Source organism: Haemaphysalis longicornis, unplaced genomic scaffold (assembly GCF_048455015.1).
Source record: "Haemaphysalis longicornis isolate Haplotype H1 unplaced genomic scaffold, Haemaphysalis longicornis Haplotype H1 scaffold_1, whole genome shotgun sequence".
Lineage (NCBI taxonomy): Eukaryota > Metazoa > Arthropoda > Arachnida > Ixodida > Ixodidae > Haemaphysalis > Haemaphysalis longicornis.
The window spans coordinates 364,921,920-364,994,008 of NW_027526203.1; the positions used below are offsets into that span (position 1 = coordinate 364,921,920).

Consider the following 72,089-nt stretch of genomic DNA (forward strand, 5'->3'; position numbering starts at 1 on the left):
TCCTCTTACCTTAGAGGACCCTATCGAAAAATGATGGAAACTTCCGTGCACTTCTGCTCTTCAAGATGCGCTGTGGCGACGATACATTAAAGGAGCACGTACTGGCAGCCCCGGGAAACGCCACGTATCTCAGTCCGCAAATTCAGAATGAAATTCTAGGGGCGCGTGCAAAGCTGGTGCAGGAAAACATCGTTACCCGAGTCAACACTGCCAAGTGCTTCGCCCTTCTTGCCGATGAAACAACAGATATTTGAGGTAAGCAAGATCAGTGCAATAGCTTGACTAAACTTTTGTGCATGTGCACTTTTACGTAAATAGCAGACAGTTTTTACCGGTTTACTCAAAGCTCCACGCCATGCTTAATTACCGGCAGGATCACTTACTACACTACCATTTTTATAAGCGATTGATACCATTTTATAAGCGATAGGGTTAAGCATAAAAACATTTATTTTTTCTAAGTTGGCTCTGATGCATTGTTTTCTCTAACTTTATTTTTACAGGCATTGAGCAAATGTCAGTTTGCGTCAGGTACCTTTGGGGCGGTACTTTGCGCGAAGACTTTCTGGCCTTCACGGAAGTTACGGGCCTCACCGGGCAAGGCCTCGCCTCCGCGCTACTGAAACTGCTCAAGGACACAGGCGTGAACACTTCATACATGTGTGGGCAGGGGTACGATGGCGCAGCAAACATGTCTCGCCGTTTCAGTGGTGTTCAGGCAGTCATCCAGAGGGACGTTCCTGCGTATGTGCACTGCGCCAGTCATTCCTTGAATCTTGCATTGTGTATAGTTCATGTAGTGTTCCAGAAATTCGCAATGCATTCGGTGCAATTCAGGAGGTGTGCTCATTCGTTAGGAAGTCGGGGGTCCGGTCAAGGCTGCTGAGAGAGAAGATAAGTGAAAACAGTGACCTGACTAAACAAAGGCTTCATTGCTTGTGTGAGACCCGTTGGGTGGAGCGCCACGAGGCTATCCAGACATTCTTGGAGCTCTTTGGCGTAGTCGTTTTGGCACTTGAGGACATAGCAGAAGCTGCCGTCGAAGCTTCGCCGAAAGCGCATCAGTTGCTTGCTTGCGTGCTGACACCCACGTTCATCGTAAGCGTCAGTATCGCAGCAAAAGCACTGTCGCTCACGCTCGCACTTTCAAGACAGCTTCAAACGGCCTCTTCCGACCTAGTTATCGCTCTCGATTTAATCGACCATGTCCAGGCTGCGGTGAGCGAGATGCGCAACTCTGGCTTTCCCGGAATATTTGAAGCCGCCCTATCAATGGCCGAAGGAGTGGCCGTGGAAATGCAAATGCCACGTGTCGCCGCTCGACAGCGTAACCGCTCTAACTTCCATGCCACAAGCGTCGAAGAGTATTTTAGAATTGCAGTCTTCCTGCCGTTCATGGATCATCTTGGAACGCAGTTGGATGTGCCCTTCGTAAACCACCGGCGTACTTTACGGTCGCTATCATCGCTGCTTCCTCAGAACATCCGTCAGGCCGAGTCTGCACCTAAGGCTGAAGAATTTTCTGCTTTGTACTCGAGCTTCGTGTCAGTCGGGGAGCTTGACGGAGAACTACTTGTGTGGGCTGCGAAATGCAAGAATGAGAGGCATGAAGAGGCCACATCAGCACTGCAGGCAGTTGCTCTTTGTCCAGTGGCTATGTTTCCGAATGTGCATCGGCTGCTGCAGATACTTGTTCTTTCTCCACTCTTCGACGACTTAAAACTTACCTCAGAGCGTCCACAACTAACGGCCGCTTGCTCGTACTCGCCCTCTGAATGTGCACCGTGATATCGCAGGCTCTCCAGAGGACGTGCTTAAAGTCGGAAACGCAGGCGCCTGCAGATCTCGCTTTACTGCGAGCCCACAGGCGGCTCTCCAAACTAGTCTATTTGCAGGAGCAGGCTAATGGAAACCTAAATTATCGTGCTAGCATTTTCTATGTTGGACACCACGATCATGAAACAAATGTACATGGTAACAAATTTCCTTATTTAAATGTAGGTGTTTCTCGTAACAGGTGTGTTACCTGTTGGTTTTCAGACCCTTTTTTTGATCATGCTCTTTAGGCACGCGACATAGAAAGCAATTCGAGCACCCCGGATTGATTGATTGATTGATTGTGGGGTTTAACTGTGGGGGGGATTGATTGTGGGATCAGGCGTTGCAGCGCACAAATGTGTGAATAAGTGTATACTGTCAATAATTATGTACTTTTGTTTATAACTGTAACCGCCCATCCCTGCATTTATTTGAACTACATATCTGGCTTTCTGTAATTATTGTATATCTGGTATTCCACTCTTGCAATGTGCTTGTATTCTTGTTCTCTTGGTTGAAATCAGCAGTATTCAAAATAAACTCAAATAAATCCCCTCGCATTGACTTTGTCGGCTTCACTTGTAAGCATATATTTTTTCCTCTTCGGGCACCTGCTGACTATGTACACTTTTTTTTAGTTATTTTGGTGTTTTTCACTTGGTTATGGCTAGGGGCGTGCCTGCATGTGCTGAGTAGGTTCACTGGTTTTGTCAAGATGCTGTCTCTTGCAGCCTAACATGAGCGTGGTGTTGGCCGATTCTCGTCAGTTGGGTTTGTCGTCATCTTTTGTTGCTTTCCTTGCTTGATCTGTTTCAAGTGGCACACGTTGGGAGGCACGCGAGCGACGAGGCGATTAGGTAGAGTGCCTCTACGCGCTCTGATGACAGATAAATGTATATTTCAATGCTTTGGGGCGGAGATTGCGTGCGCCTCCCCGTGCACGCACTCTTTTTCTTCCGAGAAAGTCCAAAGGAGTCCTATGACAGGATGACTGCTCGTGTATGTATGGTTGTGTGCGCTGTTTTGATTCCTTGCTATTTGTAGGATCAGCCTGTCTACCCCTACTGCAGGGCAAGGGCCTCTCCAGACATGGATCTCCAATTACTAACTGCGACCAATTAATCCCCGCAAACTAACAGGTGTACACACACACACGCATTATATATATATATATATATATATATATATATATATATATATATATATATATATATATATATATATATATATATATATATATTGCAGTAGTGCGGAGGCACCATTGTTGCATATGCACAACCCCCCCCCCCCCCCTTCCGAACTAAATTTCTGGCTACGCCACTGACTTTATCGATACGATTATATTATCCAATCGCGCAACAAATTTGGGGTATGCAAAAAGGGATATAATAATTTCATTCAAGATTTTCTTTCTGCTTCAGGTCGTTTGAATTGCTGAAGGCTCTATGGCTGAAGGGAGCTAATTAATGGCCAATTCGGGTTTTATACATGACAAAGTTTCCTTTTACGGCCTTTTTCCGGAAATAAATTAGTATTTTGAGGTTCTCACGTATTTCAACAACCGATTTAGCACAGTAGCACCAGTATAGTATCTCTTTTTTTTTTCTTTAATGCCGGTCTTCGACACAACACAGAAACACAAAACAAACATATCCACATGAGCAACTCGAGCGACAAGCCACCAACCTATATGAAGGCTGATGTCTCTCTAAAATTCCCTAAGCGTAGTTAAGGGTTCTATCCTTGACAGCCACTCAGGAGTGCATGCCTTGCGCTTCTGGACTTCTACGTACTGGGATATAGACTCACGAAAACATTGCCGCGTAGGGCGGGCGTCCACATCACCGTGGAGCCAGGCCATGCGCGAGCGCCATATGCTATGCAAGGACACCAACATAACGAGGTCCAAGGGCGCCCCCCCCCCCCTCCCCCCCTCGTTTTTCCACCGCTAGACAGCGTATGCCATGGGGCCTCAGCGGGAAATCTTCCTCTGGAGGACATCCCACAAAAATACCGCCGCCCAACAATGCAGAAAAACGTGCTCTATCGTTTCTGGTTGTTTACAAATTGAACACTGATTTCCCCATGGCACAGATATCCCTCTATCCTGCATCCAGGTTCCAACAGACAAGGTGCCTGTGTGTAATTTGAAGAAAAAGGTTTTCACACCAGGGTGAACCTCCATTCTTTTGACGCGCTTTAGCACATTTTGGCCTGGCCCAGCACGGTAATTATATCTATACATAGGGACGGGGAAAACAACATCGCAAATGTCCTTATACAGTTTTTTGCGTGTCACAGAGGACAGGTACTCGCCAGAAAAACGTGCGAATAGAAAACGGGCCGTCATAACTATTTCCTTAAAATACCCATACACGCCACCTGGCATGCACCATGTTGATACTACATATTCCGGCATAGCACGCGCCAGCCGTACTTGCATGACACTCTGCAAGAACGGGTCACGAACATCTCTCCAAAACAAAAACCGGTTTACCAGCTGTCGCACATAAAGGTGCGCCAGCCCCAAGCCGCCATCTCGGACTCTCCGAAACAGGTTTGTTCTGCTGCACCTCTCCCATGTTGAGCCCCAAACGAACACCGCAAATACCCGGTGAAGCCTTTGGACGTTGATTCGCGAACAATGCAGTACCTGCATGATATACCAAATCTTCGTTACAAAGAATAAGTTACATGCCGTGGCCCTTGCAAAAATTGACAACCTTGCCCCCTTCCATTTCTCGGCCGTCTCCCTCACCGCCTGTCTCTGGCTACGCCAGTATGGTTCACTATCCCTGTAATATGATGAGCACAGCCCAACGTTACTGTAGTAACGTTGGCCCAAACCCCCCTTGAGTACGCGCGAGAATTTTTTAGGGCATCATCATCATCATCATCAACATTTTCCCCCAAACAAAACATTGACCATTAAAAAAAAGGTAAGCGTGTTATATGTCTGTTCAAATAAAAACTTATTCAGCCTTTGGCTACGTTTTAGACTTCATTTAACAATGCTGGTGGATTGAATACCTGTGCTGGTTTCATCTGTCTTATGAATAGGGGGTCCGAAAGCTGTTACCATCTGTCCTGTTAGGCTGTTATCCACTATGAAAATGGCGGCGAGCGCAGCTAGGCTCGATCTTGTTCCGAATCGAAACCTGCTAGATGCTAAATTCGAGAGTTACCGACTCACACTTGAGCCCCTACCAATTATAAGGCAAGCATTTCAAGGAGGTAAGATAATCTGGCGACTATGAGGTGCATTTAATGTCCTTCGATCAAAGCATGTCAGTAACATTTCTCTGTACCGGACGTGCGTGTACGCTGTTCGGCTGTTAATTTCTTCCTTTTTTCAAATAGGAGTTCAGAAAATTCACCTCGAGGATGATCAGTATGGCTACCTCCACGTTCAGATGGCCGGGTTTATTAACTCCCTCGTCCAGGATCCTTGGGATGCCAATACTCTATTTTACATGTCTGATGCGCACCACGTCATGTGGGCACACTTTTCACAGGTAACAGTTTGAACATATTCCGGCTTCTTATATAGCATTTTAAATCACTTTATTCCTTGATCATGCGCTGTTATTGCCTGCGGACGAAAAGCATCAGCTGCTTGGTCCCTGCAACTTTGCAGCAATCAAGGAAATGCACAAAAGCCTCCGCTGCACCAGAGTGAACTGATTGCAAATACAGGGTACTTTAAACGAGTACATGTGTAATATGGTATTTAGTGCGTTCTTTCACTGTGACCACTCTTAGAAAACCACTACTGGGTACCTGTACGTGCACAACCCTTCTGTCTTTCTCTCTAATGTTCGTGGGGTTTTAAGTACAAGACGTGAGGCTGGCATTTTGTCACCTTGTTTCGGGCTGCGAGGGCAACCGTTGTTTGACGTACATGATGTCGATGTGTTAAATATTTACTGCTTTGCAATCTAGGGATGATAAAAGGTGGTGCACATTGCCGTGAAGTTGTGTTTATGGGGTCGCACAGTGCCATATATTATAGCATAGTAATAGAAGAGTGCAAAATTGTCGAACTATGGTAATGCTGTTGCATATCAATACGTCTCTTGCCTTAGGAATCTGCGGGATTTGCTTGTTTTGTGTAACCAAAAGCGTGTGTGAGGTGTATTGGGCACCGCAGTCAACCGTAACAAAGATGGGCACTCGGATTGGTCGGATGGGCACTCCAAGGCGTGACGGCATTGCCATATGCTGCGTCCTCTTGTGTATAGACCATTTACAGCGAGCAGTTGGGCTTGTCTAAAATGGATGGCGCTAGTGTCACACTTGTCATTAAAAGTTTTCGATCACGCGGCAGTTTCGGTTTCCGCCTTAAACTGCCATGGTGCACTGCAAAGTGCGTCGTTTGCAAAATGTGGAAGGCATGGGGAAAAAACTTTGTGGCATGTGGGTGTAAGATTGTGATGAAGTCCTGGAAGTGTGGGGGGGATTGCTATGTGAGTCTCATGGGTTGCAACTACCAAAAGGTTGTCTGTGTTTGAGGCCATTTGCAACACACTGCTTTTCTCGAGGTGAGCGAATTAAGGAGTCTCAGCTGCACGGGATTGCCAACAACAGCAACAAAAAAAAACATTTTCATTTATCGATTGCAACTGGCTGGACCATTTGTTCTCAGTTAAAGGTGTCTGCGAGCGTCACATGCCTTGAAAACGCCAGCCTCGCAGGCACAATTCTCTGTGAAATCTTGCGTGGAACATTTTGTTGAGTCTTGTTCATATTAGAGCGGATTTGCCATTGCATTTTCAGTCTAGACCTCTGATGCGCCACATCTGAAGGGCCAACACGTCCAAGCCAACGCTTCTGATAGCAGCACGCCAAAACAGCCGAACAAGGCAGAAGAGAAAAAAAGGCAAACACGAAAGTGAAGAAAGAACAAAGACAAAGCTCGTGTCTGTTGGCTCCTGGCAAGCCAGCCCCTCTGTGCATGCCCACTATGCCTGAGCATTGCCCAGCAATGGAGACGAGCCCACGAACCCACCGCGGTGGTTCAGTGGCTAAGGCGTTGTGCTGCTGAGCACGAGGTCGCGGGTTCGATTCCTGGCCGCGGCGGCCGCTTTTCTGGTGGAGGCGAAAAGCAAAAACGCCCGTGTGTTCAAGATTTCGGCACACATTAAAGATCCCCAGGTGGTCAAAATTAATCCGGAGCCCTCCACTACGGTGCGCCTCATCGCCTGCATTGCGTCAGCGCATTGTCAAAAAATATTTCTCTTTGGTAAATTCTTTATTAATACATTCGTACTGTAAACGAAGCTTTGAAGACGTACTAAAATCGGTTTTGAGTTAAGCCCTACAACCAAATCGATCAAAATCAAAACCCCCCTTTCTTGCTGGCGTTGCATTCTTTTCTTGGGAAGCTTCAGAGGATTCAGCATTCCGGGTGTTACTTCGCTTAAGAGGCTTCGGAATCATGGCTTTTTCAGCAACGGCACATTTGGCGCTCTCACATTAAAAACCTAGTGCTGGTCCGAGGAAGACAAGCACAGTGCATTGAGTGTGCATTACCTGGAAAGTAGAGTGATCTACTTTGTTTGCTGCCAATACTTATGAAAAGCACCCTGACAATACAATTAGAAGGGGTGAACAACCTTATAACGCAAACTGGCAGACTCAATGATGCAAAAACAACTTAATAAAATAGTATTATTGCAGTAATTTTATTTCTGTAATCAATTAGTTCAGTGTTTTAGCCAAAAGAGTATGTATTGTGGCTGGCTAATTCTCTATGGCAAAAACAGTAGTTCACTGCTCTAACGTTGCCAACTGCATCCTAAATTGAACATCGTCAGCATTTTAAATGCTTTTGAGCTGGCTATATCGGAAATATCAAGCTTGAGAAGTGCTCTAGCAAATCGTTCAAGGCTGGAAACACTTTCACTGCTTAAACGTAATCAAAAATGTGTAGAGATTTGCTGCTTCATACAACTTCCAGCATGCGTGGTGGCAGGCGACCAGTGCAGTTCTGTTCTTTTTTAATTCGACATGGGAGGCATGGCTTAAATGAGAGTTAATGTTTGATTTTCTATCAAAGATAAAAAGCACTAGTTTGAGCAATGCAGTAGGTGTTTTATGACACGAAGCATGATGCTCCAGAGGCGGCATGGAAAACTTGTATTGTGGCCAAGTGAGATACCCTGTGCTTGTTATTGTTTTATCTCCTTGGCTTGCCATGCAGTATATTGCGCCCAGTGTTCACAATGCCACCAGAAGCTCTGCCCCACAACTCCTGTGGGCAGTGGGCTACCACGTAGCACGCTAGAATGACTTGCCCGTATCATATCCAGGTGCCTGGTGCATATGTGGGCTTGCACTGAGAAAACAAATATGAAAACTCGGAAAACTCTTGTGCGTAAATGGGCAGCCTGTTCCAAATCGGCTAAAATTTTAGATCCCATTATTGGCACCTGCATTCAAATAATAATATGCACTTCATTCGACTTACTACTGTGCAGTGGAAGCTTGTGCTTTTGTGCAAACCTCCTGCTTTACACGAAAGCATGAGCTTTTGTGCAAAAATTTTGGACAAGGTTCCTGGTGGATTACTGGGAAATCGCCTCATTTTACTTGTCCTGGAGCTCAAGCTAGGCATTGTAAGGCTTCACTGCTCTGTGTGTGCACTGCTCCCACTGTCTGCCAGCTATCCAATTATGGCTTTAGTGGGATTTAGAGCGCAGCACCATTGCCTTGGCACGTGGTCCTGGTAGCTGCGTTGGGAAGGTCTTCTTAAACATAAGGAAACAAAATTAGCGCACTATAATTCTCTGATTGCCTCATCACCAAGAAGATAGCGAGGTTCATTTATGTGAGTTACGTGTTGCTTTTTTTAGGAGAGTCACCTTGTGGAACCTCGTGTTGTTTGGCAAGTTCCCGAGTGCAGTGGCAGCCACAGGGTGTGCACCTTAGACTTTCCTCATGCGGAGTGGTGCCTCATCTCGGATGGCCTTGGCACCATTTATGTGCTCAGCTCTCCAAGTCGGCCACAGGGAGAGCCTTGGCAGGTAAACCTCGGCTATTTTCTGCATGCCTGATTTTTTAAAAGCGAGCCACACTTGCACGTCAACTTACCAACTTTGGCCATAACACCTTAGCACTAAAGAATCATTTAGAGGGACACTATAGGCTGAATAAGTTTGTTTTGACTGCAAGATCATCATTTTCGTACCTCTTGTGGCCATTGTGTGATGATGAATGATGCTTTGTTTATTTATAATTACCTGCAACTGGCGTTTCTCTTTTGCATCTCTGTAGAATTTTTCCGTAACATAAAAGAATGTGTTTGAAATTGTGCCAACCAGTGTTGAACGAACGACGAAGGCGCATGAATGCAAGCGACCCTATGAGGCAATGTGTTGAAATTACATGTGCGGTTGGCTAGAGGGGTTATCAGTAAGGCTGATGGACGGCATTGGCGGGTCACTCAATTGCATAAAAAAACGCATGGCTTTTATTGCTGGCTGTTGTGTGTACGTACGCTGGCACTGAAAAGGGGGACGATAGCTTTTACATTTATTGGCACAAAGCAGTTGACTGCTCTTGTACACTAAGGCAAAACATTTTATTACAATTGAAACTGAAACAAAGTTTGCCAACTGTGGCTGGGATGCAACTGTGTAGTATGTTGTTATCTTCTTTACAATATGGTCAATTACTGTGTTGGCACTGGTCACATCAGGTCGAGTTGAGCCCAAGATGAAGAAAGCAACTTAATAGAAACCAGCGCACATATTCGTTGGAGGATTGGCTGCTTGGATCAATAATAGTTATGTGCACTTTGCCCTATCTTGTGACATTTTTACTTTTATAAATTAATGCATGCAAGATTTTTTCAAATTGATAGCAGAATTCATTGTAGGAAATGGGGAGGGGTGGACGGTGATCGACAGTTATGGTGTGAGCATTGTTCATTGATATGGGACTGCTGTCGAACTCTCAAACTCCAGCCATATGGACTCACATTCAAAGTTATTAAATTAGGTGTTCGAATGATGTTTGTACGATGAGGGGGACTTGGCAGGCCCACCGGTACAGGGAAAATTACGATCACAACACTCAGCTGTGCAGCCTGGCAAGCCATACAGATTGTCATCACTGTCTGTTAACCACGTCTCTGATAACCATATGATTAAAAAAGCGTCATTATAAAAACTGAAAGAAAGCCAGGAATGTCATCGTGGTGTTTACAGAGACTGCATGTAACAAAATGTATCAGCAGTTGGTCCCAGTTTTTTTTAGCCCTTTTCTGTTTTGTGCAAGCACGCGCACAAACAGTCATTGTTTTCTGGTGTAAGGTGGTGCTTTCAATCAATCAATCAATCAATCAATCAAACAGCTTTATTTCCTTTGAAAAGGAGGAGTACGGGACTAAAAGCTCGAGCAGCTTGACAAGGTCCCGACCCCATTACAAGCCAGCAAACAGCAGCATGATGATCAATCAAGAACAATGAATGCAAATAAATTGACAAGTGTTACGTAACATCCAGTAATACAAAACTTTTGTGAGATAACGCAATAACAGTACAGAAAAGTTCATAGGCATGGTCATGAAGTGACGTGAACACTAAAAGCAGCAATCTAAAAGAAAAAAGAATAAAGTTCAAGGCATGTACTATTCCCGAGATGAAATGAGCTGGGCGAAGCGTTTGATGAGATAGATAGGATTATATGACGGATCAAAATCTTCATGGTTTAATAAATTTAGCAAGGAAGGTAGTTTGTAAGACAGATTGTTCATCATAAGTTGTTCTAGGTGTGGGTACAGCAAACATTTCTTTGTGCCTTGTTATGCGAACACTTGTGTTGCTTTTTAGCTTGCAAGTTTTATTATGGTATCGGTACCATACTCAACAAAAGCTTTGTAGCACAACATTAACCGATAATCATACAAACAAAACACAGGAAGAATTTCGTACAGTGGAAACAGGTGTTTTGTTGAAGAAGTATAATGCACGGTAGCAATATGACGTTCCTGCTAATGATATGCAAAGTGTGAGTAACATTTGCTTGCACATCGTTTTATTAGCTGTGCTACACACATTGCCTGGAGTGGACCCAACCAGGTGCCATACTGCTGACCAGTGCCCACAGCAACTTCCTGAGTAGCCAGCAGATGGAGTGCCTTCTGGCTTACGTTAGCCGCCCGCAAGATGTGCAAGGAAGTGTGAGCATCCCAGAAACGACTGTGCACTTCGTGTGCGTCTTGGAATGGCTTACCTTCACCTGCAGTGAGTGCTTGCTCTACTTTTGTTCTTTTCGCGTGGATGAGTAATCTTGGTAAAGTTACTGGCAAGGTGACAAACTGAAAAGAACAAAAGCTAGTATCATTCTGTCTCAGCTCAGTTTCAGTTTTTACTGTGCTAGTAAATAAAACAGTTCAGCAACCGATTCATAAACTTAAGCCACGTTTTCTTCGATGCTTTTTCACTCTATTGTACTGGAGTTGTTTTTGCATATATACTGAATATGAATAAAGTACGTGAGGTGCAATTGAACGGCAATAAAATTCTTGATGCTACAGATCACTCGGGACAGTGAAAAATATTTGTATCATCCGAAATTCACACAGTAATCCCTCGTTATAACGAAGTGAGCGGGGCAACGGAAAATTTTGTTATAAGTGGTATTTCGATATAAGCAACTACTCAAGAAAACCTAGAGCATTTGAGCTTTAATTGCACCACAGCTGTGAGGAATCAAAGCATAGCGTATTTAGTAAAGCAAAACTTTATTCATGTGCAGAAAAGGCAGTGAGCTTTGGCGGTTTCAAGTTCTTGCCGGGCGCAAGCCACCCCTACTCCAATTAGGCCAAGCATTGCATGATGCTGCGGTCTCCGCACATAAAAGTGGCACTGGCAGCGGCCACTTTTATAGGGGGGCGTCCGGGCGTCATGGAAGGCTACAAGAGTTTGGCACTGGGAAGCGCCGCAAACGCCGTGGCTCAAATCTGAGGTTATGTTTGTTAAATTTAAAAAAAAAATCAATTAACTGCTCATTGTGGGTACACATCGCAATCAGGAAAACTAACCGGTTTTGCACTAGGGGCTTTGAAAGATCGCTGAGCAATTTTTTCCCTAGGTGTGCAGCCGTGAAGTTTGCAACACAAGAGTTTTTTAGCACCCCATTGTCGACGGCACTGCTAATTCTACGGTTCGAGTGCCGATATTCGTGCACTGCTGTGACCGCGAGATCGACCAATGTCTAGGAACAAAATTCGATGGCCCTACCACGCATTTCGACTGATTGTCTAAAGTCTGATGGTCTGTTGGGGCGAATCCAGCGTGACCGGCTCGAGAAAATTGCCGGGGAAACACCAGCTTGCGTTGACCAGCCATGTTTACAGCCTGACTCACCACTGGGTCGCCGCCGCTCGACGACGCTTCCGCTCGCACTTCGCTCTAAGCGAGTCAAGCTCTTCGTGTGCTTCGTGTAATGTGGCCTAAAATGCATGCGTTTGGGTTGTAACCAGAAGAAATTTCGAATAAAGCGGTATGTCGAGTAAAGCGATTTCATTATAATGAGGGATTACTGCAAAGAAAATCTACATCCAATAATTAATTTCTCTACTTGCACCTGCAGAAGTTTGTACGCTGTATGCGTATTTTTTCCTTATCTTGAGATCGTGGAGCATACATTCTGGAAAGCTTAGAAAAGGCCTGTTGATTCTTTCACATATCATGTTATACCCCGGCCACACGGCAAGTTTAATGCCATTTTCTTGACACGCTGCTACACGGCCAAAATTAATGTCATTTGCAAATGATGCAGTTGCGATGGGTAAAAACTTGCGTAGAGAAAATATTTTAGTAAGCGCTTCAATATTAGCAAAAACTGAGCGAAAAGAGCTTAAATACCTTTACTGCACTTTTGAATGCACATTAAGCACAGTTGTAGCAACCTATTGAACACGATTGAACACGGTAGCGAGACTAGCAGTTTTCTTTCTTTACAGCTCTATTCGCCTTGTTTCATATAAATAAACAAATGACTAAACATTATACACATATAAAAATATAATGCTACTGATACTTTAGTAATCTGTTCTGGTTGGGCATTCCCACCGAGTCTCTGGTGTCGAGATAATACATTTGCTGGCAGAACGCAGTCGAATGGGTTCCGAAAACTCATTCGGTCCCTAATGTCATTTTAATCGAATGGCATTACATTTGCCCGTGTGGCAGCAAACATGCCATTTTGAACGAATGACATTCAATGGGAATGACATTAAATTTGCCTTGTGGCAGGGGTGTTAGTCACACAATAAACACACTTTGCGAAGTGTTTCTTCGCACAGGTTTTTTATCTGGAATGCTGACTGCACGCAACTTTGTGATGTTTTTATTATGCATGGTTGTGTTATCTTTGTTCACGCCCGCCCTCGCCACTCAAAGGTCACGCTAAGCTGCTTCAAAGGCAGTCAGATAACAAATAACGTGCCATTGAAAGTGGTTAGAGCAACATGTCAGCAAACAAAGGGAGCAGGGCTGTTCCAAAAGTGTCTTCTGGTGGAACTTTTTTAGTTAGAACTACAGACTGCATTTGTTATTCAGGAGTTGATAAATTGTCATGCTTTATGCCCATAATATGGAAAAAAGGGGCTGCCATATTTCGAAAGGCAGAAGCAATGCTATCATAGTAGGAACCTAATGGGTTCAATACTAAAATACAATCATTTTCAAATTTTAATTTAACGTACTTATGAGTTAATTAGCACTGTGAAATCTGGCAGGGTTATTGTTTTATCGCTGCAGGCCTACATACTGCAGTACAAACCCAACTACATACCCAAAACCATACCTCGGCAAAGTTGGCGCGGCTCACTCAAACTCACTCACAATTTTTTTTTTCGAATCACCACTCACTCAAACTCAGACTCAATGCTGAGCAGCACATCTGCGCTCACTCAAACTCAAACTCACATTGAGCTCAAAACTCAGAACTCACTCGGACTCAAAACTCAAAATGTACTCAGAACTCAAAATGTACTCAAACTCAAAATGTAATCAAAACTCAAAATGTACTCAAACTCAAAATGTACTCAAACTCAATTTGACTCAAAACTCAAAATGTACTCAAAACTCAAAATGTACTCAAACTCAAAGTGTACTCAAACTCAAAATGAACTCAAAACTCAAAATGGACTCAAAACTCAAAATGTACTCAAACTCAAAGTGAACTCAAACTCAAAATGGACTCAAAACTCAAAATGTACTCAAACTCAAAGTGAACTCAATACTCAAAATGTACTCAAACCTCAAAATGTACTCAAACTAAAAATGTACTCAAAACTCAAAATGTACTCAAACTCAAAATGGACTCAAAACTCAAAATGTACTCAAAACTCAAAATGAACTCAGAACTCAAAATGGGCTGAGAACTCAAAATGAATTCAGAACTCACATGGCCTCACAGAGATTGAGACAGTCAGAGAGTGAGAGTGTGAGTGAGAGTGAGTGTGAGAGTGAGAGTGTGAGTGTGAGTGAGAGTGAGTGTGAGTGAGTGTGAGTGTGACTGAGTGAGAGTGTGAGTGAGTGTGAAAGTGAGAGTGAGAGTGTGAGTGAGTGAGAGAGTGAGAGTGTGTGAGAGTGTGAGAGTGAGTGTGAGTGAGAGTGAGTGAGAGTGTGTGTGTGTGTGTGAGAGTGTGTGAGAGTGTGTGAGAGTGTGAGAGTGTACCTTTTGCTGTATACCTTTTGCGATATCCTCATAATTATAACCAGAAAGCATTTTCATATTTGTCCCACGTGACCCCCTCGACGAGACCTTTAATTTGATACCCCACACACCCTAGCAGGGTCATATGGAATTCATACCAGTCAAACTAACCATGACTCATGACTGTAACCAGGACGCATTATTTAGGTGTCCGACATGATTCCCCTAACTGGAACCTTCAATTTGACGCCCCACATGCGTCAGCGGCCTCACCTTGAATTTAACCCCATCTATGACTCATAAAGACCATCTCATGATTCGAACTACGAAGCCTTTTTTTTATTTGTACCACGTGATTCCCCTCTTCAAGACCGTAAATTTGATACCCTACACTCCCTAGCGGGGTCACTTCGAATTTTACCCCAATATAAGACTCGCTATGACAATCTAATGGTTATAACCAGGAAGCATTTTTGTATTTCTCCCACGTGATTCGGCTCATCAAGACCATTGATTTGATACCCATCACATCCTAGCGGAATCAATTTGAACGTTAAACCAATCAATGACTAACCATGACTATCTCCTGATATAGCCCTACCACATTTTTGTCCCACGTGATTTTCCTTATCGGAACCTTCAATTTGATACCCCGGACACCCAGTGGCATCATTGTGAATTTTAACCTAATTTATGACCCATTTTGACTATGTCATGATAATAATCAGGAAGCACGTGATTACCCTCATCGAGACCTTTAATTTGATACGCCCTGGCGTCATGAACCTGAATTTTAACCGAATCTTTGATTTACCATGACTACGTCATGATATATCTATATCTCATGTTCGTCCCGAATGATTCCCCACATCGAGACCTTGAATTTGATTCCCCACATGCCCTCGCAGCGTCATTTTGAATTTTAACCCAATCTATGACTCATTACGACTGCCTGATGACTACAATCAGGAAGCATTTTTTTTATTTACCCCGCGTGATTCCGTTAATCCGGACCTTTCATTTGATACCTTACACGCCTTAGCCTCATCAGTTTCACTTTTCACCCAATCTAATGTGGTCATTATTCTGTCTTAAGGGGCGCTGCCCAGTCAATTCAGCTAATTCATTTGAAACAATAGAAAGGACAGCCCCCGCCCCCATTTCCCCCCGGCTCTCACCTCTTCCTTTGTGACCCCTAGTATATCAAGCCGTTAACAGTAGCAGGCGAACAACCAGCACGCCAGCGCCGCCGTGTGCTTTCCCACCACCCTTTCCCACGCTCTTAGTGGATCCGTCAGGAGGAAAAGTTAAGACAACCCTTTTTTATGACCTCACCAGTCAATTATCACTCACGCGCCCAGCCGCGAAAATTAGGTATACAGCAAGTGCTTATGGCCATAAAAATTCAACAAGAAACTAAAAAAAATCGGACACCACCTCCCTCCCAACCGATCATGCAGATCGCGATTGGTGCCATACCCGCAGGTAACTTGAATTCCGAGCCCACAGTGACGCATGAAACTTCACAGCCAACCATAGCTGCCTGCTAGGCTACTCATATGTACTCAAACTCCAAATGGACTTAAAACTCCTATTTACTCAGAACTCAAAATGTACTCAAAACTCAATATGTAATCAAACTCAAAATGTGCTCAAACTCAAAATGTACTCAGAACTCAAAATGGACTCTAACTCAAAATGAGCTCAGAACTCAAAATGAACTCAAACTCAAAATGGACTCAAACTCAAAATGTACTCAGAACTCAAAATGGACTCAAACTCAAAGTGTACTCAGAACTCAAAATGGACTCAAACTCAAAATGTACTCAGAACTCAAAATGGACTCAAACTCAAATTGTACTCAGAACTCAAAATGGACTCAAACTCAAAATGTACTCAGAACTCAAAATGGACTCAAACTCAAAATGTACTCAGAACTCAAAATGGACTCAAACTCAATCGGACTCAAACTCAGTCGTGATCACTCGGCTCAAACTCACTCAAGCTCAAACTCACCATGCCACACTAGCCTCGCGCTCACTCAAACTCAAACTCACGCGTGAGTTTGAGTCCAAATGAGTCTGAGTGAGTGGACTCATGAGTGAGTTTGCCGACCTCTGCCCAAAACTAATCAATTTTTTACACAGGTCACTCTATATGGGAATTATTCAATTCCGAATCAGCCTCAATCGTGTCATCAATATTGTACAGCATTTTCATTTGGAATCTAAACGAGTGCCAGTGAAAGACCACTCTCTTTGGACAGCTTGTTTTAGTGCTTCTCGTTGTCTGCTTGCCATGGCCGCCTATGCCCAGAGTTGCTTGCATACACCTTCAGCGGTGTGCTCCCACATGGAGCACAGCTAGTAAGTCTACTCCACGTAGACTGGCCACACCCTTCAGCCCAAAAACACTGGGTGCACAGCCGCTGTCATAGTGCGTGCATCGATATTTGCCGAGTGCGTTCCTGTGTAGTGGGACCAGCCATCAACCACTGAACTTTTATGCACAAAATCGGCTCCTTTCATGTGAAATGCACACAGCTTGTGCCACCAGGTCCACCCATGTGAACACTAACGATTACTAGCTTCAGCTGCCTGTGAGATCGCTTGCCACTTACTGCGCATGCTCTGTCTGGAAAGCATGCGAAGGGAGTCGCTGTGTTATCACCCACACAATGGGAAGATATTCCAGATATGAGAAGATGACCTGGGATTTAAGAAAAAAAAAAGGAATGCACTGTGGCCATTTGCCACAGCACATGCCATGCCTCCTGACAAAAAAAAAATGAATGCCACATGATTACATGCCCCTTCTAAGCCAATGCTTATTAGTGGCTGATAGCTGTCTTGGTTCTTCCAGGGTGCTGTAATTAAGATGAGAAGGGGACACAAGATTTGTATCCGAAATAAATGCTGTTTGGATATCCAGTTCTACTCTATAAATATTTCACGTTAGCAGAAGTTCTGCTGGAGGAGAATACTGGGATGGTGCCCTGTCAGACCCAATGTGCTTTATGGGTGTGTCTAAAGGCATTTTAGGGCCCATGTATGTGCAGTTGTACCTATTTCTGGAATACACTAGAAGCTGCAGATAAGTTTTGGATTGGCTAGTAAAGGGTCGGTAATATTTAAGGCTAGTTGGGATCTCTTGATGTGCTGCAAGTTGTATGCGAGCAGATGTCACAAAACACTTAAAGAGAACTGTCGTTCCAGTGTCCAACTGTGAAGGTGGTTCTTGGAGCCTCAAGCGGCACCGAAGGCTTGTGGGTGCCTCCATTCCCATGTATGTGGCATTTGATACCCATGGAAATTCATTGTGCCTGGCTTCAGAGAAGAACTTCAGTTTTGTCTTTGACTCATGCAAGGCAGAAGTTGGCCATGAAGTGGAAGAAACTAAGGGCGGCAAAAGTAAGTGAGCACCTTGCAGAAGGAATGGAAGGTCGCCTTTCAGCGGAGCTGCTAATGCAACTTGCGCTAACAAAAAACGTGCTAAAATTTCTTGTAGCAGATGCTTACGAGTTGTTGCAATCATCTGCAATTGCACATGGCTTGCTTTATTTGTGGTGTGCATTCACTTTCCTTTTTCTCTTCCTTTTCCAGAGCAAGAGCCGCCTCTTTACTCCTTCATTCAGACTGCGGAAGAGCTTACGGTTGTTTTTCGGCTGCACGAAACAGCCACGAAAAAGGATGTTCAAGTTAGTCTTGAAGTTAAAGGTATTGAAATCCTTATCGAAGGCAAGACTGTCTTACAAGGAGATTTCCCTCATGCAATAGTCAAAGATGGCAGCACCTGGACCATTTTAGACCAGAAGTAAGTGCATTTCCGTACTTTGCAATGCCTGTAGGGTGGTCTGCCATAGTTACACTTATCATCAAACCTGTTCTCATATGCCAGTTGCAAGTAAGCGTAGGTGTTTGCCGTGTTTTAAAGGCCAACTGCACTCAAATTTTTCTTTGTCCAAATTTGATCCAAATAAGTCGTCTATGCTCTTAAAAATCACCATGGCAAAATCCTAAGCTTTGTTAGCACAGAGCACGCTAGGTACCGTCATTCAAAGTAGCTCCGTGCAGACGACGTTTGCACCTGGCGGAGAGTCGCCGAAACAAATTCCGAGCGGCCTGTGACGGAGGTAGGGGAACCTTTTCCTGGAGGTTGCGCTTCTCTGGCGACTTGCACGGCACTCTGCCATACGCACAGATACGTTGCCCGGGGTTTCTCTTATAGACCACCACGCTGTACCGCCGTCGCCATCACGTGTTTAAATTAACCGCATAGGTAGTAATTTCTGCCATTATTTTTTCAGTGCAATAAAAGAGATTAGAAGTCTACAGACTATTCACGCGCTTGTGAACGCTCTGGTGTTAGCAAAACATTTTTTACTTGAAAATAATATTTTTACTCAAAAAAAAAAAAAGTGCCACACGCGCACTTTCCTTACATGCGTCATTCCTATTGCATCTATCACAAAAAAAAAGGATCTTTTATAAATTCTTCACCGCTTGCACTTCCGTGTCCAATATTTGCCACATTTGGGCTGGCCCAACGCCACCGGCCTCCATCCCTTAGACCTGTCCAAACTTTTGCGACCTAACTAGAGTTGTTGTACACGCGCGTATAAACATTTGTGCGACTTTTGCCTCACTCGCCAAGTGAACCAAAATTAGCCTTGCTTGTGGTAACAAATACAGCTGCACAAATATCGGCCGGCGTCTTCGCGAAGTGTGAAAGCCAAAGAAACTGCTCCTCTCCTAAACAATAAACTAGATTTTTTTTTTTTCAATTACCAAATGACGTATTTACTTTTGTAGGGCGCTAGGAAAGTTTACTTGAAAGTAAAATGTTTTCTACAGCACATGTCTCTCGTGAAAGTAGAAAACAGTGGTAGATGGGTAACTTTTTTCGTGTTTTAGTGCATAATTTAGCTGTGAAAGCTGGCTTATATTTTCAGGCCACTTTTATAATTCGATTCTCGATGTGCAGCAAGGCGAAAAATACTGGGCTGATATTCACAAAGTTGTTTGCACGTAATGCATTGTAAAAATAGTGATTGATCTCCGCCTGCGCAAGGTTTATTCCCTGCAAGGAGAGCAATGTGATAGCCGAGGCGCCGGCTAACCAAAGCTGCTTTTCGATATCGTACAACACATTAGCTTTGTAAATCAGTGCCCTTTTTTTTACTCGCAATGCCAAGGATTGCTTAAACGGCAGTTATTCTGATGGAAAAATAACTGTCGTACGGTCTACTTCATCTCGATTGATAGCAACGCGATGTCAGATTGCGCCTAACTCCATTATCCTGGGAAAACGTGAGTGGGAGGTCTTCTGTGAAAATAACAGTGTGAAACGCGACACTACCACGTGCATTTAAAGGCGACTCTGAGCGGCTGCCGGTTCTAACGCGGCCGCTTCTGTCCATCACGTACGTCACATCTAGTTCGGTAATGGCCGCCTTTTCTATTCAGTTTCGGTTCCAAAAACGCCAAAGTTGGGAGCTTTGAGCATTTGAGGTTTAAAGTGAAATCTTCCAGGAAGCAGAATTGTATATCAGGAATCTCCCAGCACTTCACTGGGTGCTCCTAGGACACAGTTCTGCAGCTGCTAATATAATTTTTGTTACACCCACAGAATTTTGTGAGCCTCTGTAACCTTTCTTGAGAAGTAGTTCTTATGTTTGCAGAGCACACAGCACTTTTCAGGCAGAGAAATACAGCAGTAGATGTTAAAACTATTTTGGACTAACAGGATTCTGGCAACACAACCTAACGAACCCCCCCCCCCCCCCTTTTCCCTGCCCTTCTTACTACAACACTAGACCTGCTGCCATAACATACAAGCAGCAGCCATGTAGCAAAAGTGACATCCCAGCCAAGAACCGGTCGAGCTATGCTGTGCATGTTTCTCCCAGTGCAGCCACCCTCGCACACCTGGATTGTGCGAGCTACTCCACCCGAGCGGCCGTCAGAGCTGGCTTGTGTTTCTCACTTGGTCAGCTGGCTGTGAAGTCCCTTCTTCTTGGTCGTAATCAATGCCCTTTTCCTGATTTCAGCCTCAAAATCTCTGATTTTCGCTTGTTGCTTGCACACATTTGAGGCTTCATATTTTGCAACTTCTGGTTTTTAGGAAGACTATACAGAAATAGCGTGTCCAAGAGGTCAAAGTTTTCACTCGCCGCGGTGTCTCAGTGGCTAAGGCGTTGCGCTGCTGAGCACGAGGTCGCGGGTTCGATTTCCGGCCGTGGCGGCTGCTTTTCTGATGGAAGCGAAAAGCAAAAATGCCCGTGTGTACGAGATTTCGGCGCACGTTAAAGATCCCCAGGTGGTCAGAATTAATCCGGAGCCCTCCACTACGGCGCGCCTCATCGCCTGCGCTGCATCGACGCGTTAAACCCTACAATCAATCAAAATCAAGGTCAAAGTTTTCGCTGCAGTTGACCTTTCACTTCAGTTGATAGTTACTGCTGCAAATTACTTGTTTTTTGGGCTCTGTATAATTTGTGAATTCTACCAAAGCTTATGTTTTGGAACATTTTACACATACTATACTACATTTTTAAGATGTGAGGAAGAGAAAGTGGTCGTGGTATGTATTTTCTCTGACCCATCCCAGCGATTTCCTAGTGTGTCCGTGTTGAGGACATTCTGTTGACGTTTTGTGCTGTCCTAGCAGGCTATGAGGGGAAATTTTACCACAGTTTTGTGTTTCAAGGCCGACTTGTGAGCTAACACGATGAGCCCTGTGGGCTCTAAACCTGGATTATATATTGTACTGGGGCCTGCAGGCTGCGTGGGTTCCTACAGGGGAGTAGAATTTTTCAAGGCATATTGCATAAAGCAGAGGAAAATTCTGGTAAGCATGCATCTATAGTGATTTTTGAATGATGCAAAAATTATCTGAAACTACCAGTTGATTATTTGAACAATTATACTAACACTGGAGGGAACAGAACAGGGCAACATGTTTTTGGTGATGGTAGGTAATTACATGTTTTTGGTAGTGGTAGGTGATTTGGGAAAGACATGAAAATTATAACCTCATGGAAAATGCAAGTTGTTCACTTAGTACTAACAGGTGAGGAAGGGAACAGTAAAACAGAACAGGAGTAGGAGAGTGGTAAAAGACACAGGTAACAAAATCAGAAAAATTTAGCGCTGCTTTGGTATTTTACTGCTGTTTGCTACAGTGGGACAGCTGCAGCTTGTTGTGACAAGTCATTTAAAAAGGAGGCTGCGTGGGAAAGTGCACCAAAGCACTGACCCAACTGGTAGAGTGTAGACAACTTTTTCCATTCTGTATTTCTCCTCTAGGCTTGAAGTTCATCTTGTGAAGGCTGAGCATGGTGTAGTATGGCATGAAGTGGTTGTTGGCGATACAAAGGGCGAAGAAGTTTTTGATCCTGCTTTTGTGGAAGAAATCCATGCCCGTTTGGCTCACCTTACTTCCGAAACTGAGGCAAGTACACAGCTCTCATTCCCAGCACTGCTGTAAAGTTGCACGTATAATATGGGTATTTCTTGGTCCTTAGTGGGTCAAATTCGTGCACCCTATTGCATGGGGGGATGAAACAATATTCTTAGTACATAGCTGTATGTGACCCTTCTTTGTGGCTCTCTTTTGTTTGCTACCACAATTCAGGGATTACAAACTTGCAGTGAGAAAATTACCAAAGAAGTTATACTAAATAGAAGTAATAGGGATGGTGATTCCGGTGCAAAGCAAAGGCAGCTTGTGCACAATTTTAGCTGTTATCTGACCTTGCACTTTTGAGTGGAGCAAAAGTGCATGTATCAGCAAGAGCAAAGGCCACATTCCTAGGCAATCCTGGTAGCCTGCAGTCTCTGCACTGATCATAGGCTAAAAACGCTCATGAACATACCAAGCTCGGCTGACCTGCTCCTTAAGCAGGATGGTTTGGAAATACAGTATAACCTCGTTACAAGAGACACTGTCACAAGAGACACTTGGTTATAAGAGACATTTGAATGAAAGCGGTTTGGTTGGTTTTCCTGTGTTCGCCATGTTAGCAACATTGCATACAAGAGACCTTGGTTACAAGAGACGTTTTTTGGTCCCCTTGAGTGTCTCTCGTAACGAGGTTTTACTGTAGCAGCTACAATAATTATGTTTTGCTGCTTTTGTTCTTTGTGGTAGATGATTGCCATTCCTTAGCAGCACTTCTGTTCATAAATTGTCAGTTCTTAATGTGGATGTTGTGGTCCTGGTTGGGTGTAAATGGTAAAGGAAGATTCTTTTTTTATTGTTCCTTTTTTTTGCACCCCCAAATCTCTTCTCATGACTTGTTGGTCTGCATTATATACAAACTTTTGCAGTACTTTTTAGGCTATTTACTACTAGTATTTATATGTTTATTTGTCAGTGCTGCCTTATTTGCTATTTAGTAAGCTGTGTTTTCTGGCTAGCAGTGTGAAAGCATTAAGGTAGTGCCAATAACGCACAGCTGTTCCCTCACTTAGCTCAAAAATGCTGCAGGCCTTTCTTTAGTGCTGTTGCAGAGTATCGGATGTGAATTACTGTAAACACCTGCATACAGCGTGGACTTGCAAATTATGCGGGGTGAAAAGGGAAAAAGAAGTTTCAACAGCATAAAGTATGGGTGAGGCAGACTCAGCCAAAACATTTATTTGTATTGCATTACGTGCTTCAGTCTAGAGTTATTCAATATGTGAAGTTGCAAAACCCCCCATAGGGCCCATGTATCGAAAAGCTGTCTGTTATTAGCCTTCTGTGCCAGGGGCAAACCATGAGTCAGCAGGGCTACTGGGTTAGCCTGCCATCTGTCGACAGAAAGATTAAGTAGTACTCAGCTGGTTGCAGCGGCTGCTGCTATTCATACAGTTAGTGGGGGAAAAAAAGAGTAAGCATTGCCTAATTCGAACGGCAAGTTTTATTTAGTATGTTTTGTTATTAAAGATAAATAAAGCAAAGTTCAGTTTTTGTCCTCCAGGAGCTGCACCAGTACACTTAACCTTCATCTTCATAAACCTCACACGGCGCAAGGTTTTGAAGCAAGGTTTCGCAACTAGTGTATATTGAAGGACTCTGCTTCAGTAAGCATCATTTTCCGCTACCCTGTTAGCAGACAGTTTCTTGTCCGGAAACTTTTCCCAGAGGTAGTTGTCATCTGTACTGTCGAGCACATTCAAGGTACCACACTTGTTAAAAACACAACACACGAGGTCCTCCGGGATTCTCGCCCATGCATCCACAATTCATTTTGCACAGTGTCACTGGCAGTGCCCACTTCAGCCGTCCAGTTCAGGCCCTTTTTCGTGCATGGTGTGGGCGAGGGCGTGTCCAGATACACTGGCATTTGGTCGGCATTGCTGATCTGTGCTAGCTGGGAAGGTATGAGAAGGTCTTCTAATGAATTGGGCAGCTTTTATGAAATCAACTTTTGCCAGCGTAAGGAAAATTCAGCACAGCACATACAGTGAGACTTGGTGCTTGCTCACTTGGGAGCTAGTGTGGAATCTCTTTTTCTCCTGCAAGCTCCACGGGTATTGTCTGCAAAAGCTCTATGCTCGCACCTACCTTGGTGCGTGACTTGTTGTAGTCGTACAAGCTCAGGGCGAACTCAATTTTCAGGAGGGCCCCTATTCTTCAGGAATACCCCACACGAAAAGGGGGCCTCCTTTTGTCATCTCCAGCCGGCAATGCTGACCTCCGTCACGCCAAACTGCCCCCCAGTGGCACAGTTGCTTACCGTAAAGTTCCGAAAGAACGGCCACCCAAACTGCAGAGATCTCAAGTAAAAAATATGGGATGGACGATCTTTCGGGCGAGGTATGAAAAACTACAAAAAAGTGGCCACACTGCAAACCAAAACTGTGGAGATATCAAGTAAAAATTCGTACAGGTTGTGTCTATTTTGTTCAAAATAGAGGCGTCAGCGGTACAGTGTACTAGAAGGTAAGGTATGTCGTGCGGGGGGAAAACCAATGTAAAGTGCGGGGTCCTTTTGCGATGAAAAAATTGTATGGAGCACAGGCATTCCCAGAGAACTTCTGTTGTAGCCAGCGCCACCTATAAGTCTTTAAATCAAACTAAACAGTTATTTTACAGGTTTTATAAAACTTTATATCATGAAATGAAGATGTAAGACTTTTTAGGCCAATAAATAAGGATTAATTTAGCAAACAAAACTTCCGAAACCAACTGGTAAGCAGCGGCCGTCAGGGGCGCTGCTTACGACTGGAGTTCCTCAGCAGAAATTTTCATCGCCAAAGGGACCCCCTGAATCGGCCCCGGACGACATACTTTTTTTTTCTAGTACACTGTATCGGCGGTGTTCACGGCAACTGGATGTTTTTGCGGAGGGAATTTCCCAGGCTTTCAAAGGCCTCGAAGGTAGTGCGATTTTAGGTGGGTGATCTTGGGGTCTTTTAGTAAATGGAATATTTCACCCCTTAGGGGGGGTGGGCGGTGTTTCGGGGGTGGGCGTTCTCTCGGAACTTTTACGATATGTTCCCTTTGGCTAAAATCATTTTCCTCTTGTAGGTAGCCAAGTGCTGCTTTCATGGTCCAAGCATTTGCTTGCTTCACTGTGAAGAAAAAAATTGGTGCAGAAATTTTGAGACTGCCGCGGCGGCCGCTTTTCTGATGGAGGCGAAAAGCAAAAGCGCCCGTGTGTACGAGATTTCAGCGCACGATAAAGATCCCCAGGTGGTCAAAATTAATCTGGAGCCCTCCACTACGGCGCGCCTCATCGCCTGCGTTGCGTCGGCGCGTTAACTCTTTCGCTACCGCGCCTATCAAAATCGATCAATTTGATCGATACTTTTGGGAGCGCCTTTTCATAGCGTTCCAGGCGTTTCTCGAACAAGTAAAGCTGTTCGGAGTTAGATCAGAAAATGGCCTTTCAAAATCAGTTTTGTTTTCATTTTTGCAACGGAAACGTGATTTTTGACACGCTTTTGAATCACCTGGTTGTGGAAAAGGGGCGTGGTCATCGCGCCTCAAGGCTACCAACGAAGAATGTGTGCAACTCGTAATTACTCTGCACCAGCGCTTGTTTTTTGCTATCAGGGCGTGAATGGGGAACTAGCAAACGATTTTCAATCGTCAGGTTCACGCTCTGACAGTAATAATCCCAGAAATCGGCTGAAAATGTCAAGCAGTGCCTGGTTGCAAAGCTACTTTATGATTTTAGGCAGTTTTATTGCCTTTGCGCAAGTTGTCCTAAGTACCCTGGTAGTTCTACTTACCCCAGGACCATTCCCAAACAGTTTACAACAGTTTCGGTTTCGTTTCTGCATCGCGAAATTCATATTTAGCGCAACTACGCAGTTACCCAACTTCAAGGCTAACTGCCATGGCGCCTGAAGCGTCCGCGACTGATCCTCGAACAAAGCACGCCGCTCCTCATTTCCCCCCCACCCTAACCCGATTTCTGCGATAAGAACTTCAGATGCAAGTCAAAAGGTCACACCCAGTCGCCAGATATCTGTTCCGCCGAGGACAGCGCTTCAAACCGGCCTTACACTGCCAGCTGTTCGCCTTCCAGTTTCGTTTTCATGCGAGGGTATATCCGGGTGTCTAATGTTGCTGCTTAGTTGAACTGTCTATTCGGACGGAGTCTCTGATAAGTTTTTGTACTGTTTCATTCGAAAAATGTTAGGTGGCGCTGCAATAGAGGAGGCTCGTTGTGCTGATCTTTTTTAGCGCGCGACTGCTACTCGGCCAAAGATCGCAGGGGACGATTCTACCTCATCGTACCTCATTTTTGCGAGCAAGGCTACAATTGCGAGTAAGAAGATGATAATAAAGCTCAGCTTTATGTTTTGAGAGATAACTGACCGTGAACGACAACAAACATCAGCCACGGCGTTCCGTTTTCAACTTCATGCATGTTTTTTTCTGCATCGCGTGCTTGTCCCAAATATTGTGCTCGCTGTAAATGCAAAGTCAGCCATTGACAAGATGTTTTTACGTTATGTGGGGGCAAATTGGTGCCTCTGATAACGTCAAACCACCAGATTTATTCCAAGGAACCACCCAAAATTGCACAGTTTGAATTAGAGGTTGGGCTTCACCGCATGACACGAGCACCGTGCGTGCTAACATTTTTTTTTTATATCTGAGAAACTGTTCCGCGCAAGTCGACATTTTTTTTAGGGTGTGTTTTTGAAATGTTTCCCTGCAAAATGTATATTCTAATTTTTTTCTACTACCGGTGGTTTGATATACACAACTCCTTTTTTATCATTTTTTTCGACAACTTGACAAAACTTTTGATTTTGATATTTTTTTTCACAACTATGATATATTAAAACCTTTAAAAAACTGGTGTTATTAGAAAGGCCGTTAAATAATCTGCATTTTGTGCTCCTGCAATTAGTGCCTAAATAATTTTTTAGCAGAAAAAAAAATGTTTTCTTGGACCCCCCAAAATTGGTCAATTTTCTGCGGTAGCGAAAGAGTTAAATCCCACAATCAATCAATCAATCAATTTTGAGACTGATCTACTAATGCTTAGGCATTTTCTTCTAGTACCACTCTGCTATACAGTGAGCCTCTTCAAAGTTGGTTTCACTGATATACACATGTGCATTGCTGGGGAGGGATACATTTCTGGGGAACTTTAAGCAGTCGTATCAAAATTTTTAAATGGGCCATGAAGGTGAATTACAAGTTTCGATCGTTAAAAAGACTGCTTCAAAATAATAATTAAGATATTTCCGAAGACAGGGGAAGCAGTGGCGACTCCCCGGCCACTTTCTGGCGATTTCTGTATGGTGTCACAGAATCTTGTTTCTGCGATTGTCGGCCACCGACTTACGCCACCACCAAGAAATATGACTGGACGACTGTAGTGGGTGGGGCCTCTAGTTCCTTTTGATTGTGTCGCTTGAATGCTAACATTCAGTTAACACACTGACAGCTATGTTTATTAGTGCTGGCCCATGTTACAACACTCCTGCCCATAATACATCACTGTAGGGTGAAATTCAAAAGTTTTTCAACATTTCTTTCGTTTTGATACGTAGCATTCTTTGCCGAGTACCCCCACAGCCAGGACCATGGGCAAGCACAGCCAGGCCCTGCATTTCCACAATGGTGCAGATTTCGTGCAAGTTCCACCTTAAATCATTATATTTGCGCAAATGGAGATAAACCAAAAAATCGGAAAACTAAAAAAAAAATATCGAAAATAGCGAACCGTGTAACGCCCTTCATTTACACAAAAATGCAGAGTTGGCAGGAGTAACACCTGTAATCGTTATAATAGGGTAAACGGAGATAATTGGTTGGGTAGAATTTAGAAAAACCAAACCATTTGGCTGTAAAGAACTCAAACTCTAGACAAGCGGCATAAGAATGCTACGCATTAGTAGGCAATTGAATTCTCTGAATTTCAGCAGAATTTTTTTTTGTTAAAAAAACATCTTTCATGGCTGGAAGGTTGCTGAGTGAAGTTACCAAAGGCTAGTTCTTTCAAATTGAACAAAGCTGTATTTTGCCCTCATGGCCCCTTTAAGACTTCATATATGCTGTTAAGTGGTGTACACCGAGCGTCTCTAAAATATGCTTCATTACTGCACACAAAGGCATTGGTGGGAAGGCATTTTTTCTGGAGGCAGTGTGAGTAGTCTTATTTGAAAATATGAAGACCCTAGGGCGTTTTATTGAATACCCCATATGATCCCGCCTTTATTCCTTATCGATTCTGAAGGTAACAAATCCACTATGTTTTAGATCACCAAAAAATGAGAGTTTGCACTTTTGTGCACATTGTCTTCACTCTGCTCCAGTCACACCAGGAAAGGAAAAAAAACGCTCATGGTGATCAGCTTAATTAACTAATATTTTTCACTCCACTTTAGAAATACATAATCGCCTCCCGTCAGTAGTTTCAACTGAGAGAAAGAAGTTCATGGTGCTTCTTGGTGTGTCACGCAATGAGTGTTTCACCAGGAAGACTATCCTGTGAAGGATTGACTGTGAATGATTGACTGCATTCTTCATGGTCTAGCAACGATGAGGGGTTGGTTTTACGTCTTTGGCTTGTAGGGACACAAAAAAACGAGGCAGAGCGTCGGATTGAACGACAAAATCTTGTGTAGCATGTGTAGGTCTTACACAAGGCCCGGATACGTTAGAATACAAGGCATTGTACAGATAACTAAACATGCACATCTGGCTACTTTACAAGGGATAGACAGCAGGAATGAGGTAGAATAAGCAAAGAATTTAGAAGGCTGAATGCGAACACATTTAACAAAATATCTTGAGGTGGACCATATTGCCATGGTGGAATTGCAGCGCACAGTGCACTTAATTGGGGTAGATAATTTGGGAAAATGTTGACACGGACACGTCACCTGGAGGCATTTTTGGCACTAACTGAATGATGTCACTGTGCAAAATCACCGCTGGCCTCTGCAGACTGGCTGCTAGTGTTAAATGCAAAATTTGCTGCTCTTGTAATAAAATGGCATGAAAGTGTAGATCACTCTATTCTGGCTGTGAGCAGGGAAAATAGAAAGAAGTACTGGGGATTCAGGTTGCCTGGCTTATTGTTAAAGTGTTGAGCATTCAGCTGCGTTCTAGTGTACCCACTATAGTAAGATGTACACCCAAGTGTGAGGTTTGTGATCTGAAACTGTGTTTAGAGCATGCAGCCTAGCAAAGCAGGTCATTAGTCTTTGTACTTTTGTAAATTTTTAATTGTCCTGTGGCTCTAAGGCTGCCGATAAAAATAATGTTTATGTTAGTAGAATGATTAGGTACATCTGTGGGCTTGCCAAAGCGACGGCAGGCTTGAGGGGTAGTGCCGGGTAGCACAATTGCAAGTATGTGACATTTTGAATAAGAGCGTGTGTAGACTTTCTAGCATACTGCAGGTTTCTGGTGTTAATAGGGCACAAAAAATGCTTCTCTGGGCCAGAAGTAAAAGGCCTAAAAGAATAAAAACCAGCTGTTCCTCCTCTCTTTTTTTTTTTTTTTTTTTTGCCTTCCTACACTCAGTTTGTCGCAATTTGGTGCACTCTCCATAGAAGTGGGGTTGTTCTGTGACGGCACACTAACAGGACAACTGGTCCTCATTTAATGTACAGTGCCCATTTACTTCATTGGAACCTGGGGATGGAAAGTAATTATAGAAAAGGTAATTCATGAATGTCAGCTGGGGTAATTACCTTGATGGCTATTCCATTTCACTGTGTCCGCTGATACCAGTAAGTATGCGTGAAAAATATCACATGGAGAACTGTAAATTGGTTGTTTTTATTATTTTTTTTAGCCAGATACAAAAAATGTCCCTTGTAAGATAGACAGAGTGAGGCTTGTTGCAAAGCATTTTGTGCTATCAGTGTGAGCAAAAACTCCGAGGACTTCCTGTGGGTTGTAAGTGCGAAATTGAACGCCTGAGATGCCCTGCTGCCTCCTCACATAGTCAACAGGCTTTGTAATCTTGGCACTTAGGGTGCTTTGCTTTGCCGTCTGCCTTAATGCTTTCAAATGGCATTTATCTGTCTCCTACACGTTGTGCCACTGCTTATTCCTGCTGCCGTGTAATGGGAGAATTAAAGACGATGGTGAATTGCACTGCTTGTCTGTTTACTTGTTCGGCTGCACTGTTCCCCTTCCTTCATCTGTGGTGTACTGACGTGGATGGCCACCTCTTGCTACTGCCGAGTTTAAGCTTATGCTGTGGAATGCCTCGTGCTGTGGAACACTTCTCAAGAAGCCATTTCACTATTACAGATGCAAATGCTGACATCCGTTTTTTTTTTTTTTTTTTCCCCTTTACCTATTGGGCCACTTTAATGCTTTCACAATAATAGTGGTTATTATTTGTTCTCATTAATCCTCGTCCTGTTTACATTGTGTGTTCTCACAAAACTTCCTGTACTTGGTGATGTCACTGCAGAGCTGTAAACAAGAAGAACACATAATAATACATGCCAATCTTTTTAAAGGTTGCAGGTTCAGACAGTCAGACATTCAATTACCAGGAGCTGGATGAATGTGACAATACAACAGAGTACTTTACATTCACAAGACTTTGTGGGGATTCTCATCGAGTGACCCATCAGGTACGTCCTACCATCTGCAAAATATATGAATTTTTCAAATCTAAACGTCCACGATCTTTTAGGATATACTAAGTGTCGTTACTTACTTACTCGGCCTGCAGTTTTTGAGAACAAGTTTTTTCCTGCTTGCCCAAATATTGCCCAGGTAAATGTATTCGTGAGTTCTCTAAATTACCACATGCCTTCTTACTCCTTTTATGTAATGTCGAGTCGCCTCATTCAGCTTAGTTGATGTGTACTTATCGTTTTCTTGTTGCCCTTGAGGGAACTGCAGTGCTAATGAGACAAGTGTGCCCATCGTTGGGAGCGTGTTGGCATCAGTGTGAGCTGACCTTGTGTTGTTGGTGGGCGGCAGATCAACCTGAGTGGCCACCAGTGGCTGTTCAGCATGCGCCCTTCTGCCGATGCGATGCCCGCCCTGTGTCTCCGACACGACGTGGACGGCCTTGTCTGGCAGCCCCGCAACGTCATGGCCGAGGGAGACACCGACTCATTCCGGGTGGAGCACGTGGCCACGTTCAATGCCTTTGGCTACGTGCAGGCCTCCAAGCAAGACCGCAAGTTCGTGGTATGGCACATTCCTGCCCCGGTGGGGTTTAGTGCACCAAGCATTTCTATGCTTCATCCCATTGCAAAGTGCTAAATCATGCGCTGCTTTGTTTGTTGCTGCTGGTTCTTGACCTTTTCTGTGCCAAATGTTTTTACGGTAAATGACAGAAATGTTTCTAATATTTTTTTTTAACTCTAAAGCATTCCTTGGCTAGGCTGGCGAAAGCGCATACCAAGCTGGAGTTCACATACCTAAGTCGTCCACAAAAGTCCTTCCCAGAATTCTCCTTTGCCACAATACGTTCCGTAACGCGTGCATTGGGAATAAAATACTGGGAAAGTGCGTGTTTCTGAAACAGAACACAAACCAAAAGAGCCCCGCCATTGGCCACAACACGTCCCGTAACGTGTGCATCAGAAATTAATCAGAAACATGAAATGGGGCCGTTGATGTAGCATCTACAAAGGGCGCACTCTTGCTCGCAGTCTCAGTTGCCCTTCAGCTTCTGTGGAAGCAGTGACAGCAGCATGGATAGTGGTTCTGCGGCAAGTACAACACTGAGTCCATTGTCGCGGTTGTAAGCTTAGTGCTAACGTTGGCACAAGGCTCGTCGACAATTTTGGCCAAAAGAAACACTTTTACATTTGAATCGTACAAGAGTATGCTGGGTGTGTTCAGATAAGGACAGCCAAAGTGGTGCCATGACCATTTTTTGTTTGAGATGAAACTTTAATATTGTGTAGAGCACTGCATCCCCACCGTGGAACTGGCATTAGTTTAGTGAGTAACGCCATAGTTGATTTAATAAAAAATTATTTAGAACGCGATCGGGCCGGGCTACTTTCCACATTGCTCGGTGGGGCAACTTTGGGGACCCGTAAAGCGAAACGAAATTTTTTCCAAATTTTCCAAATTTTTTAAACAAATATTTCCAAACTTTTCTGCTGGATTGGTGAAAATTGAATTTGCAATATTTATATTTTTTGAGAAAATATTTCTCAAACTTAGTAGCGAGAGCAATGTCGTTCAAAAGTGGCACTTCTAAAAAAAACTTTTTTTACAAATCGCCTTAAAGTCTAAGCTCTCTAGTTTTTTAGACGTGTTTACGAGGGGCTGCTGAACACCTTATACTCTTCTCAATGCTCTACAAAAAACATTTATGAAAATACCGCTTCGTGAAATACGACAAAAAATGAAAATTTGGAAAAAAGGTCCACCTTTCGACGTCATATTAAAAAAATCATGTTTCTCAATTTTCGCGATATTTACACAAAATGGCACTCAATTACTGAGTACTCTAGAAAGCTAAACATTTGTTGCATTATTTTTGTTCTAACTCGGAAAAATGAGGTCGCATTCAACACATTTTTTTAATGTCCGATCAACGGTTGAGTAGCAGTTCGCAGTGAAAAAAGACAAATAATTATGGCCGTTTTTTACATTCTAGAAAAATAAAGCGCCTGATATAAAGGAAACTGATCATAGTATTCATATTTACCCATTGTTCAACTTCTTAGAGTTGGGCAGGCATGAAAATAATTGTGAGGTTTCTGAGCTTGTTTCTCCCACCAGAGTAAGGCTAACACTTTATTTCTTTATCGCATTGCCCTAGCTGTGTCATAAACCCATATGTTTGATTTCTGACGCTGCTTAATCGCACATTGTTGGTAATTTACCCCATTTATAAGCAAGTAGCCTCGCTGCTGGCACTGAGAATATTTGACATGCGATCGTCATAGTCAAATGTGTAGTATTTCCGTTATACCTGGTGCATGCTAAGCGCCAACTGCAAAACAACTTCGTCTTCCCAACTGTCCGTCTTTCAGGCTCCCGGGGATAATGAGTAGATGTGCTTCTTAAACTGTTTGTTTTTAGCTGTTGGAAAGACTTTTATCCCACTACAAAATCTGCCAACCTTTACTTTGGAGACTTCAAGGTTAAGGGGAAGGTTCAGCTTTCTAGTTCCAAGGCCCTTCAAAGAGTCGACACGCAGAGGTGAAATCCGTCGCTGCCTCTCCGAGTCCGAGTTCGATGTTGCGTACCTTCAATTTATGTTGTTTTAGTTCGCTATTTCCGGGAGGATACGGGATTCCGAGTACCGGCGGAACATTTTTGCTTTTCTCTTGTTTGTTCTCCTCAAATGTGGCGATATCACCTTCGCCAAGATATAGCATGACAGAATTCACTTTACAGGATGCTGTCCACGAAGTATTTCGTACTTTTTGCGGCTTCGCTTAAAGGTCAACGCAAAATATGCACAGCAACTTGATGCTTCAGAAGGCTGTCCACGCCATCGTACGCACTTTTGTCATGTCCGGTTCCAGAGAAAAGCCACTTTGTCACCCTAGTGACCCGACATTCACTTCTGCGCACCTAGAGGAACTGATATTTGTTCTTAAATTGGTTGGCACCACCGTTATTTATACACATTATTAAAGCGCATATTCATGCATGCTCTTCAAGAAGTCGCTTGATTTCGACCAACCCCAAGCATGCGTGAGCCGAATCAAGATCAAGACTGTGCTGCTGCAAAGAGTCGTAGTCTTTCTCGACATCACAACGCACATGAACACACTTTTTTGCCTCTGCGGTCAATGGTATCCTCTACCTTCGTCGGGAAGTAATTCCTACAGCACAAGCAAAGCTTCTGACCACTGTTTGTCGACTCTTTTAAGGGCCTTGGAACTAGAAAGCTGCACCTTCCCCTTAACCTTGAAGTGTTCAAAGTAAAGGTTGGCAGATTTTGTAATGGGATAAAAGTTTATCTTTCCAACAGCTAAAAACAAACTGTTTAAGAAGCACATCTATTCATTATCCCCGGGAGCCTGAAAGACGGACAGTTGGGAAGACGAAGTTGTTTTGCAGTTGGCGCTTCGCATGTACCAGGTAGAACGGAAATACTACACATTTGACTATGACGATCGCATGTCAAATATTCTCAGTGCCAGCAGCGAGGTTACTTGCTTATAAATGGGGTAAATTACCAATAATGTGCGATTAAGCAGCGTCAGAAATCAAACATATGGGTTTATGACACAGCTAGGGCAATGCGATAAAGAAATAAAGTGTTAGCCTTACTCTGGTGGGAGAAACAAGCTCAGAAACCTCACAATTATTTTCATGCCTGCCGCAACTCTAAGAAGTTGAACAATGGGTAAATATGAATACTATGATCAGTTTCCTTTATATCAGGCGCTTTATTTTTCTAGAATGTAAAAAACGGCCATAATTATTTGTCTTTTTTCACTGCGAACTGCTACTCAACCGTTGATCGGACATTAAAAAAATGTGTTGAATGCGACCTCATTTTTCCGAGTTAGAACAAAAATAATGCAACAAATGTTTAGCTTTCTAGAGTACTCAGTAATTGAGTGCCATTTTGTGTAAACATCGCGAAAATTGAGAAACATGATTTTTTTAAAATGACATCGAAAGGTGGACCTTTTTTCCAAATTTTCATTTTTTGTCGTATTTCACGAAGCGGTATTTTCATAAATGTTTTTGTAGAGCATTGAGAAGAGTATAAGGTGTTCAGCAGCCCCTCGTAAACACGTCTAAAAAACTAGAGAGCTTAGACTTTAGGGCGATGTGTAAAAAAAGTTTTTTTTAGAAGTGCCACTTTTGAACGACATTGCTCTCGCTACTAAGTTTGAGAAATATTTTCTCAGAAAATATAAATATTGGAAATTCAATTTTCACCAATCCAGCAGAAAAGTTTGCAAATATTTGTTTAAAAAATTTGGAAACTTTGGAAAAAATTTCGTTTCGTTTTACGGGTCCCCAAAGTTGCCCCACCGAGCAATGTGGAAAGTAGCCCGGCCCGATCGCGTTCTAAATAATTTTTTATTAAATCAACTATGCCGTTACTCACTAAACTAATGCCAGTTCCACGGTGGGGATGCAGTGCTCTACACAATATTAAAGTTTCATCTCAAACAATAAATGGTCATGGCACCACTTTGGCTGTCCTTATCTGAACACACCCTGCTTAGGAATCCCCTGCAACTTTTTTTTCCTAATTGTTGAGTGAAAATCTTTTTAAACTGAAATAATGGCACCATATTTGAGTTTTTGTTTCCAGGATAATATCAAAATGAACTTCTGAAAATTTTATAATTTCCATTGTACCCTGCTTGCTGATCGTTTTTGACCTCGCAACTCGGTTCACGTTCAGTCATTAGTTTACTGGAGCTTCATAGCAGAGCTCCTTTATCTGGAGCAGAAACGTAAATAAAAGTGAATTTGTTACATAAATGCCTCCATTGCCACGAGCACCGGTGCTGCACACCAGCACATCTCAGGCTTGTAGATGAAGCCACTTTCACTTTCAGTGCAATGTTTCTGGCAAGAATGCAATTTTTGAGAATGGATTACACCATCTATGAGCCAGGCGAACAATTGTGCTCACAAAATAGCTGTTACTCACCCATATTATTGGACAAAGGACGCAGCATCTGTGGGCCACTCAGACTTTTCTGTTGAAATTGTCACACGAAACGGCTTGATCAGTGAGCCCTGTGCATGGCATGGAAAGGTTTAGAACTAATCGGAGCAGTGTCAAGCTAGTGTGGAATTTCCACGCTGCATTGTCGGCCATTCCAAGCACTGAAAATGTGGTGGGAGATGCTATGGTTAGCTTGTCATATGACAGTTTTGTTGACTTCAGTTACGCGAACTGGATGCCACCTGGCAAGGCAACACTTCCGCCTCAATTGCCAATCAAGTAGCCAGTGCAGCGTGAACTGTGTGTGGACCTCATGCTCCTGTGTACCCCCAGCAGTAACAGTGATGTCCGAAGCTTCGAGAAACCTAGTTTAAAGTTAAAGGGGAGGCCTGAAATGTCTTTCGAACATGGTGAGTAAACTTGCGAATTCTGTCTGCCCGCAAGCAGTCGGTGCTTATGGCAACACCACGCCAACAACAACTCGCCAACGTGTCAGTGTCAGGCTGCACGCATTCTGCGAACTCACTCGTGCCGCAATGAATGTTACAGCCACAAAAATGGTGAATTCAGTATAGAAAACATTTCCCAAAAACTAATAAATCAACTTAAAAAAAAACATGCACTATCAGGGAGTCGAAGGGCCCCAGGGGGCCCCGCGCAACCCGAGAAGGCCCTGGTGGAATGACGACTGCAAGCGTGCGCGGGAGGCCCAGAACAAGGCATGGGGCATCCTCCGTAGACACCCCACAAGTTGTAACCTTATTTCTTTCAAAAGAGCGAAGGCATTAGGTAAGCGTGTGCGCCGTGAGGCAAAAAGGGAGAGCTGGCGCGCCTTTCTCACATCCATAAATTCATACACGGACACCCACAAGGTATGGACCCGAATACGTAAACTAAAAGGACAACACACACATAGCCTGCCCCTGGTTAGCACGACAGGGGACACTCTGGAAGATCAGGCTAACACACTTGCACAACACTTCCAACACGTGTCTAGTTCTGCGCACTATACAAACACTTTTATGCAACACAAAACATCTGCCGAAAAGAAGCCTATACGCGACAAGAACAAGTCAAAGTCTGGATACAACTGTGAATTTACACTCCATGAGCTGAAGATTGCTCTTGCCACTTGTAAACCTTCTGCTCCAGGTGCAGACAACATTACATACACTATGATTCAACACCTACACGCAGACACCCTTGAGACACTCCTGCACCTGTACAACCAAATATGGCTATCGGGGCACCTTCCAAGGCTTTGGAGGGAGGCCATAGTTGTGGCTTTTCTGAAAGAAGGGAAGGACCCTTCTTCTCCCGCAAGCTATAGACCTATTGCCCTGACAAGCTGCCTGTGCAAGCTCTTCGAGAAGATGATTAACCGGAGGCTCATGTACTTTCTTGAGTACAATGGTCTTCTCGAGAGCTGCCAGGCAGGCTTCCGGGCAGGGCGATCCACAAACGATCAATTAGTTGCACTGGAATCTTATATTAGGGATGCCTTTATACTCAAACAGTACTGCATGACCGTATTTTTTGATATCGAGAAAGCTTATGATACGGCATGGCGTTATGGCATTCTTGCAGACCTAAAATCCTATGGTGTAACAGGTAACATGATGAACACTCTTTCCAGTTACCTGTCTGGACGAACATTTCGTGTCAGAGTCGGTACGGCACTCTCAAACGTCCACGTGCAGGAGAATGGCGTGCCTCAAGGTGGCGTATTGAGCTGCACCTTGTTTATAGTTAAGATGAACTCTCTCCGAAAGGCACTGTCGCCAACCATATCCTGCTTGATGTATGTAGATGACGTTCAAATATCTTTCAAATCATGTAACATATCCATTTGTGAACGTCAGGTCCAGCTTGGGGTAAACAAACTTTCCCGCTGGGCAGATGAAAATGGATTTAAACTTAATTCTTCTAAAAGTACCTGCGTTGTATTCTCAAAAAGGCGGGGCATCATGCCCGATCCCGACATAAAACTCTTTGGTGACTCGATTCCAGTAAAAAGAGAACACAAGTTTTTGGGTGTGGTGTTTGACGAGAAACTCACGTTCATCCCTCACATCAGACAACTAAAACATAAATGCCTCAAAGCAATAAACATACTTAAGGTCCTTTTACACCACTCCTATGGCGCGGACAAGCAACTCCTCTTACGTGTCTTCACAAGCTTGGTGGGGTCCCGCTTGGACTATGGGAGCGTGGTTTATGGGGCGGCAACAAAAACAGCGCTGAAAATGCTAGACCCAGTGCTTCACTTGGGGCTTCGCCTCGCGTCGGGCGGTTTCCGTACAAGCCCCGTACAAAGCCTATACGTCGAGTGCGACAAATGGTCCCTAGATCATCAGCGAACATACATAGATCTTCTGTACGCTTTTAAAATTTCGTCAATAACCCACCATCCTCTCAAACCATTTATTTGTGATACACCTATGTCCCAACTTCTTCTTAATCGTCCATCTATCTCTGCTCCGTTCTCACATAGGGTGAGACAGGAAGTGTCAGAATTATCGGTCACCTTTTCAGACACCTACAAATCAACCCTTTCTGACTTTTTACCACCATGGCAGCTGCGCCCCGTGTCGTGCGATTTGTCCTTTGTAGCGATTGATAAAAAACGAGTACCCACAGCTGCAATTCTTCAGCACTTCTTGTTCCTTCAAGATAAATACAAGTGTGCAGAATTTTTTAGCGAGGCGTCAAAAACAGCCCGTATCGTGTCGTGCGCTGCGCATGGACCTGATTTTAGGGTATCTAACACTCTAAACTCGAAAAGCAGCATTTTTACAGCTGAAGCCTATGGGATATTTCTGGTTTTAAAGCACATAGTTCATCATAAAATTCCCAAGTCCATCATCTTCACAGATTCCTTGAGTGTAGTACGTGCATTGTCATCTAAGCAGTACTGTAAAAACCATGTTATTCATCTAGTTTACAAAACCATTATGTCAGCTTATGCATTAAGTCTTGAAGTAACTGTATGCTGGGTACCAGGTCACTCGGGGATCGCCGGAAACGAGACAGCAGATCAAATGGCCGCTGCTGCTGCACTTGCAAACACGGTGGACATAACAACAATACCGTACACTGACCTTAAGTCACACATCAGACAACACCTTCGCAATACATGGCAAGCACACTGGAATGAACAGGCAGACAACAAGCTACACGTTATAAAGACACTCCTGGGAGCATACACCACTGACACACATAACAGGCACAATGAAGTTACCCTGGCTCGATTACGGATAGGCCACACGCATGCAACACACTCATACCTGCTCACGGGATCTCCAAGACCCTTGTGTAGCAGGTGTGGAGACGACCTATCCGTGATCCATGTGCTACTTCAGTGCAAAGCACTCCACACAACACGACAGAAACACTTCGCCGACCTCTACAGACAACACATTCCACTACACCCAGCATTGTTTTTAGCGGATGACCCCATGGTTCCTGTACAACGCACGTTTAAGTTTCTTAGAGACATCAAGTTTTTACACCTGGTTTCCTATCACGCGTAGTTGCTTTTAAACCCCATCTCATGCCACGCACCATCACAACCTGGCCTTTTACACCAGCCATCCTCATTGTCTTTTACTGAATTCACTTTGGTTTTTGTTGAACGGTTTTAGCGTTTACGGTTACATCCTTCATACCTAACCACCGTTTTGGCGCTCTTTGCCCTCGTTGGCCTGGCGCCATAAAACACCAGCCATCATCATCATCATCGTATGTGTGCTGCGCAGCATCTTTCTTCACATGTATATGTTTTCCCGCCCCCATTCCCCCTTCTTCTATCAGACGGCGTCTCCGGATTTCAGCTTTGCTGCGCTATGCAACGCCGTGCGGCACGTGTACCTGTACCGGCAACCCGAGACGCTGGGCAGCAGCCAGGAGCTGCGCAACCGCAAGACCGGCCGCGAAGTGTCCAGCATTGCCAAGCAGCACGTCGTCAGCCTGGAGCAGTGCGACGCCATCCTGGGCATGGTGGCCACCCGGCGCTGCGTCTTCCTGCTCAGCCCTGGGGCCCTATTTGCCATCAAGGTGCCTTCATCATAGCCCCCCACCATCTTCTCTCGTCCTGTTTCACCGTTCATTGGTCAAATATAACCATGAGGCATTTTTTTCACCCCTGCGGAGTCGTGTCCAGTTTACTTGCCACAAGTGTTGTATGTGTGACACTTGTGGAAAGAGGTGGCACTGCACTGCGGTGAAGAAGGCAGGCGAAAGGAGAAGTGGAGCTGGGTCTTGCTTAGTGCCTGGCAGCAAGAAGGCTCCAATGTTTTGGTTTTCCAAATTTTTTCTCCGAATCATATAAGTGTGTACCACAGTTAAAATTTAGTTTTATAAAACCTGCTTTGATATATTTCTGTTTTAATTAAGAATTTAAATTCTGCATGAGTAATTCATTTGTTTTAATGCCTTTGTGCTGCTGCAGTAAAAAGCTGTATCAGCCATCAAAACCAATCTGCATCAAGATTCCCAAATAGCCGCGGGTGAATCCGGCACAGAAAAACAACAAAGCACAACCGTAGCAAGGTCACCTGGCTTTGCTTGACTGCAGAGATTGCAGAATGATATCATTGGGACTTTCATGGTCACGTTGGCCACCGTATAAAATGCTTGCCTCAACATTGCGGGCTCTTGTGAGTCAGAAGTGTGTAGTGATATTGCTGACAAAGCATGCTGTACCAAAGATCAACTTTTTTCTTTTATTAACATTCTCGCATTTTTAGCCTTCATGCAATTCTTGACAATTAAATAATTTGAGGCTTCCTTTGAGTTTGAGAAACTGCATTTTAACAGCTAGTGTATTCGAATTTCGCTGGGTAACATACAAATGAGCAGCCATGAAATCACTCGCATAATTAAAGCATCACTGACCGAATCTCTGACAGTCGCAAGTACAAAGTTGGAGCTTCGTCACACCAAACATGACTAGTGCGCCCCCCTCCCCCCCTCCCTCGCTCCAACCTAAGCAAGCACGTGTCACGTGTGGAAGGGGTTGGGGATGGCTATCCAGAAGTGGCTGTAGCTGAAAGGGGGTGACACTCATAAGTGAACAGCAATCAGGCATGGAGGGGTAGGTGCCATGTGGTTTTTAGATGCAGAGCATCTGATTCACTCGCCTTGTCCCTCCGGCGTCGTCGTCGTTGTCGTCGGCGTTGTCCACCCCTCCCCCATTCTCCTCGTCGCGCCAGCTGCGCTCTCCGCCGCTCACCCCCTCTCCCTCCGATAGCGAACACTCTCTCGCGAGGGGCATTGGATTGGATTCGATTCGATTGGATTGGATTGGATTGGATTGGATTAAAGTGGATTGTGTTGGATTGCGTTGCGTCATAGCCGCGGCAGACGCGCTGGGGCCGGCGCATGTGCAGTACTCTCTCTTCCGCGGTTTCCTCTCTTTCGGGCGCGCTGCGCATATAACCGGTGTGCCGTTCTCCGGCAAAGCAACATCCACGCTTGGCTCAAACACCTAGAGTCCACGCCGCTTTACAAGTACGCCATCGTCGTCATCGACTGGGACCGGCTTACGCAGTCCCCTCAACGTTATGCGTGCTATAAAACGCGGTCCCTTCGCCGCTCCGCCTATGCGTCGCATCTACACAGGGGTTCCCGCGAAGGGAGGTGGGAGTTTTTTCTTTGTTTTTTCATTTTGGATTTCTCAGATGATGACATAGTGACAGTCATCTATTAATCATCTTCAACTTTCCACTGTCGAGCTTTGGGAGAGCGCCTTGGCGAGCACCAGCCTGGACGACCAGCTTCGGCTGGCTCAAAGGGCTGTCGATGCTGCCCGCGCTCAAGGCATCCTGGACTGAGGACGCCTCCTTCAAGCTTCAGCACAATCCCCCCTGTTGATTTAAATAAACGTTTATTCTCTCTCTCTCTCATCTTCAATCATCTTCATCAACATCACTATCACCATTCTCAGCCAGCTCGCGCTCAGAACACGTCAACAACTTAGGCTGGAACAGCACACAATGCGTCAATGCATCACCATGGCACAGCTGTTGCAACCCAAATAAACATGGGCTCGGCCACTCTACTTCATCTGCTGAGTACACACACTGTTTTGGACTCTCTTCAAGTAGTGATCTGTGCATGCGTGTGCGGCCGGCCCGCCGTTATTTTCGAGTGCCCAGGACAATATGAACAAACAGACGCCTTCTCATCATACTCCTTTCTAGCGCTGCGCCTTCTTATCCCTGCTTTTTCAAAAGCTTGTGGGGAGTTCGTGCGCGCACACATGCACACAAAGAAGAGCCTACAAAGCAAAGGGTCAAACACATTGGAGGCTGACCACACTGCGAGCACATGGCTACCAGTGAGGGAGTACATAACTACAGTGAAAAATCATCAGCCATTCCATTTGTTATGAATCAGCGTGAGGTGCTTCGGCATTGCCCTGTGCCTGTGAGATACACCGGCTAGGTTTTGTGCATTGCAGAAAAGTCCCGCATGTGATATAGGAAGTCAGCTTAACAGGAACTTTTATGTTGAGTTATGACAAGCCAGAGCCTGGCTGCCGCGTAGCCACTGAGTCACAGTTGCAGCCATTGCGAGAACCGGCAGAAACTGGCTCCAGCAATAGCATGTTCGAACAAGCGTTCTGCAAACAGGTGCCGTCCAGTGTACGTCCCCCTTTTTTGTGTATTGGTACTTTTTGGTATTGTGCGCAACATGCTGAATGCCTGCTGATGGTTGGGAATTCTGAATATTTATGCTCGCCCTTACGAGAGCCAAGGCAGTGCGTGTTTGGACTTGTCAACATTACCCTGCCAATTCAAGTTGTCATGTTGTAAGCACAACAGTGTGCTGCTATCTGTACCATCGCTTTTCTGTACTCACCATGCATTAAACAAGTTAAGTTTAGCTCTTGGCTCTTTGTCGTCGGAATGGAGGCAACTGTCCTGCAAGCCACTCACCAACCACGCTACCCCAACTTCATGGAGGGCCGTACCTTACACCTTCGCCCATGTAACGTATTCTATGAAGGTGGATGAGCAATGGATCTATGGTGATGCAGAATTGTATTGATCGATGGTCATCGTAAGGAAAGTGCATACACTCATTTATTGTCTTCTTCAGTGTTAATTATTTTTCTTGATCGGTCAGTCATTATTTTTGTGGTCGATAGTGACGACAGCCTTGTGGTTGCTACCATATGAGCTTATCGGCTCTGGCACAATATTAGACTTTTTCTTAGTGAAATCTATGCCTGACCGGTGGTAAATGGTGGGGTTTGTGCGGGTGTAGCCCGAAACAACCCATTCCCGTTTGAACCCGCCCCACTTGAACCCATTCCCGAAACGCCCTTCCGGTTTGGCCCGTTCCCAAAACGCCCTTCCCGTTTGGCCGCTTTCTGTTTCAACCCGTTTCAACCCGCTCCCAAAACGCCCGCTTCGAATAGCTCAGATAAGTTTCTGAGCTCGCAGTTCACTTCCCAGTGAACGCAAGCAGGTCTTGTAGAATTCTCAAACTTATCTTGTGTAGCTGTCCAAGACATCTTGATCTGCACATTAGGACAGCTACCACACTTCTATACGACATCTGGGCAAGACCTCCAAGATGTCTACGCAACACCTGAAGATTTTTATAGACATTGCCAAGACTGGAGATAGCCATCCTGTAGCTCGGCTAACGCGACGCTATGCCTGAGCTACAAGTCTTGCAAGATATTCTTGATGATATCTCAGAGACTGCTAAAAATTCCAACAAGACGTTTACAGGACGAATACTAAACACCTCATAGCTATCTGGATTGAAAGCAACAAAACGTTTATTCTCCGTTTTGACGACATTCTCAAAAATTTTGAATAGCAATCTACGAGAAGACTTCTGAGCATGCCAGATAGAGACATAATGTCTTTTGAAGATGTTTTCTAGTAATTGTGGAGACATAAAGGAAAACCTCTCACAGCAGTTTACGCCAGCGGCATTGTAGCCATCTTGCTATCATCTTATTAAGATGTCATCAAGACGACTCTTATAGCTCTCTTCCTGTTTTACGCCCAGGGGTATATAGAAATGTGGTTATCAGAATAAGAGTGCACATATATAACTTATTTCATCTAAAACAACTTTGATATTGTATAGATGGGACAGCATAACCACATTTTACTGCATTTCGTGTGGCCTGACAAATCTGACTGAGCTAAAGCGTCTAGACACACCTTAAATGCAGCAATAAGCACACTGAGCAACTTTTGCAAGACTAGCAATTTTATTATTCAAAATACACATGATAAGTCAAAATTGAATAAAAGGTGGCCAAAAGATGTGGGAGTAAAAAAAAACTTGATATGCATAAAAGGCAAAAATTAGAAACAACCCATTCTATTTGGCTGCCATAGCAATTAAAACATGCTTATAAAAAATGACTAGATACTGAATGCCTTTCTGCCTTTCAATGTTATAGCAAAAAAAAAGTCAACTGCAAGAACTAAAAAGAATGATCATAAAAAATAAGTTAGGGATCACCGAAAATATATCAAAACATGTGCATTACAGTGAAAACCTATTCAAAGTGGCCGAGTCTTGATGATGTTTGAAGTGCTGGAAATCCAGGTAGGCTGATCCAATGACGGAGGGTGTACCTTCCTGCGATGAGGTAAACACACTAATCTGAGTATACACAGACACGCACCCAAATGAAACACCCGATGGACACATTTTTGTGTAAGGAGACTTTTTTAGACCACAAGGCAGGGCAAAGGTAAATGCTTAAGGTAGCTACTATTTTACAGGTAACCAGTGAACTCTTGCTGAAAAAATTTTTAATGAACTATTCTTTCCTTTTGATACATGGAAGGCCATGGGTAGGGGAAGACAACAGCGACTGATGATAGGGGAAGGGGGCTAGTGGGTATACATTTAAGAGGCTTCAGAGTGCCACTTATGCAAGATGCCAATAATATGCCCAATATGACAACGTCAGGTTAATAATCCAAATTAGTTGCAGGAAATAGTAAAACGTTGCTTGACAACTATTTTAGGCAATATAAAGCAGCATAAAATCATTTCATCAATTTCCACAATATTAAAGCAAATTTAGAAGAGGGGCAACACAAACACAGGGGGTGTGGAATATTGGCTGCATTCTCTTCCAGGCTACTACCCACAATGGAACATTTTTTTTTTGTGGTGGACACCTGACCATTTGGCAAAATTGTGCATCTTGCAATGACAAAATATTAGGCTTGTGCGAATAGTGTTATTTTAGTTCGAAGCGAATTCGAAGCAACTAGTCCTGGGGTCGAATATTTTCGAAGCGAATTCGAATAGTCGCGTAGAAAACCGGGCTAGTTGGTACAGATTCATCTTCGCAGCGCACAAATGACAGGACAAAGGGGAGGAAAGGCAGGATTCATCTTCAGCGCTTGTCCAGTGTTTTCCTCCTCTTTGTCCTGTCATTTGTGCGCTGCGAAGATGAATTCGAATAGTTGTCAGGTGTCCGAAGAACAAAACAACAGTTGAAGTTGTTCTATGCAAAAGTTTTTATTTGTGAGGTTAGAACATACAAAGGCATCACAGAGAATCCTGTGATAACATGATAAAAAAGATTTTTATATACAGACAAGTCGTAGAAGGAGCATGCTTCCTACTACACAGGTAAACAACCTACAACACATACATGCATAAAACATCACAGAAAATCATTTGATAACGTATTTCAAGTAAAATAATAATGGCTTAAAGGAGCCATGAAGACAAAATACAAGTTGGGTTTATTAGAAATACTGCTTAGTCCCAATAACAATGATACCAATATCATCGTAATCTTCGAACAAATAACGGAGATATTAAAAAAGTGTGAAGCAGTCGCGACCCCCTATCCAATTTCCCGCAACTTTTCTATGACGTCGCGGAACCTTGTTTGTGCGACCTGTTGCGACGACACATGACTGGACGTCTGTAATGGGGCCTCTAGTTCCATTTGACCGCATAACTTGAATGCTAACGTGCAGTTAACGCACTGAAAATTATGTTTTATTGTTGGCCCGTATGACGTCATTCTTGCTCATAACACGTCACCGTGGCGCAAAATTTGAAAGTTTTTAAATACTACTTGCTTTTTTCGTTAAAAAAACATCTTTTGTGGCTGTAATGGAGCTGAGTGAGATACTGAATCCTAGTTCTTTCAAATTAAACGAAGTTGTATTTTCTGTTCATGGCTCCTTTAAAGACTAGCAGCTCCACACGCAGTGAAGACGACGTTCCCTGTGACTAGTTTCAAGGTTACAACACAGAACAAAAAAATCTGAAAATTTGGTTACATATTTTAAGCAAAAAAAAAAAACATTGGCATATAGACTAGCAGCTCCACATGCACCCGCCGCGGTTGCACAGTGGCTAAGGCGTTGTGCTGCTAAGCTCGCGGGTTTCATTCCCGGCCGCGACAGCCGCTTTTCTGATGGAGGCGAAAAGCAAAAACGCCCGTGCCCGAGATTTCGGTGTACGTCAAAGACCCCTAGGTGGTCAGAATTAATCCAGAGCCCTCCACTATGGAGCACCTCATCGCCTGCGTTGCGTCGGCGAGTTAAGCCCTACCATCAATCAGCTCCACATGCAGTGAAGAAGGCACTCATATCTACTAGTTAAAAGTTTACACCACACACAGAAAAAAAAAACAGGAACTTGTTTGATGACGTTTCAATAAAAATATATCGCAGATCTACATGCAAGTAAAAGGTACAGTTAATAAAACAACATTCAGAAATTCTCATGGAGAAAAACTAGTTCTTCCACATGCTGGGGAAGGAGGTGCTCCCTTCTGCAAGTTACAATGGCACCCGCTGTCGAAAACAGCGTTTCACTTGTTGTTTGGGTTGCTGGCACTGAAAGGCAGGCGCGTAGCCAGGATTTTTGTTCGGGGGGAGGGGGCTAAGGTTTTCCGCCTCCTCCCCCCCCCCCCCCCCCCTAAAGAAAGAAAAAGCGCGGTAGTTTGCAAGCTCCCTTAAAGGCTATGAAGATAAAATTCATGTTTGGTTCATTAAAAAGTCTGCCTTGTCCCGACAACAATGATACCAGTTTTATCGCAAACTTCAAAGGAATATTCGATTTATAAGTTAAACGTTTGAAGAAATGGCGAATCCCCGCCCCCTTTCCGGCGGCGATTTCACTATGACAGTTCAGGATCTTGTTTGTACGATTGACGCCCAACGACTTAAGTCACCGCCAAGTAACATGATTGCGCGATTGTATCCTCCATTGATCTTATCATTTGAATTCTAACGTGCAGTTAACACACTCATAACTACGTTTTAGTGCCAGCCTATATATATACCACTCCTGCCGATATCACTTCACTGCAGCGCTAAATTTGAAGATTTCTGACATTTGTTGCATTGCTTCGGTTGAAAAAACGCCTGTGATTGGAATGGAGCTGTGCGAGTTATACCAAAGGCTAGTTGCTATTCAATTGAACAAGGTTGTATTTTGTCTTTAAAAGGCCCTTTAAGGTTCTCTCATAATATTGGTGTTGATTATGATTGTATTTGTGCCAGGTTAAGTTGTAAACTGGGCGAAAATACGCAGACCGGGTGGTACAAATCTATGCCCGTGATACGGGACGTACATTGCACGCACGGGAACCTTGCGCAGGCATTGCATTAAACGGTCATAGTTTCATGCAATTACTTGTTTTATTTCAACGTGTGTAGTATGATGAGTGTGACATCAGCAATAAAATGACGTAGGCCGTAAGAATTAGATTTTTTATTTAGTTATTCTTGCCCACAATGCAAAGTAAAATGTTTTTGCATTCAACGTCCGTACATTAGCTGCCAGTGTAAAGCCAATGGAGCTCATTCTGTGCAGTATACATCGAATCTTAGCACTTGAGTTATGTGTAGCGCAGGTCTTATCTCCAAAAAACGAGTGGCTATGAATTATGCATGCAAGAAGCGTTACATCACCAGCAATATTTCAACAAATATCAACCCTAAACAGACAGACACCACGCGCAAGAACAGCGCTGTTAAGGGCGAAAATTACACGAACCTGGCAGTATTAGTTCACACGCAAAGCGGAATAATTCAGCCATCGGCATTTGTTAAGTCATGCCAGTTTAAATTTGCGCTTCTGTTTTGAGTCTCAACGTGGTCCATTTCGTATACTATAGCTTCTACCAGGACTCGGGACGCACATGAGAAGCTTGTGCTTTATAACATAATGAATCTGGTTGACATTTCCGCACAGCTCAAATGTAGAGTCTGCTGTAATGAGCTTGGTGTTCTCAAATAGTTGCATTACTACCGGTCAAGTTTCCAATGCTTCGTGCATAAATGCCCTATTATCTGCCTGAATGCGTGTACTGTCAAGTTATACCTTTTCTGGAGCAGCCACCCCCTTTAGTTACCACTCCCAGATGAGATAGAGCAAGTCACTGCAAAGTTCGCAATTCAATGCTGTATCGAACTTTATATTTAGCAAGAAAAAATAATAACGCATATACGGCGATGTCTGACCATACTGTTTGGTTAGGCATGTTCTGTGCAAGCTGAGCAAAATATTGCTGCGTTTTGAATTTTGTCGTGAGATCTGAGGAAAGAGTTACAGTCAAACCCGTTTATATCGAACTGCGATATGCACCGTGATTTGTTCGATATATCCAATAGTTCGATATAGCCGAACCCGCCTATACTCGCTTTCTAGTATTTCTAGAATTCTAGTATTTTTAGTATTTCTAGGCTCACCGCGAGTCATTCAGACACGATTTTCACTAAGTTCTCGTTCGTATTTCGTTTTCATTTTTTTACCATGAAAGAGGGATAGTCAAAGATGATAAGGCAAGTGAAAACAAAAAAACAACATATTTCGAAAAAATGGCGATTTTTCGACCCGCGTGTCCCCTTTTTCTGGGGCACGCTGAATCAAACTTAAGTGCTTAATAAAGGAGCCATGACGAGAAAACACATCTTGCATCTTGGGGAACAGCGCGAACTAACAGGGACACAAAAAGAAAGAAGTGGACAGGACTAGCGCTGACTTTCAACTCGATTTATTGGAAAAGACGTAACTACTTATACATACACAGAATCCTCCTCCCCCACCACGCCACGTGCCCACACCAGCCAATGACATACTATCAAGACCAAAACACTCCACTGTTGACAACGCACCTTTCTTAACAAGGAACACCTTATCGCGACGACCGCTCCAAATAACCAACTTCTTTTTCGTGCAGGACAACTGATGTTTCACTGATACAATCTCTCCCCCACTTTCTGATGTAGTATGATTCCATCAACTCTCTAGTACGTCTGTCTTTATGCTTAAACAGGATATCAGTCTCGCGGAAAAGCGGATAGCATCGGTGCTTACACGTGTGGCAATGTTCGGCCAGACGTGCGTAACCATCTTTTTTAAGCTTGTTGCGATGCTCCAATAATCGAACGTTTAAAGGAGCCATGAAGACAAAATACAAGTTGGGTTTATTAGAAAGACTGCTTAGTCCCGATAACAATGATACCAATATCATCGCAATCTTCGAACAAATAACGGAGATGTGAAAGAAAACGTGTGAAGCAGTCGCGACCCCCTAGCAAATTTCCCGCAACTTTTCTGTGACGTCACGGAACCTTGTTTGTGCGATTGGCGGCCGCCTAACTGACCTGTCGCGACGACACATGACTGGACGTCTGTAATGGGGAATCTAGTTCCATTCGACCGCATCACTAGAATGCTAACGTGCAGTTAACGCACTGAAAATTGTTTTATTGTTGGCCCGTATGACGTCATTCTTGCTCATAACACGTCACTGTGGCGCATAACTTGAAAGTTTTTAAAACCTTCTTGCTTTTTTTTCGTTAAAAACCATCTTTTGTGGCTGTAATGGAGCTAAGTGAAATACTCAATCCTAGTTCTTTCAAACTAAACGAAGTTGTATTTTCTCTTCATGGCTCCTTTAAGAAGCGACCTGTATGACCAACATACACTTTTCCGCAAGATAAAGGAATCTTGTAAACAACTGCCACAGAGCACGCACGGTACAAAGGGTGATACATGATTTACTACACACGCACTTTTCTTCTTTCCCGGCTCATATTCAGCACGCCGCTGGACGGCCGGACAAACGCTATTTAATTTAATTTAACGCCACCCTGCTAGAGAAAACACGAGTTTGGTTCACTAAAAAGATTGCCTCGTTAGAATCATACCGACACCAATTTTATCGTAAACTTCGCTCAAATAAGCTACATAATTAGGAAAAAACTCCCACCTCCCCTCGCGGGAACCCCTGTGTAGATGCGACGCATAGGGGGTTCACAGCACGTTTCCATTGAAGGCAGCGCAGGACAGCGGAGGAACGGCGCTGGAACGATGGAGCGGAGCGACGCAGGCACCGCGTTTTATACGCCTCGAGCGCGGCCTGTAGGGGCGCCACTGAAATCCCCCTAGCGGCCCGTTTCAAAAGCAGGCGCGGGAGTCCCCGGCCCGCTCCCCCCTGTCGCCGTTGCTTTTGGGGCTCGTTCAAGACAGCGATTTACCGTTTGTCCGCGTTCGAAATACCGAATAACGTGGAGCAGGCACTCTATTTGCAAGCGTGGTGTGTTAACGAGAGTATAAACGTTTATGACGCGATCTTACTGAGATCTATATGAGCGCCGGGGGTGTGTCACAGGCCGGCGTCCCGAAATTTAGTGGCAGTGTCTCCGTAAGCAGTGTTTCCTCCGATGGTCATGTTGCGGCCATACACACTATGATGTAAATCGACTTTGTGCACTTACAAAATCCAGCGGAGCACTCATACCTGACAGCACGCAAGTTACGCCTGCCAGTATCGCATATCAGATATTGATCAGTACCATGAACACGCCAATGCGGCATAAATTTCACAAACATTGCACCAAAGAAGTACGATGAATAATGCAAAATTACACTCCGGAGCCAGCACACGACGACAAATTTAATGCTGTGTCGTCTTTTGCCGAGGTGAGCGCTCGCAAAGATTCATCTGTTACATTTATCCTACACGAGAAGCGCGAAGATGGGCTTATAGAGTAATCCGCGGCCGTGACCAAACTCTTCTTCGAAACATCGTTATATGACACAGGGAGACTGCAGAATCTAGCTAAACCGAAATCAGAGACCCTTATCAGATACGACACTCTTCCAACAAGCCCGTGTGTACAAGATTTCGGCGCACCTTAAGGATCTCCAGGTGGTCAAAATTAATCCGGAGCCCTCCACTACGGCGTGCCTCATCGTTTCCGTTGCGTCGGCGCGTTAAACCCTGCAATCAATCAATCAACTCTTCCAACGACACCTCGTATCGCTTGTGAACTGCCTACCCTGTATTCTTCAAAAAATGCGTCCACCGAGTGATCAGCCGTTCGTTGAAGGCGAAAAACAAACGAAAAGTGAACACGCAGCTTGTGTGTGTGATTACTAAAACGTTCATTCGTTGATTTCGCTCCGCATTTGTAAACAACGATAGTTGAGCGTCCTCCTCCTCACCCCCCCCCCTCCCACCCCTGTCTAGTGAAATATCAGTGCACTTCGCATCTAGTTGGTCTGGTGAATGTTACCTTGCTCAAACAAACGTCTTCAGCATTTTAGAAGCTGCACTAGTTTTTTTTTTTTTTTCATTCCCGTACGATTATTGTATTTATTCCTGCCTTGCAGACCATTCATTTTCCCGTGGTTTCATTAACATATACCTTGGTTCTTACTAGCACATATCTGACAATGCACAGCCTTTGAGTGTACCTAACATTTTCGCGTGGCTTATATTCCCATAAAAGGCACAAGTTTTTGTCAGCTATTGGGTTATCACATCCCCGAAACATATTTTTCTACGACGTACATATTCGAAGCAAAGCCGCATTTGTTGTGTGCGCTGCAAAACGAACCAACCTCTTACAGTGCCAATATCAGGTCTAAACAAGGCGACAATAAATAGAATTCACTTGTGCTGACGTGTTCGAAGCTGACAGCGGTGATATGCTGCTGCGCCGCCGACGCCCGCAAGAGCGGCCAAGAAGCGCGCAGAACCGCCTCCCCGGGTAGCTCTTGTTGGCGTTAGAGCGGCTGTACCAAGACGCAGCTGTTTTTTTTAAGTGCCCTAAACGTGCAGTTAGCTTACAGACGACACCATAACAAGTTGTTTAGTGCGCGGAAAGGCAAAGAGAAGCGAAAGAGAACCAAAACACTGCATGACCTACTATCAGCCACGAAGCGCTAATCCCGCAAACGCCGCGGAGAAGCGGCGGCAGGCGGCGCAGCGATCGCGAATCTCGAGGCGTATAGCGCGCATAACGTTGAGGGGACGCGCCGGTGCCAGTGCGTCTGCCGCGGCTAAGACGCAACACAATCCAACACAATCCACTTTAATCCAATCCAAATCCAAACCCAATCCAATCGAATCCAATCCAATGCCCCTCGCGAGAGAGTGGTCGCTATCGGAGAGGAGAGGGGGTGAGCGGCGGAGAGCGAAGCTGGCGCGGCGAGGAGAATGGCGCAGGGGTGGACGCCGACAACGACGACGGCGCCGGATGCAGGGACGAGGCGGGTGAATGAGATGCCTTCGCATCTAAAAAGGGAATGGCCATGCGACCCACTAGCTCATTTCCCGCAACAGAACCTATGATGTCACATGAGACAGCTCTGCGATTGGCGGAGGGCGGTAAAAGCAAACGCAAATTAGGCAGAGTTTATAAGCTTGCTGAACGAGCATTTGCGCTTAAATTTAGGGCACATTCTTCTTAAAGGAGTACTGACACCAAATTTTTATGTTACGTTTTTTTCGCTGCTATGCGTGCCTACCAGCCCACTAATCATAGAATGACAGATTAGGCGGTCGAGCGCAGCGTAAACATTCATTTACGGCGTCGTTTATTCGTGCCAGTTTCGGTTTCGACAAAAAAACGCCGAGCGGCCGCTATGACAGCATGTATCACATGGCGTCACCATTCTTGCCGTATCGCTGCCTCTCTGGAAGCGCGCGCGAGCGAGCGCACGCGCGCGCCCAGACCGGCCGAGGTCTTCGCCGTCCCCACAGGCCCTGGCAGCATGACGTCAGTCCCAAAACCATGACGTGTACACACGCCCGAGCAGCGCGCGCCAACCACAGCCAGCGCGTCGGCTTCGTCACGGGAGGTTGGCCACTAGGGGGCCGAGGCGATCGGTTGCTCTCTGAATGGGCTGTGCAATTAACTCTTTCTGGTGGCTGAATTTTTCAACGCCCGGATCAGCGAGCTACATCGTTGGTTCCACGAAGTCTTCGCGGACGTGTGAACACCTCTCTCAAGAAAATCGGACCATTGGTCGAGTTTCTACGGCCTTCTTCCACTTCGAAGCCACGCCGGTCCAGCTAGGCCTAACGTGGACATCGGCCTCCCCGATCGCGGGCGGCGAACTCGGAGCGAAGCGGCACCGCCTCAGTGGTGAAGCAGTGACAAGCAAATGAAGTAACGGCCGCAATCTAACATGGAAGTCACCGTAGAAGGTGAGGATATTTCACCAGAAGAATTCTGCGCACTAGCGGGGTGGCTCGACAGCCACAGGCAGAAGAACCAGAAAGCGCTGAAAGCGCTAAGCCTAACAGCAGAGAGAAGCCGAAAAGAGGATGGCGCCCGGGCCGGTGTCGGCCTACGTGAGAAGCTAAGGCAACGACAGCCAGCAAGACAGCCACGACAACCCGATTTGCCGAAGGAAGACATAAAGATAATATTACGACCAAGGCATGGGCTAGATGTAGAAAGAACAAGCCAAGTTCTCCTGAGAGACTGCATAATGACCGCTGCAAACATCGACCCAACAGAAGCCGAAGAAGACACGGTGCGCACCAATAATGACAAGAATATAATAGTTATAAGTTCACCGAGCATCGAACGGGCAAAAGCTTACAACAACATCACCACTCTGAAGATAAAGGAGCACGAACACCAGATTGTGGCTTATGCAACTCCTCCAGAGGAGTGCACAAAAGGAGTCATCCACAACATCCCAAGCGAAGAAAGCGAAGAAATAATCTCTCGCAGCTTAGTTAACAAGCGGAACCCCACCATTCTACAAGCACGGCGAATGGGAAAGACAAACTCCGTGGTAATCGTTTTCGAGGGAGAAAAAGTTCCTTACTTTGTGTACTATAGAGGTACCGAGTACAGGTGCTACCTCCACAGGAAAAGACACGAAATTTGCAATACATGCGGAAGACTGGGACACAGGGCCGATGTCTGCCCGGCCCCAGAAAACAAGATATGCACTGGCTGTGGAACGAAGAATCCCCCATCGGATCACACTTGCGTGCCCAAATGCGCACTCTGCGGAGGCGATCACCAAACAGGGGACAAGAAATGCAGCAGACGCTACCAGACACCCTTCATACTCAAGAAGAGAAGCTGGGAGAAGAAGAAAAGAGCCCTAGAAAGGCAAGATCGCGACAAGGACCAAAGAACGTCTGGAGAAGGTGCCGGCGGAATCCTGAAACCCGGAAAGACACAGACGTCGTCCCTCTTCCCTGCACTCCCGCCGGCGGGCAGTGGCGGAATTCAGCACCAGAAGAGGGGTAGGACGAGCAGAGACTCCACTCCCTCCCACATGAGGAACTCCAGGTCGGCTTCGAGAAAGAGGGGCGACTCCAAGGCGAGGTCCAGGTCCAAGTCCCAATCAAGGAACGGGACCAACGCGGCGTCGAGGGACGGCCGACCGGAAACGCACTCGACCAACACGGTGAGCTGGGCAACCGCCGTCTCCCAGGGGGGCACACAGGTACAGAAACTACACCCCACAGCCGAAGAAAATAGCCAGTCAGAGATAGCCAAAATCCGAAAGATGCTACAAATTGTAGTTGAAGAAAACAGACAACTTAAAGAAGAAATTGCCAAACTGAAGGCAAAAGACTCGCGCAGTAACGAAGAAACGAAAATGGATGTATCCCAAAATGACAAAGAAACAGCAACCCCAAGTGGCATCGATAATAAATCTCCCCCAGCAAAAAGAAGGGCCGTACCGCACGAAGACGAGATGAAAAATAGTCAGCCACAGTCACTGCATGACACCGAAATATACTTGGCCGAGAAGTTCAAACAATGCAGCCAAGAATTAGATAGCAAAATAGAAGCGCAATGCGCACAGCTCTACGATAGACTCGACGCGTCAATAGCTAAACACGTTAACAATCTCCACGTATGGCTAAGTGCACTAGAAAACGCTAGAATCCAAGAAGGTATGGGAGGTCTAATAGGGCCCGTAAAGACTACGAAACCGTACGCTAGACTGTCAATGATAGAATCGATGAGAAACCAGAAAGAGAACTAACGCCATGGCTGGTAAAAACAACAAGTACATCATCTGGCAATGGAACTGCAGGGGGTACAAAAACAAGAGAGGAACAACAAAGAAGTGGAACATAGATCAGACATAATATGCCTACAGGAAACCGGAGGGATAGCGAAGATGACCTTCTACAAAGCTTTTGGGCCACTGAACGGGATCAAGAAGCACGGGAAGGAAACGGTCACGACGCTGGTTAGAAGAAATATCCCAACCCTCCAACACGACACCGGAATAGAAACTATAGAGCATGCATTAATCGAAGTTATACCTGGAAGAAAGGGAAAACAAAGCAGCCTCTTCATACTTAACCTCTACAGTAGTCCAAAAGAAAAGAATGGGTTCACTAACCTACTGAAGAGGGTCACGAAGATTGCGGACAAATATCCTTTGGTAATAGTAGGCGATTTCAATGCTCACCACGCGGAATGGGGATACGACAGAGAAACCAAAAGAGGCCGTACCTTATGGATGGACGCCCAAAACCTCGGCCTCACTCTTCAAACCGACTCGAGTTTTCCGACAAGAACGGGCAACAGCGTCAGCAAAGACACGACACCCGACCTAACGTTCACCAAAAACTTGAGAGAGAAATTCGTTTGGGCAAACCTACACGAAAATCTCGGAAGCGACCACTACATAGTACAAAGTACATTGGAAACAGGACCTCCTCAAAAGCGTAAAGGCAAAGAAATCCGCATAACGGAATGGGATAAGTTCAGAGAGATTAGATATGCAAGAAAAGAGGCAGAAGGAGAACACTGCGCTGAAATAAAGGATATCCATGAATGGATCAAGCAACTACAAGAGGATGCTGGGACAGCCACGAAAATAATACCACAAGAAGCCGACCTGCAGCAAGCAGACTCCCGACTCTTACACATGTGGGAGGCAAAGAACAGCCTACACAAAAGACTGGGCTCTCAAGTAAGTAAGTAAGTAAGTTGTGGTTTTTTGGCACAGCAACCTTTCGGTTATAATGCGCCAGACGCAGGGTAGAATAGTTAAGCGACGATTAAACGATGTTATTCAGGATGTTGTGAGGATTAAAAACATTTTAAAAGGACTCAAAGAGACACATAGCTAAAACCGGTGTAGAAGGCCGGCGTCCTCAAAAAATTGGAAAACGTTACTAAAATCCACCAACGGTTCATCACTAAGTAAAAGCGCAGGGTGTAAAGGGATGCAAAAGGTGTATAATGCTTTGAAATGTCTGATGCGTGCTGCTTCAAGGTGTGGGCAGCTTATTAAAACATGAAGTACAGTAAGAGGTTCTCCACAGTGGTCACACATGGGTTTCTGTTCTTTCTGGACCAGGAAGCCGTGTGTGAGCACAGTGTGACCTATTCGCAGTCGGCATAAAATAACCTCATAAAAACGATTTCTGTGTCTGCAACTTTTCCATTCAGATAGGTATGGCTTCACTAGGTGTAACTTATTTTCAGTCTGTCTGTCCCATTCAGTTTGCCAGTACATTGTAATGGACTTTCGTATGGTGTTCCGAAGGTCCTGGTAAGGAACCTTGGACTTCGTTATTGCACAACGCTTAGTATGGTATGCTGCTCTATCGACAGTTTCATTTTCTGGACCGCCGATGTGGCTTGGTACCAAACAAAAGACGACACTAACCCCTGCCGATGTGAGGCAGCACAGTCGATTTTTTAGCATACCTACAGCCGCATTCTTTGAAGGGACAAGGGAGGTCAAAGCACGTATGGCGCTTAAGGAATCTGTAAAAATTGCCACTTTTTGTAGTCCATTTGCTATTACGTCTTCAATAGCTGAGGTTATACCAAAAACCTCTGCAGTGAAGACACTGCCCTCATCAACTATCCTCTCAGCTACAGTAACTGCCGACGAGTTTACAAAAGCATAACCGGTGTGACCAGCAGTTTTTGAACCATCAGTAAAGTAGTGGCAATAGCTACTGTATTTATCCTTAAGTGCAAGAATTTCTTGGCGCAAAAGCTGGTGTGGAAAAGCTTTCTTGTCGTATTTTAACAGCGACAGGTCACATTTGACAGCACTATAGTCCCAAGGGGCTAAAGCGTCCGAGAAACTCAGAAGAGTTGTCGGGCATATCTTGAAAGAGTACAGAGTCATGTGCTCCTCCAAACGGAGGGCAAGAGGGCGGACCACTCTTGGTTTGTTCTCATAGAGCTTCTTGTACTTATTTTCAAACAATTCTCTGGCACAAGGATGGTCATTTATGCATGCTATTTTGGCTGCATATACTCCACTTAGGTACGCTCGACGGTACTGCAGAGGCCACTCATTGCACTCAACGTAAAGACTATCAACAGGGGAGGTACGATATGCACCTGACGCAAGTCTGAGGCCCAAGTTGTGCACTGGATCGAGTGAGGTGAGAACAGATTGGCGAGCTGACCCATAAACAATACAGCCATAATCAAGACGAGACCGTACAAGTGAGCCGTAAATTCGGAGCAAACATGCACGGTCGGCCCCCCATGACTTGTGCGACAAAATTTTCAATATGTTAAGTGTCCTCATGCAGGTCATTTTGAGTGTCTTTATGTGAGCCCCAAACGTTAATTTGGAGTCATAAATGATGCCCAAGAATTTGTGCTCACTGTGTACTGGAACGAGCATATCCCTGATTTTTATTGCAGGTTTGGCATGAATACCTCGTTTCCGCGTGAAACACACACATGCACACTTCTCAGGAGAAAAGCGAAAACCGTTTTCATCTGCCCATCGTTGCAACCGATTGACCGTAGTCTGGATTTGTCTTTCACAGACTGATTGGTTACATGACGAAAAGGCAATCTGCAGGTCATCGACGTAAAGGGAGTACATAACCGGTCGAGGAATAACCTTTGCCAAGGAATTTATTTTAATGGCGAAGAGTGTCACACTTAGCACACTACCCTGAGGTACTCCATTTTCCTGGCTGAAAGAACGGGAGACTGCATTGCCCAGCCTCACAGTAAAGGTTCGTTCTTGAAGAAAATCTTGTACACATGAAAACATTCGCCCTCTGATTCCCATTGCTGCCATATCCTGCCGAATTCCATACCGCCAAGTGGTATCATAAGCCTTAGCCATATCAAAAAAGACAGCAAGGCAAAACTGGTTGTTAACGAAAGCATCTCGTATCATTGTTTCAAGCCGAACAAGGTGGTCAGTTGTAGACCGAAACTGCCGAAAACCACATTGAAACCTATCTAAGTAACCTGAACGTTCGAGAACAAAGACCAATCTAAAATTGACTATCCGCTCAAATGTCTTGCACAGACAGCTGGTCAACGTTATGGGTCGGTAGCTTGATGGACAGTCGGGTGGCTTGCCATCTTTCAGTAACGGAATTACGACAGAAAGGCGTAGTGAATAAGGTCAGGGCCAACAGAAGTAGCCTTGCACTGAGCTAGTGCTCTTTTAAGTTCGTACAATGTAAATTCTTGGTTATAGTCTTCAGTGTTGTTGCTAGTATTTTTATTCCTGAGCTTTTCAGCACTAGCCTTATGTCTCATGAACTCTTGTGTGTAATTTTTATCGCTAGAAACATCTGAAAAGTGGGCACCTAAAACATCCGCTTGCGTTTGCAACAAATCGTTCCCACCGTCGGTAGAAAAAAGTGGTACCGTAAACCTTCTGTAGATGCCTTTGACTTTGCGTACATGGTCCCAGACTTTTTTTTCGGGAGTGGTAGTGTTTATTGTGCTTGCAAAGTTTTGCCACGAGTTTCTTTTTGCTTCTTTTCTGATTTTTCTGGCAGCAGCTCGGGCAGCCTTAAAGCTCAGGCAGTTGTCCATGGTAGGGTATCGTCTGAACACACCCCAGGCCTTGTTTCGCTTTTTCCGGGCTTCGCGACAGGCATCATTCCACCACGGCTTTGGCCGCTTAGGGATTCGGCCAGATGATTGTGGGACGGCTACTTTAGCAGCTTTGACAAGTTCCTCGCAAATGTAGGCGTTTGCTTCGTCTATGGACATACTGCTCATGTCAAATCCCTCAAAACTGACCAGATCCTTAAACTTTCCCCAGTCTGCTCTCTCGAGCCTCCATCGGGGTGGACAGTTTTTGAGGGCTGGAAGTGGCTGCACGTCTCGCAACAAGGCGGGAAAGTGGTCACTTCCGTGTGGATCGTTCACTACACTCCACTCAAAGTCCATCTCGAGCTCTGGCGACCCAACGCAAAGGTCTAGCGCAGAAAAGTTTCCCGTACCCGCAGAAAAATATGTCTTGTCTCCATTATTGAACACAAAAAGGCTGTTATTCATCAACCATTGTTCGATTTGTTTTCCCCGACTGTCGATTTTGTCACCTCCCCATAGGCAGTGATGGGCATTAAAGTCCCCCATAATAACAAATGGTGCAGGCAGTTGCTCAACAAGGTCATTAAGTTCCTGTAATGACACATTATCAGATGGTGGCAGATAAAGTGAGACAACAGTGATCAGTTTGTTGACATAAACTTGTGCTGCAACGGCCTCCAGTGTAGTGTCAAGTTGTATTGACTTTAGAATTGTGCCCTGTGCCACAACCAAAGCCACACCCCCTGAAGCACGGGTGCTCTCTTCTCTGTCCTTTCTGAGGAGGTGATAACTGCGGAGAATTTTATCATGTTTTTTTGTTAAATTTGTCTCCTGCAACGCCACCACTTGGGGCTCATATTCGTCTATCAACTTATGTATATCATCAATGTTATGAATTAAACCTCTACAGTTCCAGTGTATGAAGGGAACCGGCATTTTAGTTTTTTTGGATGAGGTACAATTACTTTTTTTTTTACTTTTTGTCAGGTGGTTTCCTTGCAGGAGGTTCACTCCTTGCAGGGATCTTGGATGCATTCTTCCCAGTACCTTTAGAAGGCACGGGTAGGAGAGATGTAGAGTGTCTTCCAGTGCCCCTTTGGGGCCCTGAAAGGGACGAGGTGGAGGGAACAACGTCCATGGCCTCCTCAGCCGGAGCAGAGAGGGCCGGTGGTTGCACAGCCTCGGGGGCCGGAGCGCGTGCAGTCGGCTGTGGCTGTGCTGGCTGCTGCACGGGGGGAGACTGGGCAAGGGCCAGGTCAGCAGAGCTAAACTGCGTCCCTACCGATGCCCGAGGCGGCCCGGCCCCCCGGCGCGCCACCTCGGCGAAAGTGCCTTTTTGCACAAACGAGAAGCGTCTTCGCGCTTCTTGAATTGACAGACCTTCTCTTACCTTGATAGACATTATTTCTTTTTCATTTTGGAATTTCTGGCATTTCCGTGACTACGCAGGGTGTGGCCCTGCACAATTGACACATTTTACTTCCTGCGCTGCGCAGGAGTTCGCGTGATGATCAGTACTCGCGCACTTGGCGCACGTCTCTTTGCCCCGACAGCTCTGCAGTGTGTGACCAAACCTCTGGCACTTAAAGCACCGGCGTGGGTTTGGGATGTATGGACGGACTCGATGGACTACATAGCCAAGTTTCAGGGATTCAGGAAGCTTGGTGGAGTTGAAAGTCAAGACAAGGTGATTAGTGGGGATGTCAATGTCGTTACGTCGGATCATGATACGCCTGACAGCAGTAACATTTTCCTCTTGCAGGCCCTCTAAGATTTCATCCTCCGTGAGGTCTGCGAGGTTAGGATCTGAAATCACTCCTTGGCATGAGTTTAGGCTTCGGTGAGCCGATACTTTTATAGTTAGGTTTGCTAACCTTTGCATTGCAAACACTGCATCCGCCTGGGCTTTGTTTTCGCATTCAATGAGGATACCTCCAGAGGACATCTTTGTAGATCTGCATTTACCGCCGAGGACACCTTCCAGTTCTTTAACGACTACGAATGGCGAGGCCTTTCGTAGGGGGCACTGGCTGTCGGTGGATTTGATAACAAGAAATCTTGGAAAGCTTTGTTCTTTTAGTTGGAATGGGACCCTTGATACAGGGTAGCTTACTGCGGTGCGAACTCGTTTCGGAGCCCGATCATGAGGAGGTTTTGTCGTAGCCATAGACTAGCAAATAAACATTCAGCAGCCATGCTGGCCACCCACCTCGGAGCCCAACACGGGAACGCAAACTTGCGTTAGCCATACGTGGCCACTATAACCCTGCATAAAGAAACCTAGGGTGGCCATTCACACAGGGTTAACCCTTGCCACCTGGAAGAGGAGATTGGAAAGCAGAAAAAATATAGGACAGGAAAGATGGAGAAAGGAGACAGGAAAGCGAAAGAGTGGAGAGGGGGACAGGAAAGGGCGACTGGCTGATTCCCCCTCGGCCGGGTCAGTCCGGGGGTGCCGTCTACAAGAAGCGAGGGCCAAAGTGGCGTGTTGCCTCCACCAAGGGGCCCTAAGGTCCACAACAACCTCGGTGTCGGCTCAGCCACCAGGATCCCCTTTTCCCTGGACACGGCTAAGCCACGCACAGCCTAAAGCGTGGGTGGGTCCAACCCACATGGGCTCGGGGTCCGCGGTGTCGCCACTACCGTCACCTTGAACGTACAAGGTGCCCCTGCGGGGACTGGGCTCTCAAAAACACAACAGAACCCTCAGAAAGAAAATAGCAACGATAAACAAGCAAATAGAAGAACATGCAAACAAACTGTCGAGACAAAACTGGCACGACATGTGCAACAGAATGGACTCGCAGATAAGCTTAGCAAAAACCTGGAACATCTTCAGGCACCTAATTAATCCAGAAGGCAGCAAAACGGCCCAAGGAGTAAACCTAAAGAAGATTATTCACCTGTACGAAGGCACAGAAGAGGACCTAATCAAAGACATCCGAGAGAAATATTTTGGAGGAACGCATCAACTCAAGAGCCGCAACGGAAAATACCAAGGTGCGCCGAACCCCACACTCGACAGACCGATTTCGGAGAGTGAGGTCAGGGCGGCTATCCAGGAACTCAAGCCGAAGTCGGCGCCGGGCCCAGACGGCATCGCAAATAAGATCATAAGAAACATAGATGACGCCTCCATAGAAGCACTCACCAAATTCTTCAATCATGTTTGGAACAAGGGCCAACTCCCTGAAACATGGAAGACAGCCAACATAGTAATGATTCCCAAACCTGGAAAAAAGTTACATCTTAACAATCTTAGGCCAATCTCCCTGACATCATGTCTGGGAAAGCTCCTCGAGCATATTGGCCGCGAGGCCCACCACTGGAGAGGCCGGCGCTGCGATCGTTTTGACGTCACTTGTAGGATCACCGTTCCTATCTTGCTGCGTAGTTGGCTTGCTGCGCGTGACACTTCGCTTAGGAAGCGCGTTCTAAAAGTATTTTCGTGTTAATTTCCTTCATTTGAAGTTAATTCTCAATGCGTCAAGCGCAGTTCGACCTAATGTTGACTGTATAACCGTGTCAACTGCGGTAGATTATCCGCAAACACCATGAGCATGGTGGTGTATTACGCATGCGACCGAAGCATAAGCAGCGGCTTGTTTCCCGATCAAAAATGTGGACTACGACGATCGTCGAGTGAAGTTTCTAGGTCGTATACAGACTGCACTGCGAAATGTGTGGCAAGGACTATATTGGCCAGACCGAGAATGCATTCCGGCTCAGATTCAACAACCACAAATCCCACGTCACCTCACAGCCGGATCTACCATTTTCCAAACATATGCGCCTGCCGGACCATTCCATTGAGCATATCAGAATTACTCTCCTGCAGTCCGGCTTCTGCTCTTCCCTCGAACGCGAGCAGAGGGAGTCCTACTTTATACATAAATTCCAGGAATTCACCCATGGCATCAATGAGGACCCGGGGCCGGGCCCGTTGGGCCGGGCCGCCTCTCATTCTTGCGGCAAAAAGCTGCGCCTTAGACAGAAATATCGGGGCCTTGCGGGCGATGTTAAAAAAAGAAAGCAAGAAGGAAAAAAGGAAACCCCGCTTTAGGGACTAAGTCAAGCGAAACAAACGTGTAGAACGCCCCCCGCCCCTTTTCCGCTCGTTCGGCAACCACCACCCGTCTCATCAGTGACCTTGAACAGCTGTGAGCGCGCTACGCAGGCCCGCCGACGCACAGTATGACCGCCGCACCGCTGACAGACAAACGGCCGAAGAATGCGCCGCAAACGAAACCAAATCCTAGTGTTACTTGTTCCGCGGCTCGCTGGCCGCGCGGCAAAGCTTTACTGCACCACTCGGTTTCGTCGAAGTGGCGCCAAGACACGAGCTGCTGTAGGCTTAACCAGGAGTAAAATAAAACCGAAAATGGGACAGGAAATTCCGAGTATGGCGCGGGGACCATGTGTCGACTGGGCGGGCCGTGCATGCATGCTTAAAAATGCTGTCTTGAGGCTGCCGCTCTTGAGGAGGCCCAGGCGTTTTGTTACAGACCTTTCCTCTTCAGATGGGTGAGCAACTACATCCAACGTGCCATTACATCCAACGTGCCACTACATCCAACGAGCCACCACATCCAACGAGCAGCTACATCCAAAAGCATGTCAATACATCCATCGTGCCATCACATCCAACGAGCCACCACATCCAACGTTGGATGTGATGGCACGTTGGATGTACTGGCTCGTTGGATGTGTTGACTCGTAATCCGCCTCGCCGCCTTCTCTTCCATCTCTTCCATCGGGTTTGTAGTATCACGTGTACACCACGCAGTTATCAAGCCGCTATAACGCCGCTGAGTCGCCAACGCACGCCGCTGACGACGTAGTTTGAATGCGTTAAAGATATAAAGCGCGTTACTAACACTGATATCAGCGTCGCGTCCGTGGCTTAGTCGGTAAAGCGTCGCGCTGCGGCCGCAAAGTCCTCGGATCGGAACCTGGCGCCGGATGCTGTTTTTTTTTATATAGAGAGAGGAGGACTGCGGACGCCGCCGCCGCCGCCGGCGGTGGATGGTTTGGGGTCGCTTATAAAGTGCATTCGCACTTAAAAACGCTTTTCGTGGTCGGAATCTAACCCGGGTCCCTCGCATTGGCTCCTATGCCAGAGTGCTCGTGGCGTGACCCCTCGCGTGCTGTTCTCGCTAGTTCACGTGCGTTCTCACCTGAATTGTGGGGAGCACAGACGCCGATCGAGTTTGCGCTACAGACGCCGCATGTTCGCGAAGCCGGTTGCCGCGGGTTCTAACGCGTACGCGGTCCACTTTGGGAGAGATGTGGAAGCCTGCGGACAAAACGATCGCGGCGTGCCAGTCATATGGAGAACTTTCGGTGGCAAGTTCGGAAATCCAGGCGAGGCGCAACAGCCGGGTCTCCGACAAAGGAATAGCGGCCGCCAGCTCTGCTGTTTCTCCAGCCTTGCACCACTAGTGCAAGCCAAGCCCATTTTTTTTTATCGTTGTTTTTTTTTTTTTCATTGTTTCATTTTCTCAAGGGTACAACCTCAAGTTTCGTTTCGGTTGCGTGTAAAAATTTGCCTCTGACTGCGCATGCCAAAGTGTTGGATATTTCCTGGCAGGCAGGAAACGGTTACCTGGTTCTCCCTCTTACTGACAACGTCAAGTTAAAAAATGTTGCGTTTGTATATGAAGGTGCACACCTGCCAGTGTTGCGGAGTTACTACTCCAGAATTGGAATGACTACAGACTGATTCCACGTTTTCGCGACGCCGGAATGGAATGGGAATGGAGTGGGCTGAGTTTTTAGACTAGCTGTGTCGCTCTTAAGCTCCGACCTGCAGCCAGGCCGGCTCTTGAACTAGCATCACTACAACACAGGCGGGCAATCGCTGTCTAGTTTTGCGGCGGCTGCTACGAACTCGAGGGTGAATTGGGTAACTTCCAGTGAATCTGCCATGAGAGAAGCTGTAGACAGGTAAATGTTTCGGCACCTGAGGGGCGCCAAAGCAACTACGCTGCGCGACTGCCGCAATTTTTTTATATATAGTAACTATTCCGCAACCACTCGTCCCCGTCATGGAGATTCCAACCTCTGCTGCTGTGGATCTCGTCTTACTGGGTAGTATAAATGAGCGATTTTTTAAATGCCAGTTGCCAGCCTCAGATAAAATAAAACGTAATGTTCCGAAATAAAATACAACATTTCAACAGATTGCGGGCGGTTGCGACACGGCCACAATCTCAAATTCCAGTGCGTTCACATCATTTCACAACGTTAACACAACTGTGCCGTGACGGTATTTGTCACCTTTTTACGCTCCAACATCGTAGTTAAGGAGTTCGCTATTAGTTTACCGCTTACAAATTTTACTTCTCGCAGAGAACATGCGATATCAGGTGTGTGACGCGAACTGTTGGCAGGCGGTGTGCTGGGAATGGTGGCACGCATGGGACACTTTTAGAGGTGATCCTCGCTCAAGCATTACGTGACTCAGGTGGAGAAAAATGCGTTGCCCCCATATATCTGCGTAATGTCAGAAACGTGGTAGCAAAATTCCAGTTAGCAGCGAACGCGGGTATGCATTGGCCGCGAATAGGCTGCGAACGCGAGTATGCGCCGGCCTGGCGTCCCCATTGGCTGGTAGTACTGGTACGCGAGATGGGGCTGAACGAAAAAGGGTAACGATGTATTGTAAATTTCTATTCGGCAAGGGGTGGCCGATATGGCCTAAGAAAAGATGTAAAAAGGTGTAAATGTAGCGAGCCGAACTGCTGGCGAGGGAGGGGTGGACGTGGGTATGCCATGGCCAGACGTTAATCCTAACGTGCACGCTTTGAGGTCTAACGTCTTTAACTGGTGCCCGCAGATTGAGGTACAATAAGTTTGGCGTTGCTTGACATATCGTTAAGCTGAACGATAACGTTGCCTGACGTTAAGCCAGAACACAGGCCCAACAAAAATGTCTGTCGAAGAACAACGGATAGAAGAAGGAAAAAGCGCGAGAGAAAAGATGGTAATGATGAAAAGGTCTGTTAGCGGTGTTTCATGTTTCGCAACATACGTTTCATGTTTCGCAACATGAAACGTATACAGCGACACAGAAGTGAGCAACATAACTCGGTAAGATAACTGAAACGGTAATGATGCGCCCACATTCTCACGCCACAAAAGAATTTATAGGTGCCCCGATAGCTTTTTTTATGCATCTTTCTCTACAAGAGATGTCACCAAGCTGCCGCTATCCCTCGACTTTGGCGACGTGCATGCATATTTTTGCAGTTCTCAACGCGTCTGATAACTTCAGCGTTATGTATAGCGTTCGTAGGTAACTCTATCCAGCCACCAAGAAGTATTTTCTACGTTGATGAATTACAGGAATGGAATTGAACTTCCCGGTCATTCCAGGAGTGGGAATGCGCAAAATTTTGGCATGCCGGAATTGATGGGGCTGCCCATTCCGCAACACTAACCCCCGCAAACATGTTCGCGCTCCTAGAAGGTTTTATGTCGGTTACGTGGTAGTATATATGAAAAGATCACTGCTGAAGATTTATGAGACACGTGCGTGTTTTAATTCTGTTCCTTGTTTATTGTCTATTTCAAACGAAGTGACTGTGGCGGCCCAATCATGTGCCTGCTCTTCAGGGGCTGGGCAGGGGCACTCTTCCGACAGAACGGCTGAGGGCCTCCCGGAAGGAGCTGTACAGGATTCCCTGCAGGATGCCAGAGGCCGCCTGCTTGATGGCCTTGATCAGCTTCTTCTCCCGCTTATCGTTCAGCTCGAGCTTCTTGTTGACGTTCAGGCGGAATTCGATGCCAGTCACGGTGAGCGTCCTGAGGGTAGCAGTGCGACCTAGCCAAGGTGCGAAAGAATGAGTAAATGATACAGGGAAACAAAATGGCGCTGACAGAATTTCATGTCTCAAAGAAGCTGGCGTTGTGGGATTGAAAATGGAAATGCGAGAGAAAGGATGGAGGAAGGTTGCTTGATGAAATTAACAAACTGTCTGTCACACATAATTTGTGATAATCTAAATTTTGAAAAAATGCGCTCTGAGAACTGCACCGAGCCATTTTTAATAAATACCATGCATTTATACTGGCAGCTTTCCCAGTTTCATGGTGATTGATCGTAAAATGGCGGTTTCTGCGGAGTGGGAGAAAGAAACGATGTGTATTTTTCCTCCTATCGTCCTCCGTCCAACGTTACGCAGTTTGTTTCTACTTTTTCTCCCTCCGCAACAGCCCGTAACATAATACAAAGTTTTAAGGAGGAATGAGCGCCCACCAACAACTTCCTAGTTTTCTTTGCAGTTCATCGTTTCTTATTATTTCGGGCTCGCGGCGTCCCAACTCGCAACACTGTTTCTCTGCCAGCGCGCAGTGCGCTATCCCGACAGACAACACGCCCAAAGCTGGCGGTGCAAACGAGCATAGTCCTGAATGAGCGGTCTAACTTTTGAAAACACGAGTCGCTCACCAGGTAACCCGGTGGCCTCTACGAAGGCATTGGTCTTCTCCACGACCAGGTCGAGGCTGATGTTCTTCTTGCCGCCCAGGAAGGTGAAGCCGGTGTAGTTTCCATCGTACGTGAGGCGTAGGTTGTCCAGAGACAGGTAACAGCCCGTGGTGACGTTCGTACCCTGCCAGCCGGGCACGCCGCAGTCTCCGCGACGGCGGACTACGCTCGACAGTCCATAGAGCACGCCTGTCCGAAACTGGGCCTTGACGTCACGGTTAGTCGGACCTGTCGAGTCCACTTTGACGTTGAAACCCGGCAAGTACACGGGATCCAGGTTGAGAGAGCGCACATTTGCCGGCAGGTGAGTGCGGAGCACCAAGTCTATGTAGTTGTTGGCATCCTGCTTGCTGCCAGCCAGTGCACCTGCGAGAAATGGCACCATGAGGGACCGAAATCCGCGGGGTCGACTGACACCCACAATATTCGCCGGGAGTGCGATCAGACCCATGCCGGCACTCAAGCTGGTATAGCGGAGTTTTCTTCGTTCAGCCAACTTACGATGTTATACTACATTAACGCACGTGATTAGAAGTCTCATGTCACAACAAAGCCGTCGGTGTACATCTGTGGACAGACGTGTTAAGGGTAACGCCGCCGAGCGGAGAAAGAGGGTAGCGGCGGAGCACCAAAGGAGAGTAGGAAATCATGTCACGCTCAGAGTTGCCTCTGGGCCAGCTTGGCCATCGGCAGATGTGCATCACTCGCAAACAAGTCGAGACTACACAACGAAGACGTGAAGCCTACACGGACCAGCGAAGGCAACGCTGTTTTTTGGGCTCCGTCCGACGTCGCACCAAGATTTGTTTCGAACCTTCAATCAGTGTCCGCCTGATCATTTCGCGCAAACGGGGTTCTCTCACAAGGGGTAAAACGGTGAGGAAAAATGCGGACGTAATACTGTCGCATTGTTCCGATTGATCGCCGTTCCAATTTTTCACCCGAAAACATGCTTACGTTCCCAGCGCGCAAAACAAGTGTCGGCTGGCATTTCATACGTGTATTGCGGCATCGAGCTTTTATGGAGATAGTGCACATCGCCAAATCCGCAAATGAAAGACTTTAGACGTAATGTAGCGTAAATTTCAAGATGGCAGCGAAGTTCGTAAAACCTTCCCATGGGGGGAACTCGAGTAAATGCGTCGCATCTACTCGAGTCAAGCAAAGCGTCACGTCAAGCGAAAGCCAAGCAGACGCCCTTGACTGAATTCCGAACGCGCGCTCCGCCGCTTATTACGTTGAGGGGACTGCGTAAGCCGGTCCCAGTCGACGATGTTGGAGTACTTGTAAAGCGGCGTGGACTCTAGGTGTTTGAGTCAAGCGCGGATGTTGCTTCGCCGGAGAACGGCACACCGGTTGTATGCGCAGCGCGCCCGAAGAAGAGAGTACTGCACATGAGAGAGTACTGCACATGCGCCGGCCCCAGCGCGTCTGCCGCGGCTATGACGCAACACAATCCAACACAATCCACTTTAATCCAATCCAATCCAAATCCAATCCAGGTCAAGCCAAGCCAAGCCAATCCAATCCATGCCAATCCAATCGTATCCAATCCAATGCCCCTCGCGAGAGAGTGTTCGAATCCAATCCAATGCCCCTCGCGAGAGAGTGTTCGCTATCGCCTCGACTCGACGCGCATGCGCAGTGAGCGTGCGGACTACGGACGCCAACGCGGGTGACATCGTGAGTTACTGAAATGCTCTGCATTTAAAAAAAAAAGCTGAGGCTTGAAAGCGCCTGCCGGGCTTCGCTAGTGGTATACTTACAAACTAAAAAAATACCTACCGTGCCATCACTGAACGCACACACAAACGCACGCACAAGCGCGCATGCACGCGCGCATTAACTATATTAACCAAATTGCATTTTGCGAGAGAGCAGTATACGGTACAGGACGTGGCGTTAGTGGAATGCTTCCATGCAAAAGATGACCCGCCTAGTAGCCACATCGCAATACAAAAGCAATACCCTATAGAGTATTGCTTTTGTGTTGCGATGTGGCTGTGGAAAAGAAATGCATAGTATGCATAGTGAGGGCTCGAAAGGTCAATACGAGGAGAGGCGGAGGGAACAGAAAGGGCATTGCGAATAAAGTTTTCGCAAAGTGCAATTACTTGTCTTTGCTCAATCATTCGGTATAGTGAGTTGGACAGTCGTTGTAGGTGATACCAACAGCTTCGCTGTTCAACCACTTTAAAAGCGTAGATTGGATCTCAATTTTTTTATAACGTACGAACATCGTTTTGCATCTAGAGCGTAGTTTTTAAAACCGATTCGACCGAAACAATTTTTTTTATTTCATTTTCGATACTGTTTGGTATCAGCAAAAAATAAAAGGAATTCGGAAACGTAAATAGAGCCCATTTGTGTGTTACTTCGTTCACTTTATTCCGACGAGAAAAAAAAAAGAATAACATGCCCCACTGTGATGGCGGCGGACAAGAGATAGGCTGTATTCCAAATTAGGCGCGTTTCCCACTGCAGCTGCTACTCTAGCCAAACATTTACGCCAGTAGAAACTTACCGACGACGAGCAGGCTGAAAGTGATGATAGATGGGATGGCCATATTTGTTTTTGTGGTAGATCCTGTAAGAATGAAAACCAGAACACCTTAGTGATTTCTTACATAGCCAGAAATTTCAGGCTAACGGTGCGAATTGCGTATAATCTGTAAAACCATTTCATCAACGCGATATTTCGCATACGCAAAGCTGTGCCTTTAATGCTAATTGTGTTTGACGGCATTCTAGAACATACGGTTACTTTTTGTTTAAACTTGCCGTCACAAACTCCTGCTCATTGAGTTACGCCTAATGGCTTCCAACGCTTTAGATTATCAGATAACAGAGCAGAAGACGAAAGGCAGATAAAAGGGCACTGACATTGCAGATTATGGCACCTGGTTCCCCTTAAACATGGAACTGCACTCAAAGCAAGCTTTTTAACCTTTGTTTTCTATACTAACCGTGCGAAATGTCATTATAGAGCACTTATAAGAGCTTCCGAGTACCGTTCCTTTTCTTTTTCTTTGGGAGGGAGGGGGCTTACGCGCCTGGGTTACGAGGCGTCCCGTAGTGGAGGGCTGCGTACTAACTCAGACCACCGGGCGGATCTTGAACGTGCGCCGAAATATTGACACACTGGCGCTTCAGTTTTTCGCCTCCATCACAAAAACGGCGACCAGGATCGAACCCACGTCCTTGGGCTCAGCAGCACACCGCCTTAGCTACTGAGCCATTACGGTGGGTGTTGAGTAACTATCAAGCCTTGAAATTATTGTGAAGTCCCAAAATTCTGTACATGGGGAATCATGTCACCCTGTATCAGAAATTCAGTGAACCCCTATCTCTCAGCTTGGCCGTCCCTAAAAAGGCCTGGACCTATGAATATTTTGTTCACTTATTAATTAGTCTAGCGTAAGCAAAACGTATATCCCTCATTTTGTTGACAACATTAGGCTGGATGTTATATTGACCTGAATATTGCACTGTGCTCGTTAGGATTTATCAGGAACAAACGTTGGGAATTATTTGGCATTACTATGAACGGATAACACAAACCACGTATTTTTCAGGTTTGATTGAATTTACGTAACATACGGTATATAAAATTACCCCATGAACCCACTGGCTACATCAACGCAGTGGGCTATGTATTCAGGATTTCGATTTCGGCGGGGGGGGGGGGGGAGCAGTTCCGCCCCCCCCCCTCCCCTCAATCGTCCTCCTTTTTTTCCTTCTCAATCTCAATTTCCTTTCCAATCTCCTCCTCCTGTTTTGCGATGGCGTAACCGCGCCCCAAAAAGAGAAGGAGAACGTGAGAGTATGAACAACTATAATAAAAGGAGGCACAAAAGGCCTAAACAAGGATTAATTAAAGAAATTAAAAATAAGTAACTTCGTGGTGTCATAGACGTGCTGTTGAACTTCCGATATTTTGACGACTTTTCTATTCAGGAGGGTTACAACTCGAAATTGCTGATCGTCGGTATGACTACTGGCAACGAATCCGCGTTAGCTGGAGGTAGGAAAATATTTTTTCTGTAGTATATATAGTTATTCGATATTAGGCAGAGCTACTGGCCTCGCCCATTCCCCTCCCCCCAACCCCAAGCTCGGATTTTTTTCTTTTCTTGGGGGCTATCGCTTCTTACTTTACATTCGTGTTGCTATTATTATTATTTTCTTCAGGGCATTATAAAATGTCTGATCATGGTGGTGAGTACCGCAGTCGAAGCCGCGTAATCTTAATTAGGACAGCACTACCGAGAGAAAAATATTTTTCGGTAGCCGTTATTTTATGACAGGCAAAATCAATGGCCCTCCCCCCTAGAAGCCGAAATTTCGGGTGTGCCTCCTCTTCTCTTCCCCCCTTTCTTTTTTGCGTACGCCAGTGACACTGCGCATGCCAATCCCCCACGGATATTGGGATCATCTCTGTAATGGCAGCACAACGATATCACCTGCCACAGCACGATGAACAAGCCGCCGTTTCTGGTTGAATGAAATTATACAATGGCATTGACTTCATTTTCTCAGTGCGTATATACGTGCGTCGATTTCTTCTTAGGCTATGAAACCAGCTGCAGCTGGAAGTGTGCTAGTTTACTGTGTTGTGCCATAGAACTGCTATTCATGCAAAGCAACGAATGAAACCTGCTCACCTGCTCGCCGCTTGCCTCCAAACGCTGTGAAAAACCTATTTCCAGGCTGTTTTATACGTATCTTTATCAGCTGACTAGGTGGAAGATGTCTGGGGCTTCAGCTGTTGCACAGCCTTCGACCCCGATAGGGTCGAAGCGACGAGCCTTGACTTATCTGGGAAAGCACCGCCCGCTGCTTCTGGAGCGCCGTTCTCAGGCGCTCATTTTCTTTTGCGTTTTTTTTTTCTCCTGCTTATTTGCCCCAGATAGCCCGACAGGCCGAAACAATGAGAGCCGGTAAGAAAGGATAGTGACTCCGCAAACACCGACAGTATTGC

The 72,089-nt window shown here is 45.5% G+C and overlaps 2 protein-coding genes across 2 annotated transcripts; one reads left to right on the plus strand and one right to left on the minus strand.

Annotated features, from left to right (window-relative positions):
- Positions 1–4,894: 4,894 nt before the first annotated feature.
- Positions 4,895–39,683, plus strand: LOC144155039 (nudC domain-containing protein 1-like). Its single transcript, XM_077686252.1, has 10 exons — positions 4,895–5,052; positions 5,179–5,333; positions 8,673–8,843; positions 10,865–11,066; positions 17,706–17,900; positions 18,093–18,303; positions 21,798–21,942; positions 30,432–30,548; positions 30,904–31,116; positions 39,356–39,683. The coding sequence occupies exons 1-10, from the start codon at positions 4,926–4,928 to the stop codon at positions 39,611–39,613; spliced, it is 1,794 nt and encodes a 597-aa protein (XP_077542378.1). The 5' UTR covers positions 4,895–4,925; the 3' UTR covers positions 39,614–39,683.
- Positions 39,684–66,153: 26,470 nt separating this feature from the next.
- Positions 66,154–71,864, minus strand: LOC144155040 (salivary anticoagulant protein P23-like). Its single transcript, XM_077686253.1, has 4 exons — positions 71,773–71,864; positions 69,633–69,695; positions 67,070–67,474; positions 66,154–66,442 (listed from the first exon to the last, which is right to left on the minus strand). The coding sequence occupies exons 2-4, from the start codon at positions 69,673–69,675 to the stop codon at positions 66,231–66,233; spliced, it is 660 nt and encodes a 219-aa protein (XP_077542379.1). The 5' UTR covers positions 69,676–69,695; positions 71,773–71,864; the 3' UTR covers positions 66,154–66,230.
- Between the last annotated feature and the right edge of the window lie 225 nt (positions 71,865–72,089).

What these genes read in the sequence shown, in the direction of transcription:
- LOC144155039 (XM_077686252.1), top strand. Translation starts at nt 4,926, where the DNA reads ATGAAAATGGCGGCGAGCGCAGCTAGGCTCGATCTTGTTCCGAATCGA. An exon ending in ATGGCTTACCTTCACCTGCA is followed by an intron (nt 11,067 to 17,705) that starts GTGAGTGCTTGC and finishes CTGTCGTTCCAG; the next exon opens with TGTCCAACTGTGAAGGTGGT. An exon ending in CTCATCGAGTGACCCATCAG is followed by an intron (nt 30,549 to 30,903) that starts GTACGTCCTACC and finishes GGTGGGCGGCAG; the next exon opens with ATCAACCTGAGTGGCCACCA.
- LOC144155040 (XM_077686253.1), bottom strand. Translation starts at nt 69,675, where the DNA reads ATGGCCATCCCATCTATCATCACTTTCAGCCTGCTCGTCGTCG. An exon ending in TTTCAGCCTGCTCGTCGTCG is followed by an intron (nt 67,475 to 69,632) that starts GTAAGTTTCTAC and finishes CATTTCTCGCAG; the next exon opens with GTGCACTGGCTGGCAGCAAG. An exon ending in AGAGGCCACCGGGTTACCTG is followed by an intron (nt 66,443 to 67,069) that starts GTGAGCGACTCG and finishes CACCTTGGCTAG; the next exon opens with GTCGCACTGCTACCCTCAGG.